We start from the raw sequence: 72,089 nt of genomic DNA on the forward strand, positions 1-72,089 counted from the left end.
TACAATATATGATGGTGTGTTCATTTAGTTTCCATATAAAATAAGGACCATAAAAGTGTATTTAGTTAGCTTCAATGTTTGTATCAAAACACTGCAAATCTTCCAATCAATAAAGTAATATAAACTGAACACCTGTCAGGTTCTCCATTTGATCCCATAAAATCCCTCTCTCACCCCAAAATCATTGTGTTAGGTATTTTATATTAAATTGGGATTTAGAGAAATAAATTTCACTCCAGGTTCTATAGACAAAAAATGGCAAAAGTATGATTTGTATTTGAGCATGTCTGCCCCAAAATGTACCACATCTTGTAAAAACTACAGAGAGGTTTGCTCAGTAGTGTTAGGTACATGGCAAGATTGTACAGTATCACAAGGCAACTCAAATTTCAGTACTGTTGATTGTGTCTTGAGGCAGAACTTACTCGGTGAACTTATTATGAATCAAATTTATATTCACCTGGAGAGCCTTCCCCTTCTCAGGAAATCAGACTGTTTCTTAGCCTCATGCTATCTATCATTTCAAAATAAGAACGCAAGTATAAGGGGAAAATACAATGTTCAAACAAGAACTTAAAATATTTCAAACAATTATCATCTGCTCATTTATCTGCGTATGGGGAGAATAGATATAATAATGAAATGATATGGCAGCAATGAAATTGTCCTACTCAGATCGCTTGCTATGGGAAGAGAAACTGACCAAAGGCCCGTTACCCTGTTCTGAATCTACCGTCACGTTAGCACTGAAGCCACACTCCTTACAGGCTTCTTGAAAATAATAAATAAGAGCAGCAGGATACACTAATGCAGATCTACACATACAAAATGTTTGAGCTCTTTGATGGAAGACTGGCTCCAGGAGTAAGGTTTTTAAAATCGGTGCTACAGACTAAGTGCCTTCCTACCCAACCTTCTCTTTCACTCTCCTCCCCAGAAGGTCTGAAGGCTTTCCTTACCATCCCTGACTTGCTCTCTTTTTACTACTACAGAGATTTTCCTCACTAAATATTTGTTGTCAGTCTGATCCCGCTTTGCTGTCTGCTTCTCAGAAGATCCTAACAAATGCAAGTGATGCCCAAACTAGCAGAACCCAGAGGATGGTAATTAGCTTAGCAAAGCCTACAGGGCTTCTCATTAGAGGCCTGGGGTCATCAGGAGTAAAATCAAGAGGCAGGTACAACAACAAAAAACCTACTTAGTATATAACCCCTCCCCCCTAAAATATAAAAATGGAGGAGCAGGATAAAGAAAGCAATTTCTCAAATGAAAAGTCACATTCCCTTGTTTAATTGACTTAACCCAATTTTCAGACCTGGAACCCACTGACTGAAGAGGTTTCCATAACACTAGAAGAAAGAACCTGCACTCTGAATGGCAAATAAACCATGATATTCTTCTCCCAATGGAGACCCTAGGGCCATTTGTGTGAGTGATTGTACACTGGGAAAAACCCAGACATTTTAAAGACTATTCGATGTAGGGACTGCACTGACATTGATACCAAGAAATTTAAAGCAACATAATAAACTCCAGTCTTAAGGTGGGGACTTACTTGCATAGGTAATAAATGGAGACCTGAATAAAGTACAGTTTACAGTGGGCAAAATGAATCTTCAGAACTACCCAGGGGCCAGCCCTTGTGTGTATAATTGAAATACTTGACATTTGGAATAGCCTGATGTTGGAATGTTTGGTTCATGGAATAAGCCAAGTGTCAACTTCTGAACCAAAGCCAATATAATATATAAATAAATATAATATATAAAAAAATAGTACTGCATCCCTGGCAGGATGATATATAAATAACAAAGATATAAGTATCAAATTGTTATTTCACAATTTAATTAACTAGTCTGGCCCTTCTAGAAATTGGCTGGAATCTATAAAGTGTTTATAGACTACTATAACCTTGACCAAATTGTATTCCCAATAACAGATATAGGGCTGAATATGTTATCTTAGCTAGAGCAGATTAATAAGATCATATATATATATATATATATATATATATATATATATATATATATAATACTATTTTTTAGATATTTTAAAATGTTCCCTATACTTGGTACTAAAAAAATAACTAACAGAATAAAATGTTTTTAATTAGTTAGGTGAAAATATAACTACCCAAAATAAATATGAAAAGCAGGACAATGTAGGAAAGAGATGTTTTTCACCTGAAATATAAAAACAAAACATAAAAATGAAATAATGGAGTAATACACCGAAGCATAAAGCTATAATTATACGTGTCACTTTTACAAAACTAGGCATAATTCCATGATAAACAATGATGATAAAAATATTCTAGGGATATAGTGTTTATTCTTACAATACATGGATGTCTTAAAGCATCAGGTATTAGTCACTAAATTACTTCTTTCTAGGCACTAAATGGCAGCCTGCTGCTCAGAAAAAATTAATCTAGCGTGTTATGCCTTTAGAACACACAAGTTAATGTCAAATCATGAAATAATTGCCACATAATTAGTTTTACTAATAATAGTTATATGGCCTTTCTATGCTCCATAGTCATAACAATTCTTCCAGTAAGTCACTCAGTAAAAATAAGTACTTTGGAGGCTAATTAACTTGGTCAGGCTTCCAAGTGTCATATAACAAACTAAAGTTGCTAGGTGGCACCATTTAGGTGATAGAAGTTTACCTAAATGATCCATATGCTGCTCTGAAATTCAAAATTGTTATAATTTTTACATTCTTTGCAACTTTTACTTTATAGTGGGCCTCACTTAAAACATAGTCTTATGAATATTTAAGGAAATACATTCTGTGGATAATTATCTCTCCTATTGGGACCAAGACTATGGACAATTCAGACCTGGATGCTGAGCACAGGCTCCATTGGGTGGCTTCTAATGACATATTCAAATGAACATCAGAACTATGTCTCTCACAAAATTAATGGATGAGAAATTTCTGTGTGCCAGAAATTTATTCAAGAAAGCCTTTTATGCAATTAGACATGTTCATTTACAACTCACATTTTAAAATGTCACACAATAGTATAATACCTAAAATCAGAAATCACTTTTATTTAGTATTTTCCCTTATTTGTTACCATTAAGAAACAATCACTTGGATTGGAGGATAGCTGAAAAAAGTTGATGGGATTAGGAAATACAAATTGGCAAGTACAATATAGTCATGGCAAGTACAATACAGTAAAATGCAGTATAAGTCAATAATATTATATTAACTATTTATGGTGTCTTAGGGATACTAAATTTATCATAATGATCACTTTGTAAGTTACATAATGTCTGATCACTGGATTATATACTGGAAACTAATATAATATTGTAAGACAATTCTAATTGAAAAATGTTTAAAAATATTTTTAAAAAAAGAAATAATCATTTTTAGTTGTAAGGTTTTTGTTTTTTTGTTTTGTTTTGTTTTGTTTTGTTTTGTTTGTGTGTGTGTTTTGTTTTTTACCATCCCAATGTCAAGGAGGGAATTTTTTAAAGAGCTGAAGAAAAGAAAACAGGTGAGTTTTAACTTGGTTCATTAGAGATATCTATACTGCACTTGAGTATCCTAAGAAAATGCTGAAAATGCTGAAGTCCCTAGTATTACTTTTTGTATAATAAAGGTAAGTAAATTGATTGACATATGCCCTGATTTTTATTATAATATCGATTTTATTCCCTCAGGCAACACATTTTAGTTGCTTATTTAATAGTATCTAAAAGCAGATACAGGTGCTTAGCACTTGATAAAATCCATGAAGCTAATTTTATTTTATGACATCTGTGTCTTTATGATATTGAGACCTATTTTTCTTTCTTTCTGAGTGTTGAAATTAATGATCACAGGTTCTTAAAAGTGAAGATACAAATGATGGACACTTTAATTGATTGCCTGTGGTTATTTATTATGAAAATATCAGTGTAAAATATCATGTTCACAATATAATGCGCAAATTTATAAGATTGAAAATGATTTCAATTTCAATAAACATTTGGGACAATTTGCAAATGCAGTTAAGATGACAGGCTATAATTTGGAAAATTAGTAGGAGACAATATTTTGAAGTAGTATTATAGATAAATGTACAGAGTGTTGATTCAAGGAAATCTGGAAAATGTTTTAAAAAAATTTTTTTGCAACACCATTACTATCAACATCCTACATCGTCTGAAATATATTCTCAGCTTGCACTGACATGCCAGGCCAGTCTACATATCATATCAAGCCAACCACGATGTTAAACAAGCAAGACATTTTCCCTTCTTCATCTACTAGTCACACTGGTATTCAAGTTGTAAGCCTATGTCCACACACATCCAATTGTGCACAACAAATATGCCAGTTCTTAGCATATCAATTATAGCTCTACGAAGCTGTGATTGTTTTGATAAGCACACCTGAGGAGCAAAACTATGACCGCCAAAGTCTCTCTCTGATAACTTTGAATTATATTTATTTATTTTCTTCTAAAGTAAAGCATACAGTTTCTGGATGAGAGACCAGAATTATTTACTCCCGTTCCCCTGGGGCAATGCAATGAGCACACTTGTCAATTGCCCCTACAGGGGACTGGATGTGGATGAGGAACCCTGATGTGACAAATTTCAGAGCTTGTAAAGGTACTGCTGCCCAGCTGCCTCTCTCCTCTCCTGAGGAAGGGAGGGAAACCCCATTTCCCCAAAGTAAACAAATCTTCTCTGAGAGAGGTCCCCAGGTTTTTAAAATCCTTTGGAATGTAAACTCAAGGCTTGGGCTTTTATCCTCCTTCAAAATGTAAACACATAGCTCAGAAGAGATAAACCTATAAATCTCTCAGGAGAATTTTACTCTTAGGGTTACTATTTAATCTATAGTGCTGGTATTTTTTGCTCTGCAAGCCCTGAACATCCAGAAGCATGGAAATATCTTCTCTGCAATTTCATAGCTTCAGGTGCTACACAGATACACTTCTCCACATATACCAATATACAGAGAGCAAGGTCTCTGCGCCTCTCCTGGGCCTCCCTTCCTCAGCTGAAATGTGAAAGAAGGTTAATGACATGCAGACCTAACCTGCAGTTGTTTTCAGAGCTACATCTAGTTTTCATCATCTTTTCCCTTCATTGTCTATTCCAAATTCTCACTCTCAGTTATCAGCTCTGCAGGTGATTTATAAGGTGATGGTACTAAAACCTTCATTCCTATGTGATCTGAGCTCTCTTCTCGGACTAGGAATCTGCACATAGATATTTACAGTTATAATTAGGCAAGAGAAATACTAAGGGATTGATAACCTGAACAGTGAGCCAAGGTTTTATTTTCCTGGGGTTGTGTCTCACGATGCCAAAAAAGGAGCTCTGTGGACCAGAATATTTAAGCAAAACTGTGGAAGATTTATTACAAACAGATTCTGATTCCCCTCATGGGGATGGAGGCGCAATAATGGACTGCTTGTAAAGCCTTGGAGCCCAGGGGTATAGATTTGCTACAAGCCTGCTCTGTGACATCACCTGATGGATTCCCTCAAATATTCTTGTCCAGCAGGGAACCTGAACTTTGCCTGTTTCTAAGTGTTCTCTCTCTGTTCCTATGCTGAACTTTCCTTGTTTCCATGTGTCAATTCACCTTAGTGTTGTAGGCTCTCCCTTGTTTGCCTGTGCCTCCTGCTTTGAGTCTAGAAACATTTTGTTATTTCTGCTTGGTTGGTTTCTGTGGTTAGGCTTGCTCAAATGGCCATGTCTGCCCCTGCCTATGTTTCCCCTGCCTGTGTTTTCCAGTGGACCCCTGCCCTGTCTGCCTGCATTTCAAGTTAACCCTCTCAGGATGAGGAAGTGGACCACCAGGGTTATACACGTCTATTCCTCCCTGTTCCCATCTTATAAAAGCATCTCTAGCTCTTTCTGATCAGAAGTAATCACCCTTGTCTTACAGTGACTTCTTTTCTCACCTTCTGGTCCCTAGGCACAAAATAGAAAAGTAGGTTTACAGTTGTGAGTATGCAAAACTAGAGGCCCGATGCAGGAAAGTTGTGCAAGGGGTTTGGCTTCCACCGCTGCTGCCTCTGCCTCTGCCTTGGCCCCTGCTGCTGTGGCTTTGTCCGGAAGGACGTCTGGTCTAATTAGCATAGTATGCTTTTATTATTATAGATTATTGTATTATTTATTTGTATTAAACCTACTTTTGCCCACTCTCTATCTAAAATATTCAGGGATCAGCCAGATTTGTAATTCAATAAGATGTTCACTCTTTCATAGAAAAGTGCTTTTATGTAGAATAATATAATTATTCCCAATCCAACCTTTTATTCATTCATCCACTCATTCATTCATTCATTCACCCTTGATTCAGCATCTTCAGGTTCCAATCATATACATACCTCCTGCTAATACTTGTTAATAAAATTCTGGAATTCATTAATAGTATAGTCTGTTCTTTTTTCAGGATGCCTAGCTCTTTCCACATCTGATAGTGTTGTGAATTAATGTTTATAGTAGTCTAAGTAAGGGGCCACCCCAAAATATCAAGTCATAATCCTTGAGACCTATAAATGTTGCCTTATGAGAAAAAGGGTCAAGGAGATGAGATTAAGGATTTTAAGATAGAAAGATTACCCTTGATTATCAGGGTGGGCACTATATGCAATCATATGCTTCCTCACATGAGTGAGGCAGAGGAAGATTTAACAAATGCAAAAGAAAAGACAATAAAGTGAAGATACAGGCAGAGATTGGAACTTTAAGACCATAAACCAAGGCATACCAGTAGCTACCAAAAGCTGGAAAGAATTCTCTAGAGACCCCTGAGAGAGCACATCCCTGATAGCACTTCAATTTTGACCAGAAAATACTGATTTTGGACCTAGAGAGAATAATTGTTCATTTTTGTAGCATAAAGTTGTGATTTGTTACAGCAGCCACATAAAAATAAATACAATGGTATTGATTAAAATTGTGGTCAGGAGGAGATATTAACTTATTATAGTTAGTGGACTATGTTTCCCATAAGGAAGAGACCTCTATATTTTCTTTAAACAAGTGGGGAATTCTATGATTTGACAGAGACACAGAGGGACAATTTAGCAAGTGCCAAGACCCCAGGAGAATCTGAGATTTGAAAATGTTTTGGTGTATATACAAATGTAACTGCATAGGAGCTTAAGAGTTATAATCATTCCTTTCAGAGTGTAATCTTGGTGTCATATTACTGGGATTGAGAATACAACCTTCTCTTGAGCTCTACTTCTCCCATAATTATGTGTTAGCCTGACTTTATCTAGTTTCTCTATTCCAGCTGCAAATGAGAGTATTCACATGCTGCCAAGAAGGACATCTGGTTTTCACATTTAGAGATTAATCATCCACAGCCTTTCTGAAACATCAATTGAACTCAGTATTGGATTTCATAAAGTTTCTCTTACATATTAGTTGTAACTCTCAAAATCCTAAGAAATTGCACTTTCCAGGACCTTTCCTTTCACTAGTATTTCAATAACAATGCAATTTTAATAATTATATGACTGCCAAAAAATGGCTATTAGTAATCCAACTACCACTAACAATGGTGTCTTCACTGCCAACCAGCCAGTAAGCAATCCAAATCCAAAATCCCATTTTGGAGCCAGCTACTTGGGGTAATCCCTGGCTCCAATTGTCTATGGTCAGGCTCTCTGAGAAGCCCATGCTGACACAGAGGTTTATATATATTGATAGTACTATTTGGGGCATGGGAGGTTACTTTGAAGATTCATATCTGTTGTTTTACTTGTTTGGGGGGCACACAATAGAATTAGCTTAGGTTTATTATACCACCTTGTAGGATCCTCTCTAAAGAAACATCCTAGCCCAGCTGATGTGCCTCAGCAGTTGAGCACTGACCCATGAATCAAGAGGTCACCAGTTTGATTCCCAATCAGGGCACATGCCTGGGTTTCGGGATCCATCCCCATTAAGGTGCATGCAGGAAGCAACTGATCAATGTTTCTCTCTCATTGATGTTTCTATTTCTCTATCCCTTTCCCTTCCTCTCTCTTTAAAACCATATATATATGGTTTTAAAGAGAGAGCCCAAGCCTGGGCTGGGTGCCACGCTGCTCCTGCTTACCCTGGCTCCGCTGCGCCTGCTGCCACCACTTGGTAGCGCTGTTGCATATCCGTGATTTATTCAAGGTGCATATTTATAAGTCCAGAGTTGTTGTTGATAGGCTACCTAAAGAATTGAGACGACTGCCCTAACTGATCTGGCTCAGTGGATAGAGTGTTGGTCTGTGGACTGAAGGGTCCCGGGTTCTATTCCGGTCAAGGGCACATAGCCTGGTTATGGGCTCAGTACCTGGTAGGTGGGTGCAAGAGATAGTCAATCAATGACTCTCTCTCATCATTGATATTTTCTCTCTCTCTCCCTCTACATTCCTATCTGAAATTAAAAAAATATATTTTTTTAAAAAAAGAATACCAATAAATGAAAGATTCTTAAGAGAAAAAAATATTGTGTTCATGTCATTTATTTTATTGGCTTATTTTATAATTATTTATCAATCAGAAAATTTTTTCTCAGAAACAATGGATCTATAGGTAAGAAATTATAACAACTGAGTGATAGACTCTCTTTTTGAAAGTGTTGCCTTGTACTTTATCCATTGTGAGTCAGATAGATATTTAAGTTCCAAAACATCATAACTGTTCCTTCAGTAAGGGAGAGAACTTATGAGTCAAATGAAGCCTTTCACTTGTAGTAACAGCTTTTTAGAAGTAAATACGCTATGAAAAGTAAGCTTCTCTTCTGTGGTAGTTGTTTTAGGACATGGGGGCCATAAACTATTTAATTATTGGGTCGGCAGCTAAGTAATTGCGGATTTTTTAAAGAAAATCAAAGACAATTTTTTCATGGAACTAAATAACTTTATTCTTTAATGTATTGCCCATTTTGATCAATGACCTTTTGCCATCTTTCAGGCAGCATCATAATCCCACGTTCAAAAAACTTCTGTTTTTTATTAGCAAAAAACTGAATCAGGTACGATTTGACATCATCATCATTATTGAAATTTTTACCATTCAAGGAGTTTTGTAAAGATCGAAACAGAAAGTAATCAGATGGTGCAAGGTCAGGACTATATGGTGGATGTGGCAAAACATCCCAACCAAGCTCCATTAATTTTTGCCGAGTGACCAAAGATGTGTGTGGCCTTGCATTGTCATGATGGAATACAACACCTTTTCGATTTGTCAATTCAGGCCACTTTTCTTCAACTGCATTGTTTAATTTCGTTAGTTGTTCAATGTAGACATCAGAATTGATCGTTCGGTCGGGTGGTAAGAGTTCAAAGTAGACAATTCCTTTGTAATCCCACCAAACTGATAACAAAACCTTCTTTTGATGAATATCAGCTTTTGATGTTGTTTGAGTTGGTTCACCTGGCCTGCTCCACGATCTTTTCCGCTTGATATTGTTGTAAACAACCCATTTTTCATCGCCAGTTATCAGTCGTTTTAAAAATGGATCATTTTCATTACGTTTCTTTAGCAAATCGCAGCTGCTAATGCGTTGCGTTAACTGTGATTCTTTCAGTTCGTGAGGAACCCATGTATCGAGTTTTTGAACATAGCCAAGTTGTTTTAAGTGATTTTCAATGCATGTATGTGATACATGAAGCTTCTCTACAATCTCACGTGTTGTACTGTGACAGTCCGAATTGATTATTGCTTTGATTAGGGCGTCATCAACTTCAACTGGACGACCAGAGCGTCTTTCATCTTTGAGTGAAAAATCACCAGAACGAAATTTGGCAAACCAATTTTGACACTGCCGTTCTTTTAAGGCTTCGTCACCATAAACAGCACATAACTTTTTATGAGCTTGTGATGCGTTTTTCCCTTGCAGAAATAAAAAAGCAAAATATGACGAAAATGTTCCTTTTGATTTTCCATTTTTCAACGAACGCCAAACAAAAACTACAAAACAGATCAAAAAACTTTTTTTACTGATTAACAGCTGAATAGCCAACTATCAAATACAAAATGTGTTTTACATTTGTACTACGTCTGCAAACCTAAAAATTCAACTGAAGCCATATATGTGTGAAACCCGCAATTACTTAGTTGCCGACCCAATAGAAGCATAAACTGCAGATGACAGCCCTGGAGGAATCAACTCTATCAGGAGGAGCTTAGCCACAAAGCTAATACTGTGTTGGAAATAAGATAGAATCTTAGGAGGGTATGGAATTGTTTTCAGTTCTTTCTCCTTGGTCCACTGCTGCTCATCATGAAAGGAAGATTAGAGAATCATGCATAAATGTCCCACAGTTTCCGTTAAAAAACATAATTATCAATCACGTCATATTTTTATTTGCCAGAATCAGTCACTTTGCCTTGACATTAGTTCCAGGCCCCTGGAAGGAGTAGACTGAATGTTTGGTGAGTACAATTGAATGTTACTGTTACTTCCATTGTATAAAAGAGGAAACTGAAGATGGAAGTATTGAAGACACTTATTGAAGTGACATAGCCATTGAGTGGTGGAGGGAAAAAAAATCCATCTCAGTGTAACCCAAGAAGTCACATGCTAAAAACACTATGCTTTATCTCTCTTTATAGTCCACAGATTGCACTATTGAATCCAGTTATTATATTTATAGGAATTATCCTGGCTTTAGGCAGCATAATCTTGCTTTATAATTGGAGTATTCCTTCCAGAAGGCTTTATGTTTTCTTCATTTCCAAATATAAACCACATCTAGCTGCCCTGACACAGCTGTCCTATTGTTAGGTTTTGACAACAACTGCAATGAACTCAGACAATTCAGCTTTGAGCTGAGCACCAAGAGAGGATTCAAAGTCACACAGGTCCTCTGATTACCTCAATTCTTTGGCAGTTCAACGGGAAATTCTTTTTTATCTTGTTTCCTGATAGCCAGTCAGAATGCATATAATAAAATTCAACATGAAGTAATCAATTAGCTTACATATAATAGTTTATAGGTGATATAGATGTATATAATTATGTATATATGAATACATATGCACTCGTACACATCTACACACAAAAAATTAATTTAATCAAATTAATAATAATTTCATCAGCTTGGTAGGTTAGTCATTTAATAGACATATAGGTTCTGTCTTGACAGCACTAAAGCTACTCTACATCTGTAGCACTGACAATTATAAGGAAAAACAGAACCAGCTACAGAAAACATGACTCAGAGTATTATAATTGGCACTGTTAGGATTTCCTGTCATTTCCCTCTGTCAACCCTAAACTCGTCAGTGAGAAGGAAGACTAACAAGGTTATGTAGGATAACTTTCACATAGCTTTCCTGAGTAGTTATGTAGTATATACATTTGAAATGCATGTGCATAGTGTTAACAAATGTGTGTGTAAAACCAAAAGGCAATGGTATAACCCAATCAATAAAAGAAAAAAAACACCTTCAATTAATTATAATGACTAAAATTAAATATCAGAAACAGACATACTGAAAGAAACACTATGTATATCATCATAGACTACTCTAGCATATTTATCTAACCAATTTCTAGAAAGTATTGCCATAAGTAATGTTAGATGATTAGGAAAATAAATCAAGGTTCAAATAGGCATGAGTGCTGTGTAAAAATAAAATTTATAAATTTGGGATATATTTTTGTTTGCTAAAAACACTAGTGATCCTAATAAACTAGTAACAGTTTGTTCAGCCAATTATACCAAAATTTCCGGAAGGGCAGAGGCCAACTTTACATGTATTTTATAAGCTAAAGGAAGCTAATTCACCACTTTGTATCCATATTTTTCTTCAAATAATGGTCATATTTTGATGAAATATTTTGGTTCCTATGAGTGTTTTCTTAAATATTTGTATTTTTTATACAGAGGTAACTATATGCCCTAGCTATGAAAATAAAGAAAATAGAAACATATTAGATTTCCTAACTCATTTCTGTAGGTAGACAGCAAACCAGATTTGGACCATTTTTCCTAAATACAAACCCATGGTTAAATTTCACCAAAATATTCCCATATAAAAATGAACAAAATTCTGATTGGAAATACTTTTAAATGAAAAGTTCAAAAGAAAAATTTCATAACATTATCATAAAAAACTCGATGTAGGAAACCAACTCAAGTGAATTTTACTTGATTTGAATGCATTAAAAATGTTTATATTGACATCTGCTAACTGTGACAGTTAAGAATATATCCCATGTGTTTTTAAATATGTCATACAAAAATTATCATTATTACCATTGATTAAAGATGTTTTCACAATTTCAATGTTTTAGTTCAAAATTGGAGAAAATATATTTTAATGGAATTTATTGTCTTTATTAATAAAGTGAAATTGTAAAAAAATCTAAACCATTAGAGTGATTACTTCAGCTATAAAAAAATTATCTCCGTATTAATTAATTTCTGTAATGGCAATGACAAATTCATATTAGAAACATTACTAGCAATGTTGTAAACATTATCACAATGGTAATTTCATGAAGTGGACAGATTCTATATAATAAAAGGCTAGTATGCAAATCAATCAAACAGCAGAACTTTGATGTTCACTGGCCACCAGGGGGCATACCCCCACAACGCAGGAGCTGTCCCCTAGTTGTCACTGCATTCCCACAGGGGGAGTGCCACTCAGACAGAAGACGGACTCACAGCTGGTGAGGGCAGAGCTGGTGGCAGGAGCCTCTCCTGCCTCTGTGGCATTGCTAAGGATATTCGACTGATGACAGGTAGCGGAACTAAGCCATCAGTCAGACATCCCCAAGGACTCCTGGACTGTGAGAGGGTGCAGGCTGGGCTGTGGGATACCCTGCGTGCACCAATTTCATGCACCAGGCCTCTATAACGTAGCTATAAAAACATAGAGCACTGTAACAATACTGACTGGGTATGAAAAATAAAAAGTACAAGTAACAGTATAGATACTTCATATTTCTTCTAGGAAATGCACTCAGTGATGTACTACAACAACTAAAAAACATTGCAGACTAAACGAATTCTGTATTCAGAGATGAGGGATGGACAAGCATATTTTGGCAATAGTTGAGATTCTAAGACTAGTAGTAAAGGCATGCAGAAATTAGTTTTGAGATTATAAATTAAAGGGCAATGATTATGCAGTTTTATGCTTTATGTTTACTGCTCACCATTGGATTTATACATAATAATTAATGTTACAAATTACTATTATTTTATCAAAGAACTGCTTATAATTAATTATATGTGTCAGCCACATTGTTGAAAATCAAGTTTATTTTGTATATTATGGAAAATGTTTAATAGCATTGAATTAATCAAAACTATATTCCTTCCATATAAAAGAAGTCTGGATGTCAGCAATTCAGAGTTGGGCATCTCTATGGAGTTTTCTATATAATATTCTACTATCATTACTTGTGCTTTCTATATCCAAGTCAACTAATGTTTTCCTTTGACTTCTGTAACTCCAATAGTAACAATGTAGGCAAGTATAAGAAGGAAAGAGAGAAGGGAAATCTCTTCCTTTATGAAATAGCACTGCCATTCTCATTCAACATCTATACTTACTGGTATAATTCAATAGCCAGGATGTAATAGCATGGCATAAAATCTGTTGCAATTGAATTCTGAAGGCATATTCTTTTTTTCTTTCTAGGGAATGTTATGCCCAAATTTTTTAAAAAGCACTTTATATTCCTAAGGATAAAAAAAGTAACACGGATATTGGAATGTCCAAATATGAAATGTCCCACTTCTAAACCAGACACTTTCAGAATTATTAAACTAAAATCTGCAGATTTTCAATTATGTGGACAGGGTAAACTTAGCTCATAAAGGTTAAATGACTTTCCTAAAGTCACACCAATACTTAATGAAACTACAAGAATATTAACCTTGATCATGCCATTTGTTCATGACTAATTTGAACATAATATGCTGCCTTCAATTTAACTGTTTCTAACCAAGTACAAAGATAAAATTTATATCTTAAGCAAACAAAAAAGTAGCCTTTGAAACTTTTTAAAAAATACTTTCAGTCATTTTTTAGATGCAGTGTAACACATAAATATAATTGCCTAAATCAAGTGTTCATTTCAATAAATTATCACACAATGAACAAATCTATAATTACCCACCAATTAATATTTCTAGAACTCTAGATGCCTCTAATATGATACATCTAAATCAATAGTTCTGCCTTCACCCCAAGTTAGGCATGAGCTGATTTTTAAAAGCATAAATTAATTTTGCCTAACTTTGTATTTTATAATTAAGAAACCATACATCTGTGGTAATATGTTTGTAAGGTTTATTCTTTTATGTAGCATTAACTCATTTATTTTCATACATTATCATTTTGCGCACATTATTTAATAATAAAGGCCTGGTGCATGGACTCATGCACCAGTGGGGTCCCTCAGCCTGGCTTGTGGGAACCAGGCTGAAAATGGCTCTTTGACATCCCAGATTACAAGAGGGCAGTTCTCAAGTGACACACCCGAAAATCTCCTCTGCCAAGTTACCACAGCTTGGCAGCTTCTGCATTGAGCGTCTGCACCCTGGAGGTCACTAAGCATCATAGCTACTGACTGGTCACCTGGTTGGCCAGTAGGTTGGTTTCTTAGGCTTTTATACCGCATTTTCCGGCGTATAAAAAGACCTTTGAAACGAAAAAAAGTCAACCAAAAATCGGGGGCAAAAGATCAAAATTGCACAAAAATTACCTGCAGATCTTGACAGCAAAGTAAGTCTTTCCTTTGAAGTGGGGGGTCGTCTTATACAGCGAATATAGGCCTAAACCTATGTTTTAACTGTAAGATTAGGGGGTCGTCTTTTACGCTGGAAAATACAATACGGTGTATATATAGATTCTACAAAATACATCCGTGTCATTTCAGTGTTCTGAATACTGCCTCTATGAAAATACTTGTACATGAGTTTTGGAGCATGCATACAGGCATTCTTATATAGCCTAAGAGAAGAATTTATGAGTTGCATCATATGTGGTATTCAATTTCATTAAACTGTCCAAAGTGCATCAATTTTATTCCAATCATTAGTTATTGAGAATTGTGCTCTGTTCCATTTTCTAACCAAGACACAGTCTAGCTGTCATAAATAAACTAGAGGCCCTGGGAGGGGTTTCCCCGCAGCCAGGCTTATACCTTCTTGCGATCCAGGACCCCTTGGGGGAGGTCCAACTGCCGGCTTAGGCCCAATCCCTGCAAGTGGACATCTAGCAGTTGGGCATCCCTCTCACAATCCAGGACCCCTCACTCCTAACCGCCCGCCTAATCACTTCTGACCACCTGCCTGCTTGCTCTTAACCACCCACCTGCTCGTTCCTAACCACCTGCCTGCTTGCTCCTTACTGCCTGCCTGCTCACTCTTACCGCTTGGCTCGCTGCTCCTTAGCACTGCCGTGGAGAGGCTCCTGCCATCACCACTGCACTCACCAGCTGTGAGCCTTGCTTCTGGCTGAGCAGTGCTTGTGCTATGAGGGTGCATTGACCATCAGGGAGCAGCCCCTGTGTTAAGAGTCTGCCCCCTAGTGGTCAGTGCATGTCACAGAAACTGGTCATGCTGATCGTTCTATAGTAAGAGTTGCTAAGGCTTTTATAAGTATACTAGAGGCCCAATGCACAAAATTCATGCACAGATAGGGTCCCTAGGCCTGACCTACAATCAGGGCCAATCTTCCCTGGCTGCTGGCAACTGGCCTCACTCCCTGCTGCTCACATCTGCCGCCACCCACCCCCGGTTCGCCATCCCCCATCAGATGAACAAGAGGTTGGCTGTTGCTGCCCACTTACCAGGCTCACCAGTCCCCCCACCCCCACCATTTGCCCTCTGGGTATAAGGTGACCAGCAGGGCAATTGAGGCCCTGCTTGCTCACACTTACTTTGGCCTGGTGCCACCAGCGTCCACAGCCATCCACCACCGGTTTCCCGTTTGGGCAATCAGAGCCTGCTGGGTGGGGGCAGCTCCTACATTGTGCATCTGCCCCCTACTGGTCAGTGCACATCATTGCAACTGGCCGTTTCACTGTCCAGTCAATTTGCATATTATGTTTTTATATATTTCGATATCTCTATATCTCTATCTCTCTGTCTCTATCTCTATCTCTATCTCTATCTCTATCTCTATCTCTATCTCTATCTCTATCAGGGTCCTCAAACTTTTTAAAGTGGGGGCCAGATCACGGTCCCTCAGAGAGCTGGAGGGCCGGCCGGACTATATGAACTACTAATTCCTACTGTAACACCTCTGCTGCGCTCACTGCCCAAAAAACCTGGCGGGCCGGATCAGACTCCTCTGCGGGCCGCATGTGGCCCGCAGGCTGTAGTTTGAAGACCCCTGAAATAGATAGTTCTCTGTGATTATGCAGTATTGCAGACAGAGGACCATGTCCTTATATTCCTACATTGGCTTTCCTTGAGTGAAAACTCTTTCCATCTCACGACAATTTTTTAGGAGGTTGGCAGCAGAGTAGCCAAAAGCACTTCAGCAGCTGGATAATTAAGTCATTTAGTAGTGAAGGGGCATAAAGGCCAGATGCATACCAACATTGCATTAGTCCAGCTCACAATTATGTAGTAATGGTAATTTTAGGGACAGGGTAATCAAATGGTTAAGATATTGGTACTATTTAGAGGTAAATGCCTTCCTTCTTCAATAATACTGACTTCATGAGGCATACTAATGTTGTACTAAAAACAATTATGGGCATTACCATAGTTATTCCTTTAAATCTTTGAAAGAACGTATGTTATTTTTAATGTATAATGATTTGGTCTTTTAAATTTTAATTCAAAATCAAGTCACAGTTTCAATAATTAGAAATAACCTTGTTTTAAAAGTGATTTAGGCCATTGCTAATGTAAAATCAATTAGGTGTAACACTCCTTAAATCTTACAAAAGTAGCTAGTTAATACTGCTATTGCCCTGAACTGTGATTAGATACTTGTTTTACATATGACTTCATTTGATTAAGAAGTCTTTTGCAATGCTTACAAACACAATACTAGTAAACTTGTTCTAAGATATGCTATATGGTGGTAAAAAAAAAAAAGGTATTATTTATCATATTAAATTGAATTGATATTACCATTAATACATCTGTCTACCCATATTAAATATGTACTTAAAAAGTTTGAACACATAGATTGAACTTATCCATATAGTTAATTTTCTTTAAACATCATTCTAATCTTAAAATGCCAAATACAACAATAACAGAACAAAACAGTATTAACAGAATTAAACAACATACCTCATGTATTACATTCTTCAAATATTAATATTGTTATTACCAATATTAAAGTTTATAAATGTAAATAAAGAGTTACTAGTAGATATAAGGAAAGGAAATATATTTCATAAAAATGATCTAGTGTAGAACCTGAGTCATTTTATTATTTACTTCATATTTCATTGTAACATTGGACATTGGAAATTAATCATTATATTGACTGGCAAATAGCTATAAACTTTTGTGTTTATCAGACAACATTTTAATCACTCTCTATTACCTGGGAAATATTTTTTAAATATTGCATTTTAACAGACACTATATTTATGTAGTATGAAGATTTTCAGGCAACCTAGAAGAATCATTGTATAGTTTTTAACTAATCATGTGCTTCAGATTTGCTCTTTAATATATTTTAAAACTATTATTGTGTACAAAGCATTACCTGGGAGGATCTTAAAACTGCTGGATCCCATCCCATACCCTCCATATGTTCTGATTTAATTAATACTAGAGGCCCAGTGCACAAGATTTATGCACTTAGCATGGGGGTCCCTCAGCCAGCTTGCGCCCTCTCTTAGTCCATAAGCCTGCTCTGGCTGAATGGCTCTCTCCCATGGGAGTGCACCAACTACCAGGTTACAGCTCCTGCATTGAGCGTCTTCCCCCTGATGGTCAGTGCAGGTCATAGTAACTGGTCATTCCAATGTTCTATTTATTTGCATATTAGCCTTTTATTATATAGGATAAATTTTCCTAGACATTAGTTCTTTAAAATTTCCTCACGTTACTCCAAAGAGGTAGTAAGTTTGAAAACTTATTATTTAGGCTCTTTAAGAGTGACTTAGCTCATGTAATTCTAAATAAAATGACACAATCAGGACATAGTTGGCTCCATTTTTTAGATGCAAAGGGAGGACTTAGAGAATAAAAGCTTCTTGTGGTTATTAGTATTTAAATTTTAAATACAATTTTTTTCTGTAAAAATTATATGGTCTTTAGTATATGGTCATAGGTCTGAGAGGAACTCAGGAATATATATATATATATATATATATATATATATATATATATATATATATATATTCTAAAAAAAGAAAACTCTTAAGCTAACCTCTTAAGAATCATTAAGACTAAAGAGATTTACTAGCCCATTTCAACTAAAACCAATCTTACTCTTTACACTTCTTTTCTACGAAATGGATGCCAAAATTGAGCCTTTAAGTGTATATATTTGTTAGTTTTTGTGTGAGTATTTATGTAATTTGCACATATCAATCATATGCCTAAAATGATGGATATGTGTAAATTAGTAAAATTAACATTTCCAAATCGGATGCCATATTAAAAGAATAAAGAAAGATTTGGCCCAGACATTTTTACTTGGTGATTGAGAGTTAATGTATGGACTAGCATGTCATGGTTCGATTCCCAGTAAGGGCACATGCCTAGGTGCAGCTCAATCCCCTGCAGAAGGCAGCTAATCAATGATTCTCTCTCATCATTGATGTTTCTATCTTTCTCTCCCTCCCCTTTTCTCTCTGAAGTCAATAAAAAAATTTTTTAATTAAAAACAAGAAATGTTTGTTTAGGAGCAAAGATATATATTTTGAGTTTAAATGCCTTCTTAAAAGACATATTAATTACTTATGTAGGACACATGCTCATTGCTAACTCTGACAACAAATATGAAAATGGTAATTTGAGCAGTTTCAATAGTCATACTTTCTATTAGACAAAAATAAAATTATTAACAGATATATAACAACAACAGATATTAACCCTGGGGAATTTTATTGAAAAAAATCTTATTCATTAATAAAAAGTAAAAATAAAATCTAAACAAAAGAAAGACATATTCTTATTTTTGGGAAAAAAAATACTTCTTAAGCATTTTTAAGTAACTAAATATAAAATAATTATGACAAAATCTTAATCTATAATTTTAAATTATGTTTTAGAATCAGACTATGTCTCTGAAAATATTACATATATTCATAAAATAATAAAAAGACAATGTCTATAAATTTGATCAAGAACATATATGATACATTTTATTTGACAGATATTTAGTCAAAGCTTCTTAGAGAAAGAATTCTCATTACTTTTTATAGATGAGGAGAACAGAAATTAAACGATTAGAGTAGATGTAATTTAATCAATGGTTTGTGAAAAATAGTAGACTGAGTAGCTATAAGTGAAATTGAGATGATCTCTACTTATTTATTCTCCCTTATTTTTACCAATAAAGCAACTCCATTGTTACAGGCTTTATAAACCACAGTTTGAGAAGAGGCCATATATATCAGCTATCAGCCAACAAGTAGGCAAATGTAGTCCTCCTCAGGTTTTTGTATATTAAGTTTCATTGCAATGCAGTCGTACCCTTGTTTTTGAATTATCTATGGCTGCTTTCACATTACAATGCTAGGACTGAGTAGTTTTGATAGAGATAATAGAGACTTCTGGCTTGTAAAGGCAAAAACACTTACTAAATGATTCCTTCCTGAAAAATTTTGATAAGCCATGGTATAGAACAATGCTTTCTTAAATGTTAAGTTTAGAATATTATGATTATAAGCAATATGCTTAAAAAAATTTCATTATCTAATATCTTTGGGAAATGATGGATTAAAGAAACTAAATAGTTTTTCTTACTGTTTTTTGGAATTTTAAATAAGTCAATATCTTTTGTAAATTTAAGGTGAGATTATAAGGTATAGCTTTAATAAACTTTCTTTTAACCATATTTTTTTTTCTTTTAGAACAACTAATTTGTGAATGCTAAGGTTTTAGGAGAACACAGTCTGGTTAGCATTGTGCTAGATAATTATATGCTAATTACTTATTTTAATAAATACACATTCTATAGCATATTTTAATAATAAAGTCAGACAAAATGATAATGTGTTTGTATAATCATTGTTTATAAACACTCTCTCTCAAAGGTCAAATAAAAATAATTAGCTGGAAAGCTGAGAAATTGATGCTTTTTATATTCATTTTAAACTAATTGAATATCTAAGTTAATTTTCTTTTATTTAATTAGTTTAGAAAACATCAGTTCTTTCATAAAATCTTTATAAGAAATACAAAAATGTTTTCATTAGTATTTTCTTATTATCTCTGCAAAAAAACATAAGCAAGTCAAAGCAATAATACAGAGTATCATTAAGATTCTGTCCTAGTTCCAACCCCTTTGGTGACTATAGTCAGTTTAGGAGTTGATATCATAGTAATGAAAGTTGAAGTTGAAAAAAATAATCCTAGTATAAAACTCTAAGAAGTATTTGGATTATTTGTTTAGATGCTCATAGTTATTTGGTAGCAGTAGGTATGAAGTCACACTTTCCAGAAAGAATCATTAAAAACAAAAGTAAAAGATAAAGGACATTCTGTTGAGAAAGAAGGCAAATGAACTGACCCTGTGTAGTGTATTTGAGTCAGGAATAACTGAATACATTTTTTTTAAAGTGTGTCTGTTGTTCATTTTTCCATCAAACATCCAGAAATGACTGTGGTAATGACTGGTATATTCTGCTCACACCAATTTTCAGTAGCATTGCAATAACCAGTTTGGTTGTTTTTCTGGAGAGCAACTGTATGGAGGTATTTATGCCCTCATTACAGGAGTAGTCCTTCACCAAATATGATATTTTAATATTAAAACAATGTAAAGTCATCCAATTAATAAGTGACTACTAGCTTGTATGTCCAAAGGTAAAAATATTGTTTATAAATGTCCATTTGATATTAATGAAATTTTACATCTATATAATAGTATATTTTTTATTTGAAAAGATTTGATACTGCTCTCCTATGATTACTTATTAGAAATACTTTAACTTATTCATTATTAAAATCTATACCAAAATCATTTTTCAGGTAATAAAATAGAGATTGAAAAGTTTTTAAATATAAACCACAGTAAAAAAATGTGTGAAATGAAATGATGGAGAGTAAAGAATGAGAAATGGCATGGCAATAAGATGAAAAAGAAAGAAAATAAAATATAACAAGGTCAACTAGCTCAGTAGATTAGAACATCTGTTGTCCCAATATGCCAAGGCCAGGGCACATACAAGAATCAACCAAATGAATGCAAAAGTGGAACAACAAATCATTCTCTCTCTCTCTCTCTTTTTCTCTCTCTCTCTCCCTCTCTCCCTCCCCCCCTCTCCATCTCTCCTTCCTCTCTCTCCCTTTCACTCAAGTCAATAAATAATAATAATAATTAAAAAATCACCTCATTGTTTGGAAAGAACCATCAAGAAGAGAGACTAAATCATGTCCTCATGATCATTCTCCAGCTGTTTTTGCTTAACTCACTGGGCTTAATCACCTTATTAATAAAGAGCTAATATGCAAATTGTTGTCACGCCTTCATGCCATCATGCTGTGATGACCTCATACCATTACAATCCTTCAACAGGAGGCTGCATGCAAGGCGAGGCACATGTGGGTGGGGGGGACTTGATGCTGCATGCACAGTGCAAAGTTGGTCCCAGTGGCTCTGCGCAGCGAGGCCTGGGGGTCCCATGGCTCCATGTGCCATGGAGGTAGGACCCCATGCGAGAAGTGTGGGGAACCCCTCCCCGAGTGCATGAATTTTATGCACTGGGCCTCTAGTCCTATATAATAAAAGGGTAATATGCAAATTGACTGAATGGCTGAACAGTGGAATGACCATCTGGAGGACCAGCCAGACCCACTGGTGCCAGGCTAGCCAAGGTAGATGCGATGTGATTGGTTGGGAGCCTGGCCATTGCCCCATAATAGCCCTGCAGAGGGAGGCCCAGGCCACCAGCCGGCAGGGCAATCAATTGGGGGGCTCCACGATCACCCCAAAGAGGGAGGCACAGGCTACCCATTGGCAGGCTGTGGTGGGTGCGAAGGGCCTCCTTCTGTAAGGGAAGCCCAGGTCCTGGGTGCCTGCTGGCATCCAGAGGCAAGCCAGTGTAGGCAGCTGGGGAAAGGAAGGCCTATTCTTGCATGAATTTTGTGCATTGGGCCTCTAGTTAAGACCATAAACTACTAAAGATGAGGTTATTTGTCTAATTATCATTGATTATCGATTTGATAGCACTACACTGCTTCCACCTTCCTAATACTGTCCCTCCCAAAGTAATACCTCCTTCTTTGAGACCATTAAAAGAATCATTATTGTTTTGCAATTTGGGGCTCTGAAATAGATCTGAATAATACACTAAATTCATGTGAAAACTTCTCTGCTCCAAGGCTGAAAATCTATTCTCTATTCCAGTTCTCATCCCAAATTAGCTTTAGACAGATTACAACATAGTCTATCAGGAATTATCCAATAAGTTTATATGACTAAATTAAGTAATCAAATAATAAAATTCATGAAAGCATTCAATAATAAAATGCTAACACTGTGCCATAAATTTGGATATAAGTCCCTCAGCAGTATGAACTTTCCAAGAAAAGATATTAAAGTTCAAAGATTAAATCCTCTCACTAATCTCAAAGGAATTCACATCCAAAAAAAAAAACAAAAAAAAACCTCCTACTTTAGTTGTTAGAAATCCAAAGGAATTAAAATATGTTCCAATATCTAGTTGTATTTTGTTTTAGCCAATTGGCTCTTCAACCTCAAGTGGTATTAAGAGTTCTGTTAGCTATTTGAATATTAGATTTATTTTACTGTGATTATTGTGGTTCATAGATACTCAAAAGTGAATTAGCTTAAGGCCAAGTCTTGATGTATCTCAATTGTTATTAAATAGGGCAAAAATGTTATTGAACACACACCACTAAAGTTAAAAACATGCTCTTTCTCACTCCTAGAAGAATAAAATCTAGGCAAAAGTATGTTTTCCAAATCAGTTTCTTAATGATATCCAAGATCATAGCAAAGATTCAATGATTTTTGAGAAAGGACGTATGAATTTTTTTTCAACTACATCTGCATATCAATCATTTAGTAACTTTTGTTAAGAATCAATAAGGTACAAACTTGAATTCAACTAGGAATATATAAATATCCTATGAAGGCTTTTGTTGGCTTTATGCATTTTCTATGTCTGGGCTAAATCATATTTCAATCTCTTAGGTCCAAGACAACTGCCTCATATGAAAGGCTTGCAGCTGGTGTTCACAACCCTTTGGTTGGTAAACAGAATTTAGGAGAATCTTACCTAAAGCTAATATTTGAAATCTAAATATTAAGTCCATTCAACCTCCGGAGAACCAGTACTTCTGTCTTGTCCTCCTTCAGGCACTGCCTTTCTTCTCCTTGGATTTTCATATTTTTGTAGGCAAACTGCATGCCCATGTACCTAACAGTTAGCAGCTGAAAAGTAAATAATATTTTACCCCTATTCTTCATCCTATGGACAACATACATGCACTTAAGGTAAGTCCTCCAAAAGATTTCCTTCTATGTTTATGCAAATTCAAAGGAATAGTTCTACAATACAAATAACTTCCCAGTAGTGCTCCCTAAGGCAAGCAAAACTCATCAGTTCAGTAGGTCTATTCAAAAGTAAACCACGCCTATTAGAAAAATGGTTGTCTCTGTAGAGATAAATAACAACATTGCATTCTAAAGCTGTGTGCCTCAGCCACAGAGCCCCCTGCCCCTCACACTCCTGCCCCCCAGCTGGTTCTCTGATGAAATTTGTGTGGCTAGCATATACTTGCTGGACACTGCAGTAGTCTCCTGAAAATACCTAGAAATTTGCTAGGACTTGCCATGCAGACCTCTCTTCTGCAGAGGCCTAAAATTTACAACCTGTATTAAAGTAATTCATCAGTGAATAGTCCCACTTTAAGCTGGCGTCAAAATACCATGTGGCTTCTTCTCCCTAAGTCAGAAGGTTAAAGTAATTTGTTCACTGCTCCAACCTAGCCAGTAACATAGAAGCCTCTACAAACACCCAAGTTCAAAAATGCCTTGTCCAAATATTCACCTAGGTCTCTGTACTCTGCCTCATCACAATACTGTGCTATGTTATTCCATTCTGGAATTCTATATCCTACTTAATTTCTCTCCATTTTGGACCAATGTCCAATTGTTGGGGACTTTGTAACACCCTCACAAAAGTGCTTCTATTCTCCAACAGAATTGACAAATAAAGGAAAGGAAAAAAATATGATGATTCAAATATAATTCTTGTAGCTAGTTAATTTTAATTGACAATGTTGCTTTGCAGAAGATCAAAATGGGCCTTCAAACTAAAACCCAGGTTGGGAAGGGTGTATGCACCTAGACACACAGAGGCAATCCCGAGGTGGCAGGAATCCCCATATGGTGGAGGAGAGCCTGCCTTCTGAAGGATAGGGAAAGCTATCTTCCAATAGGAACAAAGGTGTCCAGTTTATTCTTCTGACTGTATATAAAGGCAAATGATCCCACCTTCTCTTGAGCAGAATATGTAAATTGAAGTGCAGGTTGAAGGGGGGAAGTAACAGTACAAGACAAGTGTGTTACTTATATTTGAGTAGAGTAAGGAGGAGTATCTCCTTCTAAAAGCTCACAAACTAGTGAATTTAAGTTGTGCTATAACCTCAGGCTTTAATTACCATTTTAATGCAAAAAAAAAACACAACTAAATAATTAATAAAAAACTAAATAAGTACATTATTAAATATATAGTAACAATTCCAAAAATATATATATACTATATTTTAAAGAAATTTTATTAAAACAAGTCATAGATTAACTTATTTTTCACTAATTATGTATATTTTCACCAATTATGTTTATAAGCCAATGTAAATATTTAATAAAATCCAAGCTTATATCTTTATTTCTACATGTAGATCCCAAAATACTGCATTGATTATTGTAATTGCTAGGAAATAGAGGGAAAATCTTTCTTTGAAAAACAGTGATTGCTATTTATAATTTAAATATAATTAACAAATAAGCAAAATTTTATGATGAATGGTTAACTTCATTTGGGCAAAATTGTTCAGTTGCTTATCAGTCCTTCAAAAACTTTTTTCTATTGATATTTATAAAAGTTTAAGAATCAATAGAAGCTATTTCCCTTTTTACTTCTGGTAGTAGAAAAATACACACAAATTATTCTGTTACCAAGGTCTAATTTATAACCAAAAGACATGTTAGTTCCGCCTAAATAGTAGAAAAGCTCATTTAGATGGTTGGCTGTTGAAGGGAATTTCAGAAATGATCCAGCCTAATCCTCTCAATTGGCATATGCATTAATTCCCACAGCAAAGTATGTGGCAGTAATGAGATGATTCTTGGTTCTTCTGATTTCTATTTCAGAACCATTTATCTGTACTCAATTACCTATTGTGTTTGTACTACTGTTACCACATGCAAGATAATTTTAATAAGCTCTGGAAAAACCACATTAAATAATTTGTTTGTGCATACTGATATCGTGAAATAGACTCAGCCTAGGGACAATCATTGAGTCTTCTGGAGTATTAGGGGTTTGGCCTACAGCAAACTCTATCCTATTTTTCAGTTACATGAAGTGGACTGAATCTTGTTATGTCTAAGGCATGCAGTTCAGGAATGGTGAATAGCCTGAGTCAATCAAAGACTGAGCATTAATTCAATAGTTTCAATACAAGTATAGTTAGTGTTGTCTTCAGAAAAAGGGAAATGTTGTAATTACTTCAAGTCTGTTGACATAAAATTGTTTTATGAAACTAGAGGCCCAGTGCACTAATTCATGCATGGGTTGGGTCCAACTGGCCCGGCCCCAATCGGGCAGATCAGGAATGGGCCTGTTGGGAGGAGGAGATGGTGGGATGTTGTCAGACCAATTAGGGCTATCAGGGTGCTATTTGGGTGATGGGGGCCCATATGAGGTGGGGCCGGTGGGGGGAGGGGCTGCAGGAGGTTGGCCAGCCAGCCCCACCCCCTATTGGGGTGGGGGTAGCTATCAGGGCTGGGGCAAGTGTGGGGAGGAGGGCTGCAGCCAAATCAGGGTGTTGGGGGCCCACTGGGGGTGAGGCTGGTGGGGGTAAGGGGATGGGGCATTTGACTTTTGATCAGATGGGAGAGTCTAGTTGTGGGAAATACTTTATTTAAGGATATTTTTGAGAACAGTAACTGGGAAGAATGGGAAAAGAGCAGGTTTGAGCAATGCTGCAATGCTGGCCAGGGATCATCCTCAGCTAACCACATAGAGAACTCTTGGGTCAATGGGGGGAAAAGGAGACATATGTACCTGATTGGGCTGGTTTGCTTTCCATAGTGGGCATCCTAGCGACCAGTTGTTTACAGCATTACCATCGCTGGCTTTTTATATATATATATATATAGATAAGATGCTACTATAATAGGGAGAATAGTGCTCATGCATTCAAGATATTATAGTAGCTTAAAATCTAACAATTTGGCAACAAACAAAATGAGACTTCTATGTAAAATGCATATACAGTTTCTCAGTTGATGTGATTTTATGAGTGCCAAAAACAAACTCCTTACCCATGAACTATTTTTTTTATGAGAATGTTCCTATATCTAAAATTCCACTGTTATAAATTATTGCTTTATTTTTAACTTACCATTCTCTGTTAAAATGAAGTCATATCTTTATAAGATGGTTCCTCAATAAAATAGAAAAGAATAAAAAATATGTCTGGAAGTAAGGAAGTGTAGCTCATCTCATCTCTCTAACTCAAACAAAAAAGCTCATCCAAGAAGGCACACTCTAGCAGCAGAAAATCTGTTACTACTAGGACACTACACAATGATAAAGCAGGAAGAGACTTCATCTCATCCCCAATGTCCTATATTAGCCTCATGGTATATTCATCCTACATTTGGATTGATGTGCCGAGTATATTAGTATGATTGTGTCTACTTGTCTCAAAACATAGTTCAGAATTCTAAATGTGGTATTCTCCTCTTCTTCTTCCTCCTCCTCCTCCTCCTTCTTTTAAATAAGAGCTGATATATCTGGATAAGTCCCAAAGTATCATACAAACCCAGAGGATTTGTACCATAACAGTTCTGGTATGGAAAGAGCCATCATCTCATCCCATTTTTTAAAAATTTCAGTCTGTAGAAATAGAGATTAAGTCCTCTCTGCTTCATTACTCTCAAAAGTATAGTATTATGAAAATAGTCTCATTTCCAAGACACTTTTTCTTTGAAGATTACCACATAGGACACTTTGAACTACAACTTGCTCCTCATTGTGTGACAGTATCGAATTCTCAGGTTCTAGACTACATCATGTGGTAATATGTAGTAAATGTTGTTTTCTTTATTAATTTATTTTGGCAACACCAATTGAGGAATTTATCAATAAGAGCCCTACAAGGAACTAAGAAATATTCTAGGTATTTTATTCAGAAATGATTTTACACAGGGATTTGCATAGATAATAAAAGGAGCTGAGAAAACAAATAGGAGACAGTGAAGGGACTTAAGAACCATGAGGACAGGTATCACCCAGAATGGGAGACACAGGGATGAAGTAATGTCAATAAAACTTAGAAGCTAGTGCCATTTGTAAATGCATGAGTACTCCCCAGAAGGAGCTGGTTAGGGAACTAGTGGCACAGGGGAAAGGCACCCAATACAGAAAAATCAGTGTAAGAGGGAGCTTAAGAAAGAAGAATATGTGGCTTCTCTTCTTTCTCTCTTATCTTCCAATCATACTTCCCCATGGTTGAACCCACCTAGTAAATGTCAAGCAAAGGAACTTAGAACACGTAATTTCAGAACAGTAAGGAATTAATTAGAAATCAAATAATAAAATCTGGCACTTTTTTAGATAAAAGGAATTCAGTGCCAAACAAAACTGAGGAAGTTTCTGTCCTCGATAGATTACTTAATATTCCAGTTATTCAAAATTACTCTACCTTTATCAATATTTTTTAAATATACTACTCCAATATACTTTAAATACACTACTCCAATATACTTTAAATACACTACTCCATTAAATATTATAAAACTCTATGGGGTGAAAATTGTTACTGTCTCTCACATTGAGATGAGAAATTGAGAAATAGGGATAGGGAGGTTAAATCCTTTAGGGCATAATGCTTACATGTAACAAAGCAGGATTCAAGCCAAGCATTCTGGCTCAGAGTATATTCTCTTTAAAATTATCCCATGCCTTATATTTTTTATTCTTTTTTTTCACATCACAAATAAAGATAATCTTAAGCATAACATTGAGAAAATTTTTTCACTACCCCCCAAATAAAAAAATTCCCAGTCTCTTGAATAATTCAAACATAAGTGGACAGCCATGCATTATTAATGTTGCACAAAAGCATACTGAATTTTATGAGCAATAAAAAAGAGAACTTCTAGATAATGATACCAAGACTCAGTTTTTAGGATTTTCAGATAGTGAGAATAAAGAATCAGAACCAGAAAATGATATTGTCAATGAAATGTTAGATGGAGCAAGGGGGGAATAGGTACTTATGAATACAGGATAAAATTTTACCTACAGTATTTTATAATTTATCCATTCCTGCACAAAATCAAAGAAAGCTAATAGAGAAATTTTCTAAATAATGAGCATAGTGTTCCCGATAATTGTTACAAGGTACCAGACTAATTCATTTCTCAGTATATGCTGTGATTTCCTCTGTAAATGTGTCATTGTAAAAGCATTTTGATGGGAAAGTAAGTTTTACTTCTTTCCCCTTTATGTATTCAGCACGTCAGATGTAACTTTTGTGAAAGCATCATTGTGCAGTACCTCACACAGAACAATAAAACAAAAAATGTCTCCTCATCAAAGTCAGAGGCACTGTGGTAGCATTCTGTCTCCTCTGTCTGTGGTTATTATAAGAAAACTTGCTGTACCTTCCTCCAAGTGGGTGGCACAATCTCTGGTTTAAAATTATATGGATGCAGGTCATAATGACTGGCAATAAAATCTTTGATGCTTTTTAAACTTCAAAACAACTCCCAGAGTTTAAAACAATTGTAATGTGCACTGATGACTGTGGGATTCCTGCTGCCCTTCCTGAATGATGGATAAGATGAAAATCTCTGCCTACTGCATAGAATAATGACATCATATAATTACAGCCATGCAAGCCAGCAGTCCATTTAGTCAGAATGCCATTAGAAAAAGCTTACATTTACTACAAGTAATTCAGTGTGCATGAAGAATATTATATGACTAGAGGCCCGGTGCACAAAATTCGTGCAAGGTGTGTGTGGGGGGTGTCCCTCAACCCTGCCTGCACCTTGAGGTATGTCTGACTGCCCGTTTAGGGCCTAAACAGGCAGTCAGACATCCCTCTCATAATCCAAGACTGTTGGCTCCCAACTGCTCACCTGCCTGCCTTCCTGATTGCCTCAAACAGCTTCTGCCTGCCAGCCTGATTACCCCCTAACCACTCCCATGCCAGCCTGATTGATGTCTAACTTCTCCCCTGCCAGCCTGTTTGCCCCCAACTTCCCTCCTCTGCCAACCATAACTGCCCTCCCTTGCAGGGTTAATCGCCTCCACTGCCCTTCGTTGCAGGCCTGGTGCCTCCCAACTTCCTTCCCCTGCTGGCCATCTTATGTTCACATGGGAGCAGCCATCTTTGACCACATGGGGGCAGCTATTGTGTGTTGGAGTGATGGTCAATCTGCATATTACTCTTTTATTAGATAGGATAGAGGCCTGGTGTGTGGGTGGGGGCCAGCTGGTTTGGCCTGAAGGTTGTCTCAGATCAGGGTGGGGGTTCCCTTGAGGCATGGGGCAGCCTGAGCCTCTCAACTCCCACCTCAGGGCTGTGGGTCCATGCCCCTCTGCCTGGGTGTCCTTCTAAGCTAGCAGTCATCACCTCTGGTTTCCTGCTGGGCCAACCCACTGAAGAACCTTGCTCTCCACAGGCAAGGCAGACCCCTGCCCTCCTGCCCACTTCCCTGGCCTGAGCCCCTCTGATGCAACCCACCAGACTAATTCATTTCTCAGTATATGCTGAGCTCTGTGCCCCTTGGGACACCTGCCTCCTGGCCAGCAGCTTCACTGAAGCTGCAGCACTCTCCAGGGAGCCATCCCTCAGGCAGGCCAAGAAAGACAAAGCCTAACGGAGTGAGTCTTGAACTCCTACATCCCATTCTCTGTATTTCCTTCCACACCTCCTTTGTTTCACGTCTTGAACAATCACTCACAGGATTTGAGCACCCTGTGTCCCAGCCACATGGCCTCCAGGTAGCCTGGTAAAGTCAGTCTTCATGAACCTGTGGATCTGTGGTCAGAGGCACGGCCTTGTTCTCAGCAGCCTCATGCCTGCTGGAGAGTGCTATTGGAGGATGACTAGAGCCATCTGTCATTAGCTCCCCGACTCCAGTGGCAACACCCAGCTGCCAAGGCCCACCCACCCAAGCTTGCTGCATGTGCAACCTGCTAAATGGCCCTTATGTTATGGAGTAACGGACAATTTATATATCCCTCTATTATTATATAGGATTCTAGAAGTGTGTGTTTATATTTTAAGTATTTGAGCATATCAAGTTATCCTTTTAAGTATAGGTTCACTCTTATATGTGGTAGAAATGAAAGTAATGATACTGTTAAGAAATAAACACAGATCATAAATGCTGAAATGTAAGTAGCCATTCTTGGAGTCTATAGATTTATTAAAATAATGTAATCACTAAACTTACTTTTGATACTATCTTGAGAAACTATTTGTAAGACTCATAGAAATTAATGAATTTTTAATGCAGGGAAAATAAGATAGCTCTTTTTATAGTATGATGTTTAGTTAAAGGTCACTAAACATCAAAGACATTATGAAAGTCAACATCAGGGAGCATGTCTTTTATTATCTTAACATTTCATAGTGCAAATTAATTTACAACATATTTCAATTTTAATTATCCACTAAGGTATGGGGGTGCACATTTCTATTCTTTATTTTTTACATACAGGAGTAGATATTATGCTCATAAGATTACAATGGATTTTGTTAATGTAGGACAAAGAGTCTACAAACCACTTTAGCTCAGACAGCTCACTCTTTGTCAAGATCTCCGGTAGGAGGTGCTTGAAGGAGAGAAGATTCTGGAAGAATAGATCTGATTCTGTTTTCTTCCTGTTAATCTTTTTATTCCTATTTGTTTCCTATTTGATTCATTACAGTGACACACCATGGACAATTTGTTTCAGTAAGAGCAAAATTCTGTCTTTAAAGAAAATTCAATACTTTTAAAACCATCTTCATCATGCACTTTCAGAGATGCCAGCATTCATGAAAGACTAAATGAGATTAAATACAGGATTAACAGGCTAACACTTCAAATGTTTGGTGCCATCCCGTGGGGTCTCTCTGCTGTGCTTTGAGAAAACAGTGACTTCCAGCATCATGTGTTTTCTCCAAACTTTTAAGTGTTTGTTTTTTTAAAATTAGGTTTTATTGATTTTAAACAGAGAGAAAAAGGGAGAAGGGGAGGAAGAAACATCAATTGCAGGCATGCCGACCAGGGACTGAACCTGCAACCTGGGCATGTGCCCTGACCAGGGATCAAACCTGTAACCTTTCAGCGCACAGGTCGATGCTAAACAAACTAAGCCACACAGGTCAGTGGCAACCTTTAAAGTTTTTAATTATCCCAACCTGTTTTCTTTGTTCTACCAGCCCTAGATTGTGTAACCGCCTCTCCCTATCTCCATGCATGTAATATTCATTTTTATGCCTTGTCTTCAATGACAATTGTTAACTATTTACCCATTCTTGTATGTTTTTGCAACTCCTCCCTTTAAGTGGAGTTTACTAACCTTCATCTTGAATCTAAATTGACATGGAAACTTGTTTTGAACATAGCAAGGGACAGACAGAAATGACACCTGGTAACTTTATATGTGCTCTCTTGGAGTTTTGTGCCACTATAAAAAATCCAACCATGCTGCTTTGAGAGAAATCTAGCTAGATCTGGGCATTTCAGCTACCCTGACTGATTGCCAGATAAGTGGATGAGCCATTAGGATTCTCCAGCACCAGCTGAGCTCACAGTTGTATGAAGCTGCAGGAGTTATCCCACTTGGACCACTTGGGATAGAAAGACTGCACAGATGATTTGAGTCAACTCACAGAATCATGAAAAAAAAAATCATGATTGTCTTAAGCAACTTAAAAAAGTAGTTATATAGCAGTCTATAACTGAGAAAGTCTTATTAGTTCTTCAAGAGCTAAACTTTATAATAAATGTTTAGTTAAAACAACTGTTGCGTGATTTCTATCTCGTGACTGAACACTGACAGATCCAAACATAAATATTGAAGCCAATAAAATAAATTTTTCCAAAATAAGATACGTTTTGCCAGTATTTTCCACATACTCAATGAGTTAATTCATTTTTAAAATAACTTAATTCCAAGCAATCAAGAAAATATTATAAAAACTTGATTAGAAAAAAATCATTAAACAAGATAATGATATGAAGGCCTAATAGATACTTTTTAAGATAAGAAATATTTAATATTTAACTATGCAACTACTAGTTGTTCACTTAATTCATTTATATGGGTCTCTGATAATAATATTAAATAAAATCTGACTTCTTTTTTTATATAAAGTCTTCATATGAAGCTAAGGAAGTGAATATTATTTTACTGATTAAAGTAAATATTATAGGTTACTAATAGCACTTGTAGTTCTAAGGTAAAATATTAACTATGTCAATGTGAGATGCTATGAGGTGTAAGGGCAGTTAGTAATTATGGCAGTGAAATAAGTATAAGGTAATGGATAAATTATAACTTTAATGAGTCTTAAATAAAGTGTGAAATTTGTGCATATGTGAAGAGATCAATGAGAAATTACATTGGAAAATCTATAATTGTAGGAAGCCATAAGCCTGGGACATTTAAATTTCGAAGCTTTTCAACAGAGGGGCTTAAAATATTAAAGAAGATTGTATTCTTCAGACAGACTTTAGCAGGATTTAGCATAATTTCAGTGGGATTGGGTACTCCAAAACTATCTATCTATACTAATAAACAAAGTAATATGCTAATTAGAGCAGATGTTTTCCAGACAACCTTCCGGACATCCTTCAGGACAAAGCCGCAGTGGCTGCAAGGGGTGAGGTGGGGATGCGAAGGGCCCATGCTCAGGTCAGCAGTGGCAGCAGCAGTAGGTTATAGGGGCGGTGCCTTCCCCTGATCCACCATATCACTCCCACAGAGGGAGACCAGACTGCAGCTTACGCCAGGAGCCAAGGCAGAGGTAGTTAGGGGCAATCAGGCTGTCAGGAGAGCAAGTTCGGGGCAATCAGGCCAGCAGGGGAGCAAGTTAGGGTTGATCAGGCAGGCAGATGGGCAAGTTAGGGTTAATCAGGCGAGCAGGGGGGCAAGGTAGGGGTGATCAGACTGGCAGGCAGAGGCAGTTAGGGGCAATCAGGCAGGCAGGCAAAGGGGTTAGCACGCGCGTGAGCGGTTAGGAGCCAATGATTCTGGATTGCAAGGGGGATGTTTGAGGGGTCCTAGATTGGAAAGGGTGCATGTGGGGCTAAGGGACCCCCCATGCCTGATTTTCATGCATCAGGCCTCTAGTGTGTGTGTGTGTTTGTGTTTGTGTGTGTGTGTGTGTGTGTGTGTGTGTGTGTGTAAGAGCCAGGGTCCATCACATCCAAAACGACCAATGGCTCGACCAACCAAAAGTCAGTCAGTCCTTTGCTGCAGATGCCCCAACCCAGCACTGACTGCTGAGGGGGCTGCGATCAGGCCCAGAGAGAGGCCAGGAGAGAGAAGCAGGGTCTGATCTGTAGCCTCCATGGCAGCTGTTGATTAGCACTTGCCTCTCTCTTACTCTCCAGGCCTGGCCAGAAGCCACACCTCTCTTTCTCTCAAGCCTCCACCAGGGCTGCTGATAAGCCCTGCCTCTCTGATCAGGCCTGTTGATAGGCCCAGAGATGCTGACTGGCATAGAAACCAACCAATCAGAACCAAATCTGGGTGAAGTGTGAGGAGCCAATGGCTGCCTAAGAGGAAGAGCTTTTGATGCTGCATGGCATAGAAACCAATCACACAGAACCAAATCTGGATGAAGTGCTAGCAGCCAATGGTTGTGTAGGAGATGGAGCTTTTGATGCTGACTGGCATAGAAACCAACCAATCAGAACTTAATCTTGGTGAACTGCAAAGGCAGAACCTAAGGTGGGGACTGAGGAGGGGTTTTAAGGGCAATAGCTGTTTGGTGTAAGGTGTAAGAAAGCAGTTCAATTATTTAATGACTGGTTTGGCAGTACAGTGCATATGGCTGGCTATAAGTCCAGATATAAGAATTATGTATTTTTGTCTGCCAAGAGCATATCCTCCTGCTGAAAAAGACTCCCCACCCCCATTTAAATAATCCTATCCTATATAATCTATGTATACTGCTAAAAGGGTAATATGCTAATTAGACCAACTCAGCTGGTTGATTTATTTATTGCTTTTTGCTTCAAGGTCTCTCATGTGGTTGCAGTCAGATGATAGCTGCTCTTACAGCTGATAGCTGCTCTTACAGCTGTAACCTTGTTTTTCCATATGGCTTTTCTCATCAGCCAGGACCTTTCCACATGGACCTCTCAATGTACCACGTGGAGAGGAAGGTACCTTAATGGCTCTTATTAATTCCTGGATTCAGAACTTCCAGAATTCCCTTCCTCTGCATTCTTTTCATCAAACTAGTCAAAATTCTAACCTAGATTCAAACGGAAACACATAATGTCTGTCTCCTGATGGAGGGAGTATCATTTGCATATTGCAAGGGCAAACATTTTAAGACCATCCACCCTCTGGACATAACAATTTCTTTCCATTTGCCAAAAATACTTATTTCCTTACTAGATCCACCAAAAAAATCATCCTTTAAAGTATCAGATTGATTTCTAGAATTTTCTAATCTAAATAGGTCCCGAGTAGATGGAGCTTCTTGGTGTGATTTCCCAGGTTCACTTCCTTGCATAGTGTCCCTTTTAAGTTAAAGTCCTTTGAAATAGACAATTTTTTTCTGTATTCCTTTTAGCCAATATCCCAATAGGGAGCAGGGACAGAGAATCTGTAATTGGCTCTCATGCAAATAAGGGAGAAATGACAGAAAGAGAATAAATAGCTCATAGTAATTTTAATATGCAACTGGGGATATATATCTTGCTCCTTGATTAGAGCTTCCAGTTCCATTGGATGGGTTCCCAACAGATGTTGGCTCCACCCTCCCACGTTTTAGTTTTGCTCTCTGAGTTAACCTCACTTTTGTATAAGAAATTCTTCATGTTTGTAGCTCAAGAGCTTTTTAACCTGCATCCTGCTCATGGTAGGCTATAAGAGCTTAGGGATACTCTTTTCATTATGAATTGTATCTGTTCTTTTCAGTCCAATGTAATAGGATTCCTTGAATAAAATTCATAGGTTTTTCTGTATCAAATTAGAATAAAATCTTTTAGACAAAAAAGAAAAACCCTACTCATTTCTTTCAAAAGTGAAATCTCCTGTACCCTGGACCATACTTGAGGCTGCCAGAGTAGCATGTCCTTTAGATACTTAGAAATCCTATTTTTTACTTACAGTCTTTTTGGTCCAGGCAAAAATGTCTAGAGATAAGATATTAGATTTTTCTAAGGTTCAAAAATGGAGTTTATACCAATCTTTGATCTAAAATTTACCCCAAAATTGGGTTTTACTGGTAGTGGCCTAGATTTGACCTTTACTCTGAGGCCATTTCCTATTTTATTTCCATTATGCCTTCTAGAAAAACAGAGAATAAGGCAAAGTTTATTTTTGAAGCCAGAACAATCTCGCTTTTTTATGTTTACTCTAAATGACCCTGCCAATTTGAACAGTTCTATTTTCAGTTCACTGGGGTTCTCCTATACATTATCATTGACATATTTTTTTTTAAATCAAACAAACACAGAAAAACAGTTCACATTCTCTATGTTCTGCCTAGAAATCTCATTAGCCAGGTCAACAAGTCCTTTAGGTTTCCTTTTAATCTTTCATGATAGCTTGGTTGACTATTTTATTAATTATTTGATTTTATATAGCTTAAGTTCCTTTCTCTCCTGCTCAAATAATTTCTTCCCTTTCCTTGAAGCCTGAAAGTATTCTCAAGGTGCTTCCATCTTCTACCAATCACATTGTCCCAAAATGAATGACATTGGTTTTAAGATTTTTTGCAACAGCAACAACACCACTTCTTTATAACTTCAATGTAGTCAATAACAACTCTAAAATTTGACAGCTTGACAATAAACATTTTGTTATATCTCATGATTATGTGTGCTTGCTAAAACTGAGCTGGGGATTTATAAATCTAGCTTGAAATCTCTTAAGTGTGTACAGTCATTTAGTGGTCGCACCTATCTGATGGATCTAAATGTCTGGTACCTTTGTACTTCTGCATGTCACTTCTCTCTATATGTTGTGTCTGAACTTCCAAGATTTCTTTAAGTGGTCTCTCTCCAACAGGATAACTTGGTCTTTTTACATGGCAGTTTAGGGCTCTGTGGAGGAGACTGTAGGCTGCTAGGTTTTCTTCCTTCCTTCCTTCCTTCCTTCCTTCCTTCCTTCCTTCCTTTCTTTCTACCTTTCTTTCTTTCTACCTTTCTTTCTTTCCTTCTAAATATATTTTATTGATTTTTTACAGAGAGGAAAGGAGATAGAGAGTTAGAAACATCCAGGAGAGAGAACATCTATCAGCTGCCTCCTGCACAACCCCTACTGGGGATGTGCCCGCAACCAAGGTACATGCCCTTGACCAGAATCGAACCTGGGACTCTTCAGTCTGCAGGCCAACGCTCTACCCACTGAGCCAAACTGGTCAGCTGCTAGGTTTTCTTAATGCCGGGGCTTAAAAGCCCTCACACCACACTTTGTCCACATTCTATTGACAAAGAGTCACAACACTATCTCAGATTTAAAAGGCAGAGTATTCCACTTTTGATAGTAGGTACTGAATGCACATTCAGAGTGTGATGAATAGATTTCACACTATATTTGGAAACTAGCTAACATAATAAAGATGTGCATATGGGTTGTGTGGCTCTTCATCTTTGAAACCAAAATATTTTTGAAGTGTAAAATTGTATAATTTTTGAAAACAGGCTTATAATCTGATTTCCTGTTTTTATTTCCATTTTGAAGAATAAAACAGATGCTGGTTTACCCATCCGCACCCCCCCACCCACCCTCTGTACCCCCAATGAAATGGTTATTAGAAATAAAGTGAGAAAAATGCATAAACTACAATACTTTTTGTTAGTTTGCACCATTTTTGGAGATTGCTTTTATTAATCTAATTGGAACAGTTAAGTGACATTTAGAAATTTGTGACAACATTAGTTTATAACATGATTTGTAATGTATTCTATCCCTGTTATAGGAGAAGTGTTGGGTAGATCACTTATATAGTAAGTAAGCCTTGAAAATATGAAACCCCCAAAACAGGAAAATAAGCAAGAGCACTCAATATTACCAGTGAAATAAACAGTAGAGTAGACCTTTCTAGAAAATTTAGTGTCCCAGAATTATAAACACCTTAATATGTGCAGCCTAAGATCCTGGCCCCTCCCCTGACAATTACACAAATTTGACACTGAATATGTCCAGTACTACTAAACTTTTAACATTGTGCAAATGACACAATAGGGCTCATGTAGATAACAATTATAGCTATACTTTCTAAGCAAATCATAATTTAATTAACTGCTCACTTAGAGAAAAATTTCTAGCAGCAAAATTTAGTGTTCAGTTCCTTCAGATTACTTATGATAATGAAAACAGAATTTTGTTTCTCTTTGGAAGGTTACATTTGCATTGTTTTGTGGAAGTCTTGAAAAAGAATAGACTGTTGAAAGAACATTTTTCTATGCCTTGTTAGGGGAAAGAAGTTCTATATCCTTTTAGTATATTTTTAGCTATGTTGATATCTCACATACAAATGTTACTCAGATAATATGGCCATATCACATTTTATTACTGAGATGCAGGTTTCAATAAAATGTAAATTATAAGTTCTCAGAATCTGAATTGATAACCAGAATTAGAATTTTTTTTGCAATCACATATGAAAATTGTACATGATAACTGTCAACTCCAGGTTACTATAATAACTTCTAAAACTTGCTGAATTGAGTTGAATATTTTCTTTCAACATTTCAACTGTAATGAAAACACCTGTACAATATTTTTTTTTACTCAGAAAATATTCCACATATGTTGCCATCTTTAAGGTAAAAATGTATGCATTTAGTTTAGAAATTTAGCAAAATATTTAATTTAATATCTCCAATTTGGTAATTACCTTGTGAAGAGTGTTCATATTTCTTCAGTTCTCATTTATCAGGCTGCATATTTGTATAGGACCTAGAAGACATAGAAACTCACTCATTAGAATCCTTGAAATCTGTTAGGGTTAGTCTATGTGAAATTTATATCCCTTGCACGGAACTGATCACTGGATATATTAAATCTTTTTGAACTAGGGTAGATTCATTTTAGAACAGTATATCTAGAATACACTTTCTGAATAACTGCATTTGGTTGCATAAATAAATTGAACTGCACAGATATATTTTCTGAATTCCAATGTGCACTAGTGCAATTGCATAGTAAACCTTGGAATATCATACCAGCAAATTGGCTTCTGAGCAGCAATAGAGAAAATGGTGACTTTTGCACTTAAAGGAGACAGGTAGATGGTGAGTAATTCTGAGAAAGACTCAAAATATGCCAAATTTTTTAAATAGTAGGAATAAGTCGCAATCACAATATGATTGGAGAAGTGGGAGGCTGTGTCTGGTATGGACTCTTACACCATAGTTCAACCAATTTTCTATGTGAAGAAACCAACTTTAATCCAGATGATTTACTGAATCAATAAAATTATGGGTAACTCAAATACCTCCTTAGTCTTATGGAAAGTTAATATATTTTGCAATATGCTAACAAATACCCATGGCTTATGACTTCATGTTCTCTTCTAACTTCAATTCTATTGCTATTAAATTTTCTCTCTCTCTCATTGTTAGTTTTATTTCCCTGTCCAACACTAACTCAAACATACAATATAATTTCTGTGTTGTCTCATAAATTAATTAAGCAATATAGGTGTGTTTAGATAGCAAAAGTTAATCAAGATCTACAGGTAAAATCCTTAAAAATGCAATGCAAATGGCAGATAAGCTGAAGCTAAGTGTTTGACTTGTACTAAGCTTCCCTGGTTTATATACCTCCCAAAATGCTACTACATGCCACCATAATGCATTATATTTCTTTTCTGATCATTTCATATGTACCCCCTTTGTTTTAATGTGCATCTAACACTCAATATACCTAAGCAATTTAGATGTGTAAAAAATAGAAGGGCATCTTAATAAATGAGTAAAGCTGAAACCAGTTTGGCTCAGTAGATAGAGCATCAGCCTATGGACTGAAAAGTCCAGGTTCGATTCCAGTCAAGAGCATGTACCTTGGTTGAGGGCACATGCCAAGTAGGGGGTGTGCAAGAGGCAGCTGATTGATGTTTTTCTCTCATCGATGTTTCTTACTTTCTATCCCTCTCCCTTCCTCTCTATGAAAAATCAATAAAATATATTTAATAAATAAATAAATAAATAAATAAATAAATAAATAAATAAAATTAATGAGTAAAATATGGGAACTCTCTTACCTTGGGACAAGAGTTGTTGAAATAAAGGTAATTTATTTGATTTTTAAAAAATACTAAAATTGAAAATATTTGTGTAAAATGTAATAAAAATGAATAATAATTTAACTATTAACTATTTAGTATATTCCCATTGAGTTATCCTATTTACCAAAGAGGTAATGTTCAAATTGACCCTCAAAGCCTCACAAAATGGCTACCTACGACCAGACCAGCAGTGGGTTAGCAACCAAACTACAACTGAACAAGCAGGCTGCATGGGGTGACTAGGCTAGCAGGGGGTTAATGAGGGATGACCAAACAACTGAACAGCAGGCTGTGTGGGGTGACCAGGCCAGCAGGAGAGGCAGTTAGAGGCAACCAGGCAGGCAGGCAGGTGAATGATTAGGAGCCAGAGGTCCAGGATTGTGAGACGAATGTCTGACTGCCGGTTTAGGCCCAATCCCAAGGGATCCCGGGTTTGGGCCTAAGCGGTGCAGGTTGGACTGAGTGGACCCCCCCCCCACGCCCATGCACGAATTTTGTGCACCGGGCCTCTAGTATGATATATACCGTTTGTATCCATCCAGAGGTAACCTCACCTAAAATTACACCTTATCTATATAATAAAAGCCTAAGCGACCATTGTGGCAGAATGACCAGAAAGACTGGTCACAATGATGCACATTGACCACCAGGGGGCAGATACACAATTCAGTAGCTGCCCCCTGGTGTTCAGTGCACTCCCACAGGGGGAGCGCTGCTCAGCCAGAAGCTGGCCTCATAGCTAGTGAGTACAGCAGCAGTGGTGGGAACCTCGCCTTCCTCTCAGCATTCGAGCTGAGTGGTAAGGAGTAATGAGCAGGCGGGTATTACGGAGCGAGGAGTTTCAAACTCCAAGAGGGCGCAGGTCGAGATGAGAGATCCCCTCCTCCAGTGTGTAAATTTTGTGCACTGGGTCTCTAGTTTCTTTATGATGATTTTTATTTACATAGTTGACACCATGGAAGCCAAGGCCAATATACTAATCTATAAAGATAATTTTAATATATAGGATCTAAATGCAAAAAGATATGAAAACAGGCTTGGTGAAAAATACATGTTTACAGTAGATGGTCTATTATTTAAACTTATTAAATAAGTAACCAATAATTCAAGTAATTTATTATAAAATTTAAAATCAAGGAATAATTCCTGATATTCTTAATAAAATCACACTTATACTGTAAATTTCATAGATTAAAACTTTAATATCCAGGTTCTCTAAATACAAATATTTTTATTATTGTCAAGCAATATAGCAAAAGAGTATTTGTTGTTTGATTTGTAAATGATCCCAGACATAAAAATATGTCATCTGTTGTGTATTTATAAGGAATGGCTTTAAGGAAAAATGTCATTTTTCTGGGAAAACATTTCAGTAACTCTCAACAAACGGAGAATAGAAGTGAACTTCTTCAATTGAAAATGACATCTGTAAAAAGCTACAACTAGTATCATATTCTTTGGTAAAATAATACTTTCTCTTTAAAATCAGGATTATGGCAAAATGTCCTTTCTCGGCATTTGGTATGGTACAAGGTTCTAATCAATGCAATCAGGCAGCCAGGTAAGATTAAGATATAAAAGACATCTGGTTTTAAAACAGCGTATCTACAATATGAACATGTTCAAAGAAAGTCTTAAGGATTACCCACACACAGAGAGAAAAAGGCAATGAATAATAATGAGCTCAGTAAGAACTCAGAAAAAAGATCAATATATAGAAATCAAATGTACCCCTATGTGCTAATAAGAAATGGTCCCAAAATAAAGAAATCATGTATTTGTAATACTTTCAACAATAAAGATACGTTTTAATAAAAGAAAGTACATTCATATAGCCAATAAACACATTGGGCAAAAGAAGTGCATAAAACTACCCACCAAACTACAAAGTTTTCGTGAGAGGAAAGTAGAGATCTAATTAATGAAGACAGGACTGTATGTCCATGTATTCAGAAGCTCACTTAGATGGTAATTCTTGATCTGTAGATTTTATGCAGCTTCTATCAAAATGTTTAGTATTCCCAAAAGTTGCAAGCTATTTCTAAGATATATATATGTAAAAGCAAAAGATATGCTTTTTTAAAAAACGTCTTAAAGAGAAAACTTAACACTTCCAGATTTCAAAAGTAATATAACTTCAAGGGCTCATCACTCAAAAAAATCAAAGAAAAAAAAACAAAAAACAAAATCGATAGAAAAAATAATGAGCAAAGAGTGTCAAAATCAAGTTATGGGAACTCTGGGGGGAAAAAAAATGGGAGCTTTACAGGAACTAGGTGCTTGCTAAATCAAGGAAAAGCCACCTTAGAAATGATAAGAAGGTTTTGCAGTGGTTTTACTTGTCCTGTTTCCCCTCACACCTGACTCTGGCCATCTTGGCAGCCTCAGTTCCCAGCGTGCAAACCTGGCTCTGGGAACAGAGCAAACCTTCTCTCAAATCTGTCTGCTTTAACCTGTCTGGTGGCTGCCTGTTAGTCAAGGCCTACAGAGCAGTTTGCTTTCCGGTGAAGAGAGCAACATGTCTCAGAGGTACAACAACGCTCCAGGCCTAAATCATAATTGAGTCAGCATCGTGATCCTCTTTCCCTTCCACAGGATATCACACTGATCCATTACATTGATGTTATGCTGATCTAACATAAAGTTCAGTAAATGTTATGATAAAATATCTTCTCTATAATTACAGTGATTAGTATTACAAAAATAGCAGGTGCACAGTGCATTAAAGACGCCTATCTATCTATCCATCTATCTATCTATCCATCATCTATCTATCTATCTATCTATCTATCTATCTATCTACTTACTTTAGGAGAATAGTTACTTCCTTTCCTAAATTCCCCTGCAGATTCTATCCAGTTGGTTTTGCACTTGCCCAGGGTGCAGAAGCCTCTCAGCTGGCCCCATTATTTCCCACAAACGGAACTGGTCCATGTATATAGTTGGATCCGTGTGTCCAAGGGAGCCCGAGGGATCCAGCGGGCACTTGGCTTTGTCCCAACCAGACTGGACCCTCTCAGGAAGGAAAAGGGCCCCAGGCAGAGGGCAGTCCTGGGAAACACGAAAAACACATGGAAAGAAAAAAAAAAAAAAAAAACCAACAAAAAACAAAACAAAAAAACCTACCTCTCTGCCCCCTGGGACAAATGATTCCCGTCGACGCTAAAAAATAAATAAAATGTGACGAATTCTGGAAAGGAAAGCGAAGGAAAGAGAATCTTCGATGGAACTAGGCAGGGGATGGACTCCCGCAGTCAGTGAAACACAAACAACGCGAGATTGACAAGTCCCACGCGGGCGTTCGTGCCCAGGGCAGCGCGCATGCGCAGAGAAGACCAGCCCTTGGCCTCTGGAAGCTTCCGCCTGGGGCTGCTCTCCGGGCTCCATCGGCCAGGGAGGAAGTGATGGGCAGGAGGCCTCGGCAGCCTGACTGAGCCGTGCGCGGAGGAACCTACCAATGGGCCAACCCGCAAAGAGGGGGAGGTAAGTGTTTTGTTTTTCCTATTTATTTATTTACTTATTTATTTTGCCCCAGGCATTTAAAAGGAAACACCTGCTACCATGGCAACCAACACCTGTTGCAGAGCTTCCTTTGGTTTTCCGGGTACCACTCAGAAGTAGCGGTTCATGGGGAGGAATACGTTGCCTCCAAAAGTCTAAGAGGCCCTTACTAAACCGTGTGCCTCTATTTTCCGGGGGAGGAGGGCTCAGAGACAGCAATGTTTCTGCCACCTTAAAATATATAATTTATTGATTGCTCAGAGAGAGGAAGAGAGAGGGATAGTTAGAAACATCGATGAGAGAGATTCATCCATCCGCTGCCTCCTGCACACCCCCTACTGGGGATGTGCCCGCAACCAAGATATAATACATGCCCTTTGACCGGAATCGAACCTGGGACTTTTCAGTCCGCAGGCCGATGCTCCATCCACTGAGCCAAACCGGTTTTGGCTGTTTCTGCCACCTTAGATTCTAGGAAGAGCTTGGCAGGCCCACGCCACCGGACCCCGTAACATTTCTCAGACCTCAACGCTCCCTGAGTGTTTGTGGTACATTCCTCCCCACTTTCCAGCACGCAGACGATGTGTCAAGATGGCTAGACGTGCTATTTCCTGAACATGAGGTTAAATCAGCGTCACATCAATGTAACGGACCAGGGTGATGGCCTGTGGAAGGGAAAGAGGATCACGATGCTGACTCAATTAATGATTTAGGTCTGGAGAGTTTATGTATCTCTGAGATGTTTTGCTCTCTTCGCCAGAAAGCAAACTGCTCTGTTGGCCTTGACTAACAGGTGCAGAGCAAAAAGCATACTAGGTTCTAGCGCCGTGGTCGGCAAACTGCGGCTCGAGAGTCATATGTGGCTCTTTGGCCCCTTGAGTGGGCTCTTCCACTAAATACCACGTAAAAGCACTCAGGTACAGTGCGGTTGAAACTTCAAGTCCAGAGAACTAAGTTAAGTATACAATTTTACCTATATGTTCCCCAAAATTCTAGTTTAGCACTTCTTAGTTGGGATTCGGGAATCTGTAGTTTTAACAACTCCACCAGGTGATTTTCATCATGAGAGAAGTTTGGGAAACATTGTCCTAGGTCAGTGTTTCCCAAACTTCTCTCATGATGAGAATCACCTGGTGGAGTTGTTAAAACACAGATTCCTGAATCCCAACTAAGAAGTGCTAAACTAGAATTTTTGAGAACATATAGGTAAAATTGCATACCTAACTTAGTGCTCTGTATATAAAATCTGTCTTAGAGCACTAGTTAAGTATACAATTTTACCTATATGTTCCCAAAAATTCTAGTTTAGCACTTCTTAGTTGGGATTCAGGAATCTGCATTTTTAACAACTCCACCAGGTGATTTTCATCATGAGAGAAATTTGGGAAACATTGTCCTAGGGGGGATTAAGGAAGGAAGCCACACCTATGTCAGCAATTTAGAGACAACACCTAATTAAGTTTGAAATAATCTACAGCCATTCTCCCAGATCCATTTGTTTCTGAGTAGGCCAAATAAGTGTCTTCAATCAGGGTATGTAGAAATAACACCTCTGTATCTTTCAAGTCCTGCACCAATTTCTGCAATCCCTCCAGGAAGGCTTTATTGCTTTCAGTATTGCTGATCTTTGCTCAGTCCCATTTCTTTTTGTCCTTAAAATATTATTTTACAGTCTTTTAGAAATTATTATAGGCTCCCTTTTATACTGAATATAATTTTACTTTATAAACTGAGCTAATGACTAAAGACTTTTAAATTAACATCTTTTTTGGTCTATGGTACCCATAATTTTGAGAGATTGAAAGTGGCAGAAGTGTAATGGGTAATAACACATCAACCAAAAGATCCATGGCTGCTATGAATATTTAGCACTAAAAAAAGCTAGAATATGATTTTTTTTTCCCCCAGGAATATGGTCAGCTACAAATTTCTTAATGAAAAAGATTTTACTTTTTACAAGTGAGAAAACATAATTTTAATAAGAACAAATCAGGCTGAGTTATCTTCTGCAATAATTTGACACCTAGATAACGCCTAGCTAGAAAACATGTGTAAATTTTAATAAAGTAAGATGCCAATATCACAATCTGCTAATATAAAAAAATACTGCTAAAACTTATATATTGGTATATAACATGTGCCTGAGTTATATAAGTAATAATTTTAAGGGTAATTTGATTTAAAATATATTGTAGAAGAATAATAGGGAGTCATACCTATTATCTTTAAAACTATATTATTGTACTTTATTTTGAGTTCTAAAACTAACAGTGCAATTTTAGCAAAATAACATTTTAAACACTAAATTTTCAAGGGATAAAAGATAAAACTATGTTGGTAGAGAGAAAATGGCACCAAGTGTTAGACCTGTGGAATGAGACTGGATCTTGAAAGGTTCAGCAACCTTGGTACTTGAGTTATGGCTCAGAAATAATTCATATCCAAAACTCAAACTATAAGAGAAAATTGATTTAGAAAGTCACAAAGGAATGAAAAGGAAATGGACTCATAAAACAAGTTACGGAGGCAAAAGAAAGGTCCTTGGAGCTTAGGAGAAAGATAAAGGTAACACACTTGGGGTTGAAGAAAAGGGGAATGGGAAAGGTGTTAGCCTGCTCACAATAGGAAGAGGGACTGGATTCTCTCTCCCAAGGGCCTCTAAGGGGTGGGTATTTTAGGTAAGGTGCCAGAGGAGGATCTCAATAGAATATTTATCAACGTTCCAGGTGTGTCCTTTCGGGGGATTGGTTGATGTCAGGGCGGGGGATTATTAGACAATGCAGCTGGTCCTGATGTCAGCCAGGGCAGCACTTCCTCTGGGTTTTCGGCTTCTCTTGGCCTTGAGCTAAAACACAATTAAGTCCTAGATGTTATCCCGTAGGAGTTTCATGAGGCCACTCTTTGGCCCCTTGTTCCTCCTGCAAGGGGGTGTACCACATGACCGGAGGAAAGGTCAGAGGAGGATCAGAATCACATAACAAGCGATGTGCAAGTTCAGGGGGTCTAAATTGCATTACCATTGATATGGTCAGAGAAAAGTACCTTGAGGGGGGGAAAGGTACTTGTTTTCCCATTTTTTCCCTTTGCTAGGCACCCAGGTCTTTCCACCCTGGTAATCTTCTGTACCTGGCCCTTCATCCTTGCTCAGTTCATGTCTGTCTAACTGCCTACCACAACTACAGAAAAGTTTAATATGAAAACCAAACAGGCTTCTTCTGAAATATAAATAAATAAATAAATAAATAAATAAATAAATACATAAATAGCTAGTATGCTAAGTGTCAGTCCAGGTAATGACATCACATAGCAATGCCCAACTTCCTCTCCCTAGTGACTATCTTCCTTAGAATTTCTTCAGCCCAGGAACACAACTTGCTTTATAGCCAGGTGGAAACATTTTACACTATAACCAAATGTCTATGAAGTGTTTTCCCATGCCTCATCTCATTTGATTCTCACGGAAGTCCTGGAGGAGATAGGAGATTCAGTGGAATCCTGTTTTCTTTTCATTAACCAGAAAATGGAGATTTAGAGAGCTTAGAAACTTTACCCAACTGAAAAGAAGTATGAAACAGTGGACCTTGAAAATTACCAGGTTTTCTCACTGCACAGAATATAGTCAAACACAGCTACAGTTAAATATTTTACCCTTTGTTCTCCTTGCTTTATTTACAAAAATAATTTGCTTAATGTTGATATTTACTGCTATGATGCTGACAATTACCTGAAAGAGAAGTTGGGATGCTTCACTGGGCTGGAAAAGTTCTGCTAAATCTGAAAGCAGGTCTAATTAAGCAAGTTTATTCTATATCTATAAAGGCTAAGTTGACTTGCACATGTATGATACATATAAAGCTCTCACTGGCACCAATTGCATGTGTGTGTTTTGTTCTGTCATTGTCAATTGTGAATTTGGTTGACACTTCTATTATAGAGAAAGGACGAATAATGATATTAATGATATTAAAACATTTCTTCTATAATAATTGATTTCCTTTCATTGTGCACAAATTTATATAGCATGCCACTAGTTGACTAATAATCTTATGAAAACAAGGAATTTATACTAAATTTTATAGCATAATCCACTGTAGGACTAAGAACTACCACATGATAGTTATTTAATAATGATTTGCAAAATGTCTGAATTAAAATGTATTTCAGTGAGAATTATTTCCAAATTGAATTTGGATTTAGTGATACTAATTTTAGAAGTCCATATTTATGCATGCTTTAATTATGTTATTTAAAATGTACTTATTAATAACAAAAATGTTGGCTCTGTAGCTTTGTCAGTTTTATATGGCTGCTGTAACAATTTGCCAAAAACTCAGTGGCTTAATTTTACAGGTATGAAATTAGGCTATCAGGAGAGGTACATTTCCTCTGGAGGCTCTAAGAGAGAATCTCTTTGTTGTGTCTTCCAGCTTCTAGTGGATGCCAGGAATTTTCGGCTTGTGGCTATATCACTTGTCTGCCTTGCATCTTCACCTCTCTTTTGTTTCTCTCTGTTTAAATTCTGTGAGCACACTTGTGATGGCATTTAGAGTTTAGCCTGATAATCTTGGAAATGCTTCTCATGCTAAAATCCTAAGACAATCATACTATAAAGATAATTTTTCCAAATAAGGTCACATTTACAGGTTCTGATACAATAGATAAAATATAATTGTTAGGGTTGCTGAAGGAGGAACACACGAGGCCAAAAGTGTCAAAGGATTATGAGTTTATTAGGTCATCTGAAAACCCAAATGGGATGAGTCCCAGAATGGTGCCAGCACCCAAGACAAGGAGTCAGAGGTTTTTACAGGACTCTAGATGGGCTTTTTCTGGGCAGAGAATTCTCTGTGCATGTCCCGGTTCTTGGAAACTCTGGAGGGGAGAGATAATGGTCTTAGTAAGTGGGATGTGGTCTAAGCAAGTGGAATGTCCATTATGAAGTAGCCTAAAGGACAGTTCTCAGGGTGGAGGAATATGGATTCAATTATTTGACCAGACTTAATAATAATAAGCAATTACAAATATAGATATGTGAAAAAGTTTTGTGACATCACAAAGGGATAATGAAAATATAGAATAACTTATGATTTTGCACGAGTAAGTGACAGATCATGGTTTAAAAAAAACAAAACAGAATTGGGTTGAGATCCCAATTTGTTTTGTCTATGGAATTTTAGACCTGTTGCATAATCCTTCTGAATCTTTGTTTCTTAATTGAAATAATCTATGTTAAGATGAATAGATGAATAATGAATTAGAGAATGCTTCCATAGAACAATGGAAGTGAGTTAGTTTTAGGAGAAAAGATCAAGTTCAATTTGCAAATGTTGAATTCAGATTCATTTATGATATTCAAAAGGGTATTTTAGGTATGCAGTTAGATACTTTGGCCAGGAGATGGAAGTATCCATATGTGGGTCTTCTGAGTACAGGTGTTAATTTAAGTCATAGTCATTTTGGTATTCTATATTAAGATGAGACAGTGAAAGTGAAGTGGCATTAGGACCAACCTTGAAGATCAGTTAATGGTTGGATAACAGAGTATGAATTTACAATGGAAAGAATTAATAGAAAAGCAAGGTAAGTTGAGCCTTAGAGGAGACAATGAGACACATTTTAAAGAAGTGGCAAGGATAGTCCAATGATGCTGAGAGGTCAAGTAAGATCAGTACTTATAATATCCAATTAATTTAGAAATACGTATGTCATTGCTATTATCACCCAAGCTAGGTGTGTGGAGGATGGATGGGGATATCAAACCAAAGTGTTTGAGTACTAAGTGGGAGATGAAGAAATAAGGACTGGGAATGCAAACTCTCTGAAGTAGTTTTTTAGGGGGCCAGAAAGGCTATAGTTAAAGGGATGTGTAATTGTTATGTATTTTATTGTTGTTTTTATAAATTTAAAGACTTAAATGTGAAAAATATAAATTTCACAAGAGGTCTCAATTTGAGAGATAGTGCCTTGGGAAACTGACAGTTTCTGAGAGGGGGAAAAGTAAGGAAGCCTCAGGACAGGAGGTTATTTTGTCCTTGAATAGAATCATAGACCCTTTATTGAAACTGAATGGTAGTGTATTTTTGTAGGTTTGCCACTTAGAATACTAGGGTTTCTATCAGACAGTATCTTTTGTTGATTGATTTTTAATGTTATCTGCTTAAAATATATCCAGGAGTGGGAAAGATTAAGGACACAAGTTATAAAAAATGAGGACAATAGAAAATGTGTGAAGTAATATTTTTAAATAATACAAATTAATATAAGATTTAAAATATTCTTGAGGGCCAGTTGTGTAACTAGACTTCTGAGTATGGTATAACTTGCATTAGTGCTTAGTGTTCTAATAAATATGATATTATACAGATGTTTAGATTTATGTGAGGTAAGTCCATCTAGACAGGTGGGGAAAAGTTTTTGGAAGAGTATTATTAAGATGATTGTATATCAATTCTATACCAACATCAATAAAAATGAAGAAAGATGAGTTCTGAGGTGACTTCTGACAGGATGAGGAATGAGAAAAGAGAGGTCAGAAGATTAACAAGTGATATGTACCTACCTAAAGAACACCTGGAAACATATAAAAATATTTCCTACAGAGTTGCATTATGGACAGACTGAAAGGGCAAAAACCTGACCCTGGATGCCTTTGGAAGCATGTTAGAAGCTTTATCATTTACAACCTGTAAGGCATTCAAACAAGCTAGATTCAGAAAATTCTAGTAGGTGAAGTCTTATTCAGAATACAGTGCCATGTAACCCAGAGGAAGATAAAAATGTACAGATATTTCCAAAATACATTTGTCTAATAAATAAGATTCACATGTATGTAGGTCCAGATTGCTACCTTTATTCAGTTGCTTTGTTTAATCTTATTAACATATGAACTTACTGGCTTATTAATGTTACTGATTTTTCAATATTTAAAATGAAATGAAACTTTAAAAATATTTTGGGTGAAAACAGCATTACAAAATTGTCATCTGTCAGTGGAAGAAACTTGTTGAGATATATATTACTCTGGTGTTAAAGATCAACACCAAATTCCGGTTCACCTGGCTATGGTTTGGAAATACAACTCTGTACCAGTGAAAACCTTGTGAGATCTATGCACCAGAGGGAAATATTTTTCTAGAAGTGAAATCAAGGTGTTATGATAGTACGGAAATAAATTGTATTATTATTTATTTAAAATCAATAATTTTCTGATAGATATTTTCTTTCTAGGAAAATATGACCTGTGGAATATTTTCACTTATCTATTATGTATCTGCATTTTTAATGAAATAATAGCCTTAATATTATACGTAACATATATTTTTAGTGTATTAAATGTTTTTCTTTTATTTTGTGAAATTCACACAACAGCAGTTTTAAACATACTTTGATTATAAACTCAAGAAATCTTGAAAATTAAAATATGCCTTTATAGTGAATTTTGGATTTAAGAGAAATTTCTATGCCCAGTTCATGTTTAAGAAATTTATTTGAATTTGAAAGGCAGTTATTTTGAAGTCTAGGAAAGATAACAGGTTCAAGTATGTATGTTATTACACATACTTTAAAATAGTTATAGAATATGAATGTTTAAATCAACCATTTGCAACTTGTGAATGATTGATTATATATAAAATTAGAAAAAATAAAAATTTATTATTTATTTATTTAATGGCACATGATACCAGGTCTTTCTGGAGAAAAAATACAGTATGAGATTTTATCACATAAGTATTATAGGAAATTTGTTTTAAAATTGGCCAAGAAGAAATTTGATTATAATCTGTGAGATTTTTGTTTTTAAAGATTCAGCTTGGACAGTCTTATGTGAATTTCACAGATGGCGCATGGCCCTTAAGTACTCAAATCACTGGCTTTGTGTGTTCCCTATAACTGGCATGTCAACTTCCATTTCTAAATCTCAAAATCCCTGATGAATCTGTATTCTATCTGATTCCCAATATCTCAGTCTCACTCAAAGATGAAACAGAATGTTTTACACAATTTTGGCTCATTGAATTTTTGAAGCTGGAATGGATCAGTAAAACTTTTTTATTTATAAACCTACTGGAGGCCTGGTGCAAGAAATTCATGCATGGGGGTCTCTCAGCCCAGCCTGCACCCTCTCCAATCCAGGACCCCGTGGTCATACCTCTTGTAATCTGGGACTATTGCCTCAAAATCACTTGCCTGCCTACTGGCTTGATCACTGTGGCTTTGTCCTGAAAGAAATCCGACAGTAGGAAGATGTCTGGTCTCACATTCTAATTAGCATATTACCCTTTTATTAGTATAGATAGATGGAAATAAGTTCAGAGGTTTTAAATTGCTGAATTATTCTAATGTCAAATAAATTAGGATGAATTTAACCATTAGTTTCTACTTATCTATTTAAATTTTCTTTTCTTTTTTCCCTTTGCAAGAGCTAAGAAAAAAAGAGAAAGTGGTCAGGTGAACAGTGCTATATATTTTTAAATGCCACCACACTCACCCTACATCTTTTCCTGTTCATAGGCCTCTCTGTGTTACTAATAGTAGGATTCAGCATCAAAAGTGCAGCAAAAAAATAAAATAAAATAAAAATAGGCCATATGTAGAAGAAGAGCTTTACTCTCTCTGTCTCAGGAAAAACACTTCAGCAAAACCAGTACATCAGCTATCATGTTTTTAAATGTCTCTAGCAAGGAAACCATTAAGTGAAGTTATCTGGGATAACAAAAAATATTAAGAAGCAACATCCTTGGTTTTGAAAAACATACATTTTATCTAGAAAAATAAAAGTGAAACAACTAAAATATGAATAGATGAAGATATGTGGTTATATGTATATGTATGTGAGTGGTGTAAGAAGTGCTAGAGGAATGGTGTAGAAATTTTAAAATTATATAGAAACAAGGTTGCATGACATCTACTTACCAAATATTGGGTAATTTGAATATCAGCCTATGTAATAATAGTAGCATAACATAATGTGAATAAAAAAGATTAATGAGTCTGTACTAACACTAAGAATACATATGTGACTAAATGTGTGAAAATGAAGTTTTTCCTTATTAAAGAATTCCAACTAGTAAAATAACAATAACAGGTGGAATTAGAGAACCACCATTTGGCAATTATAGTTGTTCCAATTGACAAGGCAAAAATCATCAATGATTGTTAATAGTTTTGTTGGATGAAAGTAAAATGAATAATCGGATTTTACCTAGTTTCAAAGCATCTTCTCACAATGCATTAATTCATTTCAGATATGACATTTGTAACTTGCTCTGGAGAAACCTGGCAGATTCCACCTAAACATGTGGCCAAATGAACATCACCAGTAATGGAAGAAGTAACAATCTTATAGTACCTGATATAATATATGAAAAACACAGTTCTGATAAGTTACTATGAAAAGAACATACTTCTGTGATATCCATGCCAAAAATGTATAAAGAATTTAAGCAGAGGGAGGGTGTAGTAGGTCCATCAGAAAAATCTAAAATAACATACTCAATAAAGTCTTCAAAATATTAAGGTTGTGAAAGATATGAAAATACTGCAAAACTGTTCCAGATTGAAGGTGACTAAGGATATTGACAAATATAAATATTAGATGTGATTCTGGATGGGTGCTTTTGCTATAATTATTATTATTGGGTAGGATGTAAAATTTGAGTTAGTTTATAGATTAGATGGCAGAATGGTTGCCAATATGAATTTTCCGATTTTTATGTTTAAATCATATATATTTTTGAGAATTTCTTTTTATAGCAGTTTTAGGTTCACAGCAAAATTGAGAATATTCAGAGATATCACATATATCCACTTGCCCCACACATGTATTATCACTGCCATTGAAAACATTCCCCAACATTGATACTTTTATTACAATTAATTAACCTACATTGAAACTTCATAATAAACCAAAATTCATATTCTCCATTACAGTTCACTCTTGGTGTGGTACAATCTATGGGTTTTGCCAAAGGTATAATGATATGTACCTATCATTATATAAAATTCCTCCATATGTGCTTATCCCTTCATCCCCACTAAATCATGGCAATATGGATTTTCTTACTACCTCCATAGTTACTCCCTTTCTAGATTGTCATATAGTTCTGGAATCATCCTGCTGCCAGAGGAGTACACAAGTGGGAACCCTCTGTCGTTCATGAAACAGAGAGTTCTTGGGTTGCTGCTGAAATAACAATATTCAGAAGCCCTCACAGGAGTATGAGAGGTAGAAGATTTTACTGGCAAGGAGTTAAATTCCTCAGTTTCCATTGTCCCATTTCTCCAAGCCAGTCCTAAAAGAGGGACAGCTGCGAGTTCAGCAAAGCCAGTGTCCAGAGCTCCCGTTTCATGTTACAGCTGGGTGTGGTTCAGCATTCAAGCTAATTAAAGTCCATTATTCCATTATGTGGAGTGCAGCAGGGCCCTGAAAATTGGAGTTCAAAGAGAGCTCAGTGTGTGTGTGTGTGTGTGTGTGTGTGTGTGTGTGTGTGTGTGTGTGTGTGAGAGAGAGAGAGAGGGAGAGAGAGAGAGAGAGAGAGAGAGAGAGAGAGAGAGAGAGAGAGAGAGAGAGAGAAAGAGAGAGAGAGAGAGAGAGGAGAGAGACCTTAGTTTGTTTAGAAGTGTAAATATTCAGCTTTTTTCAAGTTTGCAATTGCCACATCCACCTGGCCACTAATTTGTTCCCAGGTATGACTGATAGGTAGGCACCTTCCCCTGTCTCTCAGGACTTACTGGGCATGCTTCTGAACTGCCTCTGGCTACTCTCTTCACCTATCAATCAGTGGGGAACAGACTTGGAGAATGTTAAATGCAGCTTCAGGGCAAAGTTGTATAAATGTCATGCCTATATCTAGTCTTCCCTTTCCTCTTCTCCTATTTAATAATAACCAGGTTATAACAACTGCATTATTACAACATTCAGCTTTTTCAGATTGGCTTCTTTCACTTGGTGATATGCATTTAAGGTTCCTGCATGTCTCTTCATGGCTTCATAGCTCCTTTCTTTCTAGCTAGAATAATTTAAATTTCTGGGGGGAAAAAAACACATTTTATTTATCTTTTTATCTACTGAAGGACATCTTGGTTGCTTCCAAACTTTGGCATTTGTTAATAAATCTGCTAGAAATATCACTGTGCAGATTTTTGGGTGGATATGTTTTAAACTCCTTTGGGTAAATAATAATACGTGTACAAGCTGGATTCTGTGCTAAGAGTATGTTTAGTTTTGTTAAGAAATTTCCAAACTGTCCTTTACGGTTACTGTACTATTTTGCATATCCACCAGCAATGAGTGAGAATTCCTGTTGTTATACATATTGCCATCATTTGATGTTCTCAGTGTTTTAGATTTTGTCCATTCTAATAGGAGTGTCATGATATCTCATTTGTTTTAATTTGCATTTTTCCTGATGACAAATGATGTAGAAAATTGTTTTTATATGCTTATTTGCCATCTGTATATTGATATTTTGTGGGGTGTCTGTTAAGGTTTTAGGTCAATTTTTTAAAATGTTTATTTTTTATAACTGAGTTTTAATAGTGTTTTTGTATATTTGGGATAATAGTCCTTTATCAGTCTTGTCTTTTGCACATATTTTCTCCCAGTCTGTGGTTTTTCTTATTATTATCTTTTTAAAAAATTATTTGGGTGTCCCTGGCTGGTTTTGCTCAGTGAATAGGGCATTTGCCTGCGGACTGAAGGGTCCCAGGTTCGATTCCAGTCAAGGGCACAAGTCTGGGTTGTGGGCTTGATCTCCAGTAGGGGATGTGCAGGAGGCAGCCAAGCCAATCAATGATTCTCATATTGATTTTTCCATCTGTCTTTCCCTCTCCCTTCCTCTTTGAAATCAATAAAGATAGATTTTTAAAAATGATTTGGGTGACATTGGTAATACAAGTATATAGGTTTCAGTGTACAATTCTATACTACATCTTTTGTATATTGCATTGTGTGCCTCACCACTCAAAGCCAAATCTTTTTTTCTGTCACCATATATTTGACCTCCTTTACCTTCTACTACCTCTCCAGCTCCTTTTCCTCTGGTAACCATCATACTATTGTATTCGCTTATGGTTTTATATTTTATTCTTGTTTGTTCATTTGTTGCTTTCAGTTTTATGTACTGCATATGAGTGAAATCATATGGTTCTTGACTTACTCCACTTAGCATGATATTCTCAAGATCCATCCATAAGAAAAGTTGAAATATTGGCATTTGTGATAACATGGATGGGTCTTCTCATTCTCTTGACAGTCTTTCACAGGGAAGAAATTTTAATATAGGAAATACAGCCTATTACATAGATGTTCTCATGATAAAGAACAGTTCTCAAGGAAGAAGACCTGACAGTCACCGGTAGCTCGTACACACTTCATGTGGTAATTGGAGTGACCATCTGTGTTAACTTACTGACTCTATACAAGTGAGGTGGCAGGGGCTGCTTATGTCTTTACTAGAGGCCCAGTGCGCATATTCATGTACAGGTGGGGTCCAGCCAGCCCGCCCTGATTGGGCTGATCAGATTGGGTCAAGCCAGCTTGGGGAGGGACTACTGGTGGTTGGATGGCCAGACTTCTGGTTGAGAGGACAACTTGCATATTATCCTTTTATTATATAGGATGAGAGCAGGTCATTTTGCAACTTGGAACAAGGTGCCCATTGCAGAGGGTGAAATCTGTCTTGACGTTTCCATTTCAAAGGGATAGCTTTTAGGATCTTGAAAAAGATATTTGTGGTTCACAAAGCTCATAAAAGGCCTATTTTGTTTTCTGATAATTTATGTGCATTTTAAAGAAAAGAAAATTATAATTTTTAAGTTTTCTTTTGTAAATGCTCTAAGGAAATGGAAAGGAATGTCTTCCCTAGTATTAACCAATGTCACTCCAATAAATTTAATTAAAAAACATAATTAGGCCTCTTTTAATTTCTATTTGTCCTTACAGTTAATGATTGGCACAGTGTAACAGTAAAGTTCTAATCTAATCCAATCCATACCATTTCTGAGAAATGGTAATTCTACTGTGTGATTGATTTCTCCATATCTCTGAAACTCATAATCCCTGAGAATAAATATATTATTTTTTAATAGTCATACTCTTAGAAATTCTACCTCCAACTAATTCAATTCATGTTTTTTATTAATTATAGCTATTGAGGCTTAATTTTCTTCCATCCTCAAATATATTTTTGATTATTCTATATCTTATTTTAGAATTTTGTCTTGTACATGACAAATAAGGCTGAAATTTCTGATGATCCATATGTAATCTATTTCTAAAGCCCTTAACTAGCCTACTTATTCCTCTAAATTTATCCAAGCTATGTGAATTGTTGAAATCTCATAAATTTCCCTTGATCCTGTAGATCTTAACTGGGATTATTTTTTACATAAACTAAAGATTTTCATAATTATTCATTCCCTGAAAACATTTACATTAGTGTCATTATGAAGTGTTTCAATCAAAGTCAAGGGAAACAACTATTGTCTTTTGATTGAACTATTAAAAGCCGAAGTGAATAAAACAAATATACAAATTAAGGGAAAATAACAAACAAAAGTGAACCTGTCAAACATTTTTCATGTTTTAAGGTTTATCTTCTTTTACTTAAAAACTAAAAGTGGCTTTTTGAGAAACTGGCAAATATATGTATTTAATAACGTGAGACACAGAAAGGTTTTAAATAGGAACTATGTAATGTTTAAGTTAGTGTGTTCTCTGCAGAAAATGTATTTTCACAGTAAGTCAGCTGAATTTAAAATAAAAACTTCATAATTCTGATGTAACAGAATGTCCATTTTATAGCTGCCTGGAAACAAATACATTTTAATCAAGTATCTATTTGTTATGGGCCAGTTGAAGCAAACATAGTCAACCCTAAGAAAATTTATGAAGTCTATCAGCTTATTGTCCATTTTATTGTCTCCTCTGCCTTTCCTGCTATAAGATTGCTCACTTCAATTTCAAATACAATGCTTTCCTCATTTTACACTTCTTATTTATCAAATGGGGAAGACACTGATAGTTATTTATAGATTTATTATCATCTATAAAGTTATTTATGGATTTATTTATACATATCACATTATTTATACATATCTTTATATATTAAACAGTTAATGGATTAAATAATTTAGCTTTGCTTCTTCCTCTTCCTTTTCCTTCTCCCCTCCTACTTCTCCTCATCCCCCTCCTCCATCCTTTTTAAATATAATAATACTAGGATAAAAGATGTTAGGATGCTAAGAAGAAGAAAACCCTAAAGTTGCAGTTGTTCTTAATTATGAAGTACACATGCGCACTCATAAAAAAAGAAAGCCTACCTGGTCACTCAGTCGGCCAAATTGTGTGTGTGTGTGTGTGTGTGTGTGTGTGTGTGTGTGTATGTGTGTGTACATGCATGTGTGAATGTATGTGCAAGCAATTTACTTTTAGTGTGTTTATATTTATATTGTGTATAAAGTCTTACATATATGTTTGTATTCATTATTGTTTTCTTAACAAATTACTACAATTTAAAACTTATACCTATACAAATTTATTTTAACATAGTTCTACAAGTCAGAAATCTAAAATGTTTCGGCAGGCACACTGACATCTGGGGACCCTAAGGGAGAGTCAATTCTTTTGTTTTGCCTTTTCCAGTTTTTAGAGGCTGGTTACATTTTTCTTGGCTCATGGCCCCACATCACTATGACCTCTATTTTCATCATCTCATCTCCTTTCCCTCTGCTTCTGCCATCACATCATTCTTCTAACTCAGACCCTCCTGACTTTCTTATAAGGAAACTTTGAATTATAGTAGGCCAAACTGAATAATTTAGTCAAGTTCCTTAACTGTGTCTGCAAAATTTTCTTAAGCCATGTAAAGTAAGATAACCACAGGTTCTGGGGCTTAGGACATGGGCACATTTGTGGGACAAGGTAGTTAGCCTATCACGATTTTGATTAAGTTTAAAATAAAAATTGCAAATGATAATATAAAAATCATTTGTGCAATAACCCCAAATGAAGAGATGATATTGTTTTATCAAAACATATTCAGGATACGAATATATGTATAAAGGAATGTTGTAAATAAAGACCCTTGGAGCACCTCCTTAGTTCTATTTTCCTCTCCTCTCCAGAGTAATTCCCCGAAGTGAATTTTACAAATAAACCTCTAGTTTATAGTTATTGTTTCCTTTCAACATGGTGTTGATCTTTAATTTTTAGTTGCATGAAATAGAGAAGTATAAAGCTGAACATTGGAGGGTGTCTATTAAAGACAAATGTTTACTTTTTCAATTAATTGAATTTTAGGATTTTTCCTCCTCCTGAAACTAGGTAGATGATACTGGGTTAATATCACTTTATTTTATTGGTAACATTAGTAAGAATATAGAAACAATTTAAATATTATTAAAACAATTTTTAATTTAAAAAAGTTGTATCAGTGAGATATTTAAAACAATTCTGCACAATTGCTTTCTTTATATAGGATGTCATATATATATATATATATATATATATATATATATGTTTAACTCCAGTTTCTTGTTGTTTCACTTTTTGTCATGGTGTGTTATAAAATGCATCTATTTTTTTATTTTCCTCCATGTTCATATTAGAAACATTTTTATCATTTTCCAAAATAATACTAGAAGCAACCTGAAAAATTGGAAAAGTATTTGCAAACCATGTATCTGATAAGGTGCTATTGCCCAAAATATATAGGTAAACCTACAACTCAGTAGCAAAAACAAAAACAAAAACAAAAAACAAAAAAAAAAGAAATCCAAATGACATGAGTAAAAATGGGCAAAGAGCTTGAATAGACATTTCTCTAAGAAAGACATAAAGATGGCCAACAGGTATGTATATGAAAAAGGTGCTCAACATCACTAATCAGGAAAATGCAAGTAAAAACCATAATGAAATAATACTTCACATTTTTTAGGCTGGCTATTATAAAAAAAGATAAGTGTTGGCAAGGATGTGGAGATATTGTAATTCATGCATTGTTGTTGGGAATGTAAATCTGTTTATCGTGTAAAGAAGATAGTATGGAGGTTCGTTAAAATATTTAAAATAGTACTACCATGTGATCCAGCATTCCAAATTCTAGATATTTTTCTAAAATAATTAAAATCAGGATCTCAAAGAGATATTAGTACCACCATGTTTAACTGCATTATTTATAATAGCCAATTTGTGGAAGCAACATAAATGTCCATCCATGGAAGAATGGATACAAATAATATGTTATAACTGAGTGGCCAAATTATTATGATCTCTGAATGCATAATAATCTGGCCACTCATTGTAAATCCTATATAATAAAAGGGTAATATGCAAATTGTCCCCTCTGCCAGGAGTTTGACCAGCAGGCTGGCTGGCCAACCACCCATGTTGCCTCCCCCTGGCCAGGCTGGCCAGACCCATGCACAAATTCATGCACCCAGCCTCATATATATATATATACCATATATATATATATATATATATATATATATATATATATATATATATATTTTTTTTTTTTTGAGTGGCCAGATTATGATGCATTCAGAGATCATCATATTTGACCACTCAGTGTATAATGGAAAATTTTGATTTATAACAACACGGGCAAACCTGGAGGTTATTATACTAAATGAAATAAATCAGTCACAGAAGGACAAATACTAAATGATTTCACTTACATAAGATATCCAATGTAGCCAAAGTCATGGAAACCAAGGGTAGAGTGGTGGTTGCTAGGGGGCTGAAAGAAGAGGGAAATGGGGATTGTTATTTAATGAATATAAAGTTTCAGTTGTGTACATTGAAAAGTTCTAGAATTTCAATGTCCAAGATTGTGCTTATAGTTTACTGTGCTGTACAAAAACTCATTAAAAGGGTAGAACTCATAGATGTGTTGTTGTTTTTTTCTGCCACCAAGTGTTTGACTTACTTATTATAGTATGATTTTAGATAATGAAACATTTTTAATTCTGTGATACACAGAATACAGTAAAAGTTATGATAAAATATATTTTCTATAATTACAGTGATTAGTACTACAAAAATATCAGGTGCACAGTGCAGTAAAGATGCCTATCTATCTATCTATCTATCTATCTATCTATCTATCTATGCATCCATATATCTATCTATCTAGTTACTTTAGGAGAAGAGTTACTTCCTTCCTTAATTTTTCCTGCAGATTTTATACAGTTAGTTTTGCACTTGCCCGGGGTGCAGAAGCCTCTTAACTGGCCCCTGTATTTCTCACAAATGGAATTAGTCCATGTATAGTTGAATCAGTGTGTCACTCGGAGGAGGAGGGTTCAAAGTTTCTTATTCTGACATCTTGCTGATCTTTGTGCCACTTACATTTTATTGGTGAGGAAACTAAGCTTCTGAACAGCTAACATACTTTACTAGTACCACACAGTTAGAAGATGTCCCTGTTTTCCACTTCTTCTCTTGTGGTGATGTGTTGGGTAAAACCATTTTCATTTTGCTTGCTCTAGATGATACTAAAGGATAAAGGGCCAGTGTTAATACTTTATCCTTTGGCTTTGTGAAAATAACAAATTGATCCAGATGGGATTTGACCTTACAATTTGTAATTATCTTCTTGTTCTAATAAACAGTAATTTTAAACTTTCCATCATGGAAAATACGGTAGATTACCATTAACTGGGAAGTTTTCTGTCAGATACCATTATTCTTCATAGACACCTCATAACCAGAATTTAGCAAGATGCTTTTATCCAGTGATCTACAATTATAATTTGAAATACCATACATATTTAAACACTAGTGGCTTTGCACACGAATCCATGCACCAGTAGCTCTTCTGTGGGGCCTGATTGCTCTGCACCTCCTGGCCAGAGGCCCATCCATGGCTGGGTGTGGAGCAAGCATTCAGCCAGGCCGCTCTTGCTGCCAGCTCTCAGTGGCCGCCCCCTCCTGCCTGGACTGGGGGACTCCAGCAGGGCTGAGAGGACTGGGCATCCCCATTTTGTGGCTATGGGCTCTGCCAGCTTTGTGATGGAGTGACGGTTAATTTGCATATTACCCTTTTATGAGTTAGGGTTATTACTGGCATCTACAAAGTTCTGAACAAGAATGTCACTCTGGCAAATAGAAGAGTGATTTAATTTCCAATTTTATGTCTATAACTCTTAAATTACATTTCCATACTTTTCACCACTTGCTGCATTAATAACATGTTTCATTCAATTTATTTTTCTGTGTGTGTGTGTCCAAATACTTGGCATTTCTTTGCACTACATTTTAAGTGTATGTGGTCTTAGTGCCTAGGTTTATAATTTGGGAAATCAAGTCCACACATCTGGGTACCCACTGGGTAAGTAAAAGTACCTCTTTCACTTGAAAACAGACCCTTTTTCATAGCCTAATGAATGTTTGTGAATTTTATGGATGCAATCATGTCTGTTTAGTTTGATAGATGATATATTCAAATGAGACATGTAAAAAAATAAAATTAACAAGGTCATTGCATCTGTGAAATATGATGACCTTGATTAAATGTGACAGGCATCTTAAAGATGATATGCATGAATCATGGGTCATCCCAAATGATTTCCAAAATGCTGTAAATTTGTATGGAGCTCCATTTATTTTACCAGCAGTTATGTGTTTATAAATGCTAAATGGGAGATTTCCAAATATATTTCATAAGTCAAAGATTGTTTTAAGAATCCACTGTGTTGATATATAGTATATTGTTTGTACATAGTAAAAGTATTAAGCAAACCTAATCTCAGTGAAAAATAAACAAGTTAAACACCGTTATTTTTACTTTGTTGACCATTAAACTGTTTTCTCCTTTACATATGAATTGGTTTTCAAAGTTATTATATTTTTTAAAAATATATAGAGCATGAGAGACACCTACTGGTTTTTCTAAACTATTGAATATTTTAAACAGCTATTAAAATTTGATTCAATTGCCAACTTTATGAAATGTTTAAATTCATGTTTTCATTTGCCATTCATTGACAAATATTTTAATAGACTATTTTTAGAGCAGGTTTAGGTTCACTACAAATTTGAGCATAAGGTACAGAATTCTCATTCGCCCCCTCCACCTTTTATCTATAATGTTTCCCACTATTTGTATATTTCACTAGAGCAGTAATTTGTTACAAATGATGAACCTATATAGATACATCATTGTCACACAAAGTCCATAGTTTACATTAGGGTTCACTCTTGATGTTGTTCATTCTATGGGTTTTGATAAATTTATAATGACATATATCCTTCATTATACATATGAAATAGTTTCATTGCCATGGAAGTCCTGTGGGTTATGCCTAAATGTTTCCATAGTTTTGTCTTTTCCAGAATATCATATAGTGGGAATCTTATATTATGTAGCCTTTTCAGCTTGGCTTGCCATATATTTGTTACGTAAAGGAAATGTAATTTAAGAGTTGAGGACATAAAATTGGAAAGTAAATCACTCTTCTATTTGTCAGAGTGGCATTTCTTGTTCAGAACTTTGTAGATGCCAGTAATAACCCTATCTAATAAAAGGGTAACATGCAAATTAACTGTCACTCCATCACAAAGCTGGCAGCGCCCATAGCCACAAGATGAGGGCACCCAGTCCTCGCAGCCCCACTGGATATAATACTAAACAAGCATAAACCTACCATAGTTTACATATGTCTTCCACCCCATATTAGTTGTCACTACTTTAGTTATTGTATTCATCTCAAGATACAAGTATTAGGGCTTGGTTTTTAATTTTTTTTAGAAGATTACTAGTTCACCCAAAACATCAACAATATGAGGGGACAGAACTAGTAAATGTTTCAGTTATTGGTGTCTTAAGCCAGACTTAGGATTCAAGATGCAAGCTCATTAAACACACATGCACATGCACACACACAATTATTTGCAGCTGATTAAATCTGACCTGCTGGAAACTTGTGATATATAGTAGACGACCATATGGACTGGTTGTCTGAACAATCTGGGGTTATGCCTGTTTTATTTTAATAATTAATAGTCTCACTTTTGCTCTCAAAGTTTCCTGGTATGTACACTAAATGATATCGTGATTTTTATGTATTAAATATATTCTTCATGAGGATTAACTCTCCAAAGCTTTTTCTGAATCTTTAAATATCCAACCCTATTCTTTTTTAACCCATCTATTTTAGCCGTTTTTTGTCCCTATTATTTTCTTCTTGACTACCACAGTATTTCAGTAAATCTTGCATTGTTCTAAATGCAAAATTTTTATAATTCTGTCACTCCATCAGGCTATCATAAGACTTTTTTTGTTTCATTGACATACTTTACATATATGTAGATGGTAAATACTGCTTCTTGCTTGTTTGTAATTTTTTTTTATTTTTAACTTCTTTGCAAACGGAATCTCTGGCCATCACTAAACAAAATAATACTTTAGGTGAATACTAGTGATTTCCACAGACCAAGGTGAATGATGTTTAGAGTTTTTATTCTTTGTTAACCCATACAGCATTTGGTGTTATTGGTTCTTCCCTTTATTTTAAAATCTCATTTCCCCTGTAATTTTAAACTGTTTTGTCCATACCTTATTTTCTACCTCCTTTTCTCTTTCCTTTTTAAATTCTGCTTTTCATTACTATACCTTTTAATGGATATTAAGAGGTATAGTAAGATTTCTTCAAGTTTAGTTACATCTCTTCTTTAATTAGAAATAATTTTGTTGTTTTTTATTCTGAGAAGTAGAATTTGTTATTTTGAGGAGCTATTAAAAAAGCAAATGCTTAAATCCTTTGGTGTTTTGATGTCATATAGAGGTTCTACAATCTGATAATATTTTGTGCATAGGTCTTAGGCTTTACTTTTTTAAAAACACTGCGAGCAATGGGCACAATTAAATCAGTGTGAATCAAATTAATAGATTTCTAAGAGAAAAAAATATGGAACAAAAAAAGAAATGTTAACAACAATAATAGCAAAAATATTAATTAATGGAATTCTAAGTCATTAAAATGGCCATAATCACAATAACCAGAGAAATAAGGAAATGTCTTATTCTAAAAACAAGAATTACTATTTTAAAAATAACTGACTAGTTATTTGAGAGTAAATTGCCTACCTTTAGTCATTCTTGCTGTTTTGTCTAATGACAGAGAAATAGATTTATTCAGCTATTTCCCCATGTCATTCTGGGTTGACAGCCCATTCCTTTTTCTAGGATGATCCTTCCATTCATCTATGCTAATTTCACTCTACTTTCCAGTAAAGTGGCTTAATTGTTTGCACTTTGCATTTCTGGGAGGCTTTACAGTTCATACTCCAGGGACATTTGGGTAATTTTTTTGTTTACTTCTATTTTGTCTTATTGATTTTTGTTTGGCATTCCTTCTGGATTTGAAATCAAAGTATTTAGCCTCAAATTCTACTGGCTGCCATTTTAAAACCATGAGGAAAAACAGGTTTTAAGATAAAGTAAATGCCAAAGGCAAGAGAAAAATTCAACAAAAGACAGACAAAAAAAGCAAAAGATATAATGTGACAATGTGATAAGGAAATGGGACCTTGGAGGCATAATTGAGCCAGTTTCTATTTCTGGAAGCTGGAAGTATCTAAACTGATAGAGAAATTGAAACAACACTTACTTTAAGTCCTGGGAAGAATGGATAACAAATGAAAAACAAGCTGTTAAAGCCAGAAGATGGAGCAGTGGAGTTCTCCTAGAACATAGCACAAAGATATATCTTTGAAAAGGTTTAACTATTTCATATTTAAAAAGCAAAATGTGAATGTTTATATAACATTTTGTTACGTTAGTGAGAATAAGGGAAGGAATTTTTAGAAGCCAAAATGTAATTATGCTGCTATATTGTGTAGAATAACCTTGGTTTATTTGTATTAAGCCGTATTTTATAAACAAACATAATGTTTTGAAAGTACTTCAGCATAAAAATAAAAGGACCAAAGTTCATAAAAACCAAGTTTGTGGAAAAAATATTAATTTTCTTCAAGGACCTTGGCCTTCATATTGTGTTATATATTTAGTTAGCTTTGTCTATTTTCTGAGAAAAATAAAGTTCTTTACTTTCTGAATTTAATTATTATAGAGTTGAGTAAATATCCAAATCTCCTCTTTGTTTGGAATCATATAACATTTTATTCCTAACACTGTATACTTGATAAATGTATTGCATATACGTATAATATATAAAGTATATACATGCTTACTAAAATTTTAGTTATTCAATCTCAATAGCATTGAATTTTGTAATGTTATAATTGCCTAATTTTTTTTTTCACATACGACAATAAATTTATTCCATCCAAAGATTAATTGTTAGTAGACTTATTCAAAGTATTTTTTAAAAAGCTCTGAGATATATATTTGGGTATACATCTGTGTTTTATTTTTCATGAAGCACAAAACTTACTAAGTTTTTGTATTCACCTTTAAACTGAGCAAAACAAAGTATATCTTAGGAAGGGGTGGCTTTTGCCGGTTGATGGGTGCTATCTTAAAATGCATAGTACAATTTATATAATATTAGTTTAGATTCCATCTGCAGCTTTTGAGTGTATATAAATGTATTATACTTATACTTGCAAATATGCATGTAAGCATGCACACCTTGTACAGTCACATTAACAGTATACTCTCATAGTCTCACAGATTTTTATGAACTACTTGAATGATTGAGTAAATGATTTTGATATAACTCAATTCAAACTTTTTTTTTCTGATTTCCTAAAAGTAATCTATGTTTGAAAGCTCCAAATAACGCTTTTCTTACAAAATTTATTGCATCAGCCTACCATGTGTTTTGACAAACATTATTTCCATAAATCTATATATTTGAGAGAACAAGAACCAAATCTTATTTATTTTTGACTCAGTCATATTGCTGCTATTTAATTAAAAACAAAAACTGATTATAAACTAATGATTCAGAACATCCCCCTAGGGGATTTGAGAAATAAAGATGGCATAATATGACAGATGCTTTCTTTCTTACAGGAAAAACAACCTAAATATAAAAAGTCAATTTACTTTTAAAAAGCATGTTACTGGTGTATATAGTAAGAACAAAATTAATCTTTGAAAGAAGGAGAAGTCATGGTGATATATAGTAAATCACTGATATTTGATCTGAAATAAATAAAGGAGTACTATGCTTCTTTAACTGTATGTTTCTCTTTGACAGTGAATCTGGAAGAAGGAAATCAGACTTCTATGCAGTGAATGCTGGTGCATTTTTAGAAGCCAAAAGGTAAGCACCAACCTAAGTTAGCAGAGGTTCTGCTTTTTGTCCTTGCAATGTATTTCAATTAAGTATAGTATTAGATACTTTTGATATAAAGATAATTTAAAAGAAAAATGTATTTCAAATAAAAATCTATATTAATATAATTCACAGTGAATTTATATTTAAATAAGAAATGCAAAAATGAAGGAAAATATTTTTCATTTTAGATATTGCTTTTCCCTTAAGCAAATAAATGGCAACACTTTTTTTAAATATTTGTATATTTTTATTATTTTCATTAAAAATCATCATACTATCCTGAGAATACAATATTAGCATACTATGTTCATTCTTAGACCATAGTCCCATTGAGATAAAAATAATTCTAAACCTTAATTTTTATATCCATTACTTAAATTAATTTTATGCTTAAACAGAATATATTCATAGATATGGAGTCAACCAACAAAAGTTATCATCATACATAGTAAGTAGTCTGAACTTCAATACCTAGTATGTTGTATCTTTAGAGGTATACAATACCTCACTTCCAGTTTAATCAACATTTCCTCATTTATAGAGTTGGTATAATAATACTACCTATATTATGGGATTTCTGTGAGAGTTCAATTTATCAATCCTTATAATGAGCTTCAAATAGCATTTGACACATAGTAGGCAGTTTGTAACTAATTTCTATTACTATAATTAGCATTATCTTTGAGAAACAAGATTGTATCATGGGGAAGATACTTCTAGCTCTTAGTACTACCCATAAGTTATATTATTTGTTCTCCCATTTACCACTGTACCACTAACCAGACTTGCAATACTTGTCTACTTCCTGCTTCAGTGAGAATATTGAGTTGCCCCTTTTAATTAAATTTCTTTCAGCTTTACAGGATGGACTGTAGAAATGTGAAGGATACATTTCCACATACCTTTCCCTGGTCTTGGCTTCTAAGTCAATTGCCTTCACTATTTTTATGTCTTTGTACTGTTTCTCTCATTCATTTTTATATCCTTAACCCATACACATATTATCATCATTTATCGATATAACCATCTCCCTCCAAACCTTTCATGGCCCTACATTGCCTTTCAAAGTGATTCAGTTTCTTATCTCCCATTTCTAATCAATGCTTTCAAAAGATTGTACCCTAAACTGTACTCTCTGCTGGCTCACTTTCAGTTCTTGTGTTTATCTCTGGTGATTCTCTGGACAAACTGCCATTAACAATAGTCATGGCTCCCCTATGGCTGTATACATTCACCAAGTATCAGGTTTCTTCTTTTGCTTTGTAGCCAAATTATAAAATGTCACACAGTTATTCTTGCATCTCTACTCCTTATAACTTTGTGCATAATAATTTCCTGGTGTCTCCTTTATGGGCTGTTATTTCTTGTCACTTAAATGCTACTTTGTGCTTTGGCTGAACAATAAAGGTTAACAGCATTTCTTGCAATCCCCATAGGCAGTTAGACAACAAGAATGATGAACAACATTTTATGCTTTGTACTTGACTTTTAAATTCAAAATGCAGGCACTTGAAAGCCTATCTTAGCAGCCAGCTGGAGAGCATGCCACTGCCAATAGTGAACAAAGTTACACTTCTGTAGGGGTTCATATTCCAAGTGCCCAAGAAACCGAGTACACTGCCCAAGATGCTGGATTTGAAAGCAGTGAGCACGAGGCTAGTCATCTGGCAGGTGAATTGCCAGCAGAAGTTTAAGATACTGTCATCAGTTTTTCAGGGTGTTTTGTTCCATTTGCAACTGATGTGAATGCAGATTACATTATGAGATTCTAATCAATGCATTGGTATTCTAAAAATTAGAGCTTCACTATTGTTTTTAAATGTTTCATAGTATAGCCCTTGGAAAGACCAATATCTCACTTGCTAATGAAAGAAAAGAGTGAACTGTAGATTCTTTCAGTATAAATTGCATTACATTAGAATGACTGTGAAAATGGCTTCAAACCTTTTATAAACTATTACTAGACGCCAGGTGCACAAAATTCATGCATGGAGATGGGGAGGTGTCCCTAAGCCCAGCTTCGCCTTCTCCAATCTGGGACCCCTCGAGGGAGGTCTGACTGCCCATTTACGCCTGATACTAGGACTGCTGGCTCCCAACTGCTTGCCTGCCTGTCTTCCTGATTGCTCCTAACCATTGCCAGCCTGATCACTCTAACCACTCCCATGCCAGTCTGTTTGCCCCCAACTTCCCTCCTCTGCCGGCCTGCTCACCCCAAACTGCCCTCCCCTGCAGGGTTGATTGCCTCCAACTGCCCTTCCTTGCAGGCCTGGTCCTTCCCAACTGCCCTCCCCTGCTGGCCATCTTATTGCCATCTTGTGTCCACATAGGGGCAGCCATCTTTGACCACATGGGGACAGCTATTGTGTGTTGGAGTGATGGTCAATCTGCATATTACTCTTTTATTAGATAGGACAGAGGCCTGGTGTGTGGGTGGAGGCCAGCTGGTTTGCCCTGAAGGGTGTCCTGGATCAGGGTGTGGTTCCTTTGGGGTGTGGGGAGGCCTAAGCAAAGGGCCTGTGGTGGTTTGTAGGCCAGCCACGCCCCCTGGCAACCCAAGTGGAAGTCCTGGTATCTGGAATTTATTTACCTTCTACAATTAAAACTTTGTAGCCTGGAATGGAGCCAAGCCTTCTTTCTGCTGGATGTGCCATTTCTATAATTGAAACTTTGTATCCTTGAGTGGAGGCCTGGCCTGCCAGAGTGTGTGAAAAGCTTGGCTTCCTCTGTTGCTGGGGAAACCCAGGCCTCCCTTCTGGTAGCCATCTTGGTTGGATTTTTTGCATACTCACTCTGATTGTCTTGTGGGCGTGGCTTGTGGGTGTAGCAGAGTGATGTTAATTTGCATATTACTCTTTTATTAGGTAGGATGAAACCAAAAAAGTCTCAAGGTATTTAGATGCTTAACAAAAAGTCTAGAAAAACAATAGTGTAAATAATATTTAAGCTTAATTAGTGATAGTTAGAAAATATGCTTATTATAAAAATGAAAAGGTTTTATTTAGAAATTTATACAAATTTTATTTTAATAACTATTCTAACACTTTACATTTATCATAGTCTTGTAGTGTGCTGAAAATTTAATTGAGTTACTTACCAGTTACATATAGATGCCTTCACATTCTCGAAAATTTATTGGAGGGTGCAGTACTTAAAGCATATTTTTATGTGGATACAATGTTGTGAAATTTGGAGAGTACTATCCAAGCAAATGTAATTTCAAATAATACCTAGTGATTACCCATTGCTTCCAGCCACACTTGTAAAGAAGATAATCTTCTGAATACTCTCTTCAGCAGATATGCTTACTTAAAAAATTACAACTCTTGACAGAAATGTTATGTCCATTGCTGATGCCCTATAGGAATTACAAGATGATCTTATCTAGAAAAGTATAGAGTTGACCTGAAATTTGGGTTATTTTCCTCCAGTCTGAAATTGTGGGAAGTTCAATCAAATTAATTTTGACCCATTTTTCCCCCTAAGCCATAGAGGCTTATATAGCCAAATGGCAAGCTATATTTTAAAAACAGTGATAAGGAAGGAATTTCAGGTTTTAATATTGACTTTTCTTCCTGAAAGTACACAGAGCTTGCATATATAGAAAGAACACGGTTACATTCTGGGTGAGTGCTGTGTTCATAAGGGTAATTGCACCCTCCAGTTATACAAACCAAGATACTTGTATCCTATTGATTCCTCTGTGTGTGTGTGTGTGTGTGTGTGTGTGTGTGTGTGTGTGTTTTCTCTTTATGAGAGCAAAACTCGGGTCTCCTGCCTGTCAATCCTAGACTTTTTTTTCACATTTTCTAGCTGTTTCACATATCCCCATTTTCCCTTTTATAAAATTGCTGTCCTGGAGTAGATGACTTCTTTTCTAAATATTCCCTTCTTTCCATATAGGCCTTTGCCTAGTGAATCTCCAAGATAGTTCTGGAAGCCTTCAGAAAATCTTTGGTTTTCCTGCCAGCATTAGTGCCTACTTTTCCTTCCTTCAGGTGGAGAAATGTTTGTACTTGCAGCCAAAGAACCAGTGTTATAAGCAACTTTCTTGTGCAACCTCTCTGGATGTTTTAGTTTTCTCAGTTGAAATATGTGGACAGTAACACGTGTTCTATCTTCCTCACATGATTATTGTAAAAATTATATAATTTGTAATGTGGGTAAAATTAGGAATTTTTTTAAGGAGGAGAAGAAGGAGAGGGATAGAGAAGAAAAATAGAAGGCTGTGTTATAACAATACTATATAGAGTCACCACTGTTGGTTCTAACCAAGATGCTATATCATATTTATTCCTCATTTTCCTCAACTTAACATTCAATTTAGCAGAAAATGCTCAAAGCTTCACCTTAGGAATATATCCAAAATAATGTATTGTCTATTCCACCATTAATATCTCACATGGGATGATGTGTCTCTTAGATTACTATAGTTTACTGCAATGATCTCACAATAGGTCTTCTAGTTACTATCTCTTCCAGTCTCTCCTTTTCCCCCTATCTTTATTTTTTAAATTACAGTTTGCATTTAATGTTACTCTGTATTAGTTTCAAACATATTGCACAGTGGTTAGAAAATAATGTACTTTACTGAGTGCCCCCTCCCCAATATTTCAAGCACCCACCTTGCCCCATGCATAGTTATCAGGATGCTATTTCCTACATTTCTTAATACCCTTACAAACTATTATTTAAACAAACAAACCAAGCCAAGATGATCGTTTGTAAATTTAAGTCATATCATGTCATTTTCCCCTAACATCCTAGTGTCTTTCATTTTACTTCAATTAAATGCAAATGTCAAAATATTAATAATGATCTTCAAGATACAGGAACGATATGCTCCTTTATTAGTCAAGTCTCTCTAAAGAGACAGAACCAAAGAGACAGAACCAATTTAGGATAAACACACACACAAGATGTTTATTATAAGGAACTGGCTCACACGGTTATGGAGGCTGGAGATATCCCATGACCTGCTGTTTGTTTGTGACCCAGGAAAGCAGGTCACAGTCCAGAACTAAAAGCCAGAGATCCAAGAGCACCAGGAGCAGATGAAATCAATGTCTCGGCTCAAATAATCAGGCAGGAAGGGCAAAATTCTTCCATCTACGTTTTGTTCTATTCATATCTTAGATGGATTGGATGATGCCCACCTAATTGGGGAGGGCAAATCACTTTAATTTGATATGTAAACACCATTACAAATGTACCTAGAAATCATGTTTAACCAGATAGCTAGGAACTTTGTGATCTATTCAATTGACTCATAAAATTAACCATCAAACCCCCCTTTCATCAACTCTATGACATCCTAATTAATATACCATTTTGCTCACAATGTTTCAACTGCTCTGAGTGAAATTTTCCAAAACTACAAGTAACACAAACTACAAATAACACTACATTAGGTATTTTCTCTTAATTTTTCTCTTTGCCTACTATATTTTTCTATATATCCCACTTAGTTTACAGCCTGACCTCCTTTAAATCTTTGTTCAAATGTACTTTATTACTG

Source organism: Pipistrellus hanaki (assembly GCF_964339955.1).
Source record: "Pipistrellus hanaki genome assembly, chromosome: 17".
Lineage (NCBI taxonomy): Eukaryota > Metazoa > Chordata > Mammalia > Chiroptera > Vespertilionidae > Pipistrellus > Pipistrellus hanaki.